This window comes from Cervus elaphus, chromosome 3 (genome assembly GCF_910594005.1).
Source record: "Cervus elaphus chromosome 3, mCerEla1.1, whole genome shotgun sequence".
Taxonomy (NCBI): Eukaryota; Metazoa; Chordata; class Mammalia; order Artiodactyla; family Cervidae; genus Cervus; species Cervus elaphus.
The window spans coordinates 42875552-42947640 of NC_057817.1; the positions used below are offsets into that span (position 1 = coordinate 42875552).

Consider the following 72089-nt stretch of genomic DNA (forward strand, 5'->3'; position numbering starts at 1 on the left):
CATGAGAACACAGGTTTCACCACATCCTTAACAGGCACAACTATGAAACATTTCTTTGCTTACCTGATACAAATATAACCACCCATTATTATCCGTTTTGCATTTTAAGAATTACTAGCAAGGTCAAATACTATCCCTTTCTATTTACTAGCCATCTCTTCTTTCATCTGTCTGTCTATGTCTTTTGTCCATTTATCAACTGCAGGTTAAAACTTGATTCTATTTTTTTGTCTGTTTGTTTTAAAGATATTAATCCTTTCTCATATTTTCTACAAATTTCTTTTTTTTTTTTTTTTTTTGTCCTTTTGAAATGTGTAAATTATACACATCTTGCAAAATTTTTTCTGGTCTTTCTTTCAATATAATTTCTTCTAACACCTCAAATTTAGAAAGTCTGCCCCAGCCACGACAGACGATCATTTCTCTAACTTTTTTAACAGGTTAATAGATTTTAAGGAAACATTTAGGGACTCCCCTAGCAGTTCATTGGTTAAAACTGCATTCCCAATGCGCAGGGCATGGGTTTGATCCCTGGTTGGGGAATAAGATCCTGTATGCCATGTGGTGTGGCAAAAAAACCAAGGAAACCCAGAACAATTAACTATCATTAATAAAACTGGAATTTGTTTTGGTAAGTGCTATGAAGCACAGTCTAAATGAAGTTTTCCTCCCAAAAGTTATCAGTTTTGCCAATAGCATTTATAGGATTACTTTTTTGTTCCTTATGAACAATAGTGTTTCCCAATCTTAAATTTAAGTAGCTAACCAAGGATTGCCAAATAACAGAGAAATGCCTCTGGTATGAAAGATATAATCCAAAGTAAACAAACAAGGAAATATAGAGAAGTCAACTGAAACCAAAAACAACCAAAGTGTTATTATTTCTATGCTGTTCTGTGCTTAGTCATTCAGTCATGTCCGACTCTATGACCCCATGGACTGTGGCCCACCAGGCTCCCCTGTCCGTGGGGATTCTCCAGGCAAGAATATTGGAGTGGGTTGCCATGCCTCCTCCAGGGGATCTTCCCAACCCAGGGATTGAACCCAGGTCTTCCACATTGCAGGCAGATTCTTTACCATCCAGGCCACCAGGGAAACCCAAGAATACTGGAGTGGGTGGCCTACCCCTTCTCCAGGTGATCGTCCTGACTCAGGAATTGAACCAGGGTCTCCTGCATTGCAGGTGGATTCTTTACCAGCTGAGCTCCCAGGGAAGCCCTTATTATTACTATATCCAAAATATAGTAAATATAGCCCGTATTAATACTGTATACAAAATAAGAAATAGCAAACATGACGCAAGGAGAAAAGAATATTCAAAAATGAAAAGGAGTTGTTGAAAATTAAAACTATGATAACAGAAATGAAAAAAAAACTCAGAGCAAGGTTAGACTAATGACATTCTAGCTGCCTCTGAAGACCTGAGAGGAGATTTAAACGGAAGACATAAATAGCAGTAGGGATTGCGAGGTACACACTAGCATGTATAAAATAAACTGAGACTTCCTTGGCCAGTGGTTAGGACTCATCACTTCTACTGCAGGGTGCAGGTGTTTGATCCCTGCTTTGGGAACTAAAATCTTACAAGCCATGCAGCACAGTCCAAAACAAATAAGTTACAAGGATATATTGTACCATACAGGGAATATACCCAATATTTTATAATAGCTAAATAAAATATAACCTGTGAAAATGTGAATCACTATGCTGTACACCTCAAACTTAGTAATATTGTACATGAACCATACCTCAATAAAGAAAAAAGAGACCTAGAGTTTGGGAGTTGAACTAATGATAGATACAAATAAAGGTAAGTCAATATAACAATTATGCAGTTACTGGCTCTAGGGAAAATAAAATCTTGCATAAGAGAAGAAAGTAATTGTATTTATGGCTATGCAAATACTGAGTATTGATCTTAAAAAGATACGTAATTTCATTGGAAGGATGGGTTTTAGGGAAAGGTGCCATGTGTGATGAGATACAGGAGGAGGAAGTAGAACTTAATCCTAAATTTCCGCTGTGGGAACCACCATCAGGAACAATACAAGCCTGAGACATAAAACTGTGGGAGAAAATGTAAAATTCTGGTTTTTTTTTTTTGGGTCATGTCTCACAGCTTCTGAGATCTCAGTTTCCAGACCAGGGATTGAATCCAGGCAATGGCACTGAAGGTACCGACCTAAGATGCAGGCCACCAGGGAACTTCCTAGGATTCTGTTTTTTTTTTTTTTTTTTTTTTAATTTATTTATTATTATTTTTGGCTGTGCTGGGTCTCCTCTGGGAGGTAGATGTGGTTGCAGTGTGTGGTTTTCTCATTGCAGTGGCTTCTCCCGTTGTGGAGCACAGACTCTAGGCGTGTGGGCTTCAGTAGTTGTGGCACGCAAGCTCTGTTACTCCACCACATGTGGACTCTTCCCGGACCAGGGATCGAACCAGTGTCCCCTGCATTGGCAGACAGATTCTTATCCACTGAGCCACCAGGGAAGTCCCTAGGATTCTGTTTTAAATTAAATAAATTATTTATTGGCTGCGCTGGGTCTTTGTGCTGCGCAGGGTCTTTCTCTGGTTGCAGCAAGCGGGGGCTACAGTCCAGTTGTGCTCAGGCTTCTCATTTCAGTGGCTTCTCTTGTTGGAGAGCTTGGGCTCTAGGGCACGTGGGCTTCAGTGGTTGCAGCCCAGGGGCTCTGTAGGTGTGGTGCCTTGCTGCCTAGGATTCCTAACATTAAGCTAAAAAAGTAGAACACTGTTGCATGTGAAGAGGGAAAAATGGGGAGTTACATAAAAATCTTGTAGAAGTATCTGACTGTAAACATTAACTTATAACCTCATAAAAATTTTAAATGATTTAAAATATAATTTGTTTAATATACATATATTTAATTGAAAACACTGTATCTATGTATGATATTAGTCACTCATGATTATAACTTTTAGTAATTCCCTTTGTGCCTGCTAAGTCGCTTCAGTCATATCTGACTCTGTGTTTTGCTATGGACTCTAGCCCGTCAGGCTCCTCTATCCATGAGATTCTCTGGGTAGGATACTGGAGTAGGTTGCCATGCTCTCCTCCAGGGGATCTTCCCAATCCAGTGATTGAACCTGCATCTTTTACATCTCCTGCACTGGCGGACAGATTCACCTGGGAAGCCCTTTAGCAACTTATAAAAAAATATTTTCAAGTCTCTTAAATACAAGTCATTGGGAAAGACTCTGATGCTGGGAAAGATTGAAGGCGGGAGAAGGGGATGACAGAGGATGAGATGGTCGGATGGCATCACTGACACGATGGACATGAGTTTGAGTAGGCTCCAGGAGTTGGTGATGGACAGGGAAGCTTGGCATGCTGCAGTCCGTGGGGTTGCAAAGAGTCAGACATGACTGAGCAACTGAACTGAACTGAACTGAACTGAAATACAAGTGGAAGAAATGTGCTCACAGCTCAAGTATTATTAGTGCCACATGAAAGCCCAGTTTTAATCTGGAATATCACTCTGCATTTCAAGTAATATCCTGATGTGAAACTAAGCAACATCGGAATTGAGTTTCTTTTAAAAATGATGAAACTTTCATATTGGTTTTTACTTTGTTCTCTAAATAAAGGTGAAAATTTGGCTTGGGAACTTGATTGTATTAAAATAACAGGTATAAGTTAAGATACGACATTTACCAAAAACACTAAGCAAAACCTCCAACAAGAATTGCTTTCTCTTTTAAGCCAACTTTTGCTAATCTCTGGTTGTTTCTTCAGTCAGTCATTGTTATGGGTCAGTCCTGGTGCTTCTCAGATATATTTTATCTCTGCATCTGAGCTCTTATTCTTCAAGCCTCTCTCCCCTACCTTGACTCATTTTTTTGTGCACCTCTGGATATCCTGATATGAATAAACCCACATTCTTTCCTGTTGATTCATATCAAAATGGCCCCAGAATCCTGAAATCTGAGGATGCACCTGAGTTGGGCCCCTCTGCTGTCCTCGAGGGGACTGGTCACATAGATTTGAGACCTGACCTTTGGAGCCACAGAAGCTGCCATACTAGAAGTGAGATTGGAGAGGAAGAAAACTCTCAGAATGCCCAGTGTGGGGGAATATACTAAATCATCAGGGAGATTCATTCAAGCAGCTGGTTTTTACTGAGCATATATCATGTTACAGGCACTGTTCTAGGTATTGGGAATACGGGCATAAATAAGAGGAAAAACTTTCTGCCCTCCTTGCTGTAAAAACAGTGTCCCAGTATGGTATGTCAGAGATGAAACGCAGTAAAGGTGTCCTGATGTGGAAGAAGGGGTGACCGCCTGAGGGGTATCAAAGCCTGAATGGAGACCATCTATTCCATTGTGTGGCACTGTTGGGAGATTGGTTACATACAGGCAAACTGATCAGGATACGCTTTAAGAATTTTAAGAAAAATGGGTACCTGCTTTCTGACAGTGTTACAAGGAAGTTATCAACATAAAAGAAAAGAAAAGAAAATCTACAATTAACCTGGTGGTATGGCATTGGAATTGGAGGTATTCTATGAAGTCAATTTGAGTAGATAAAATTAGGCAAATATATACATCCTCTAGCTCTTTCCTTTGTTGGGGTATGGGAACAGTGCCACTCTAGTGCCCAGAAGTGGTTTTTTAAATACTGTTATCCACTGTGAGGGCTAAGAGCTTTTGGAGAAATAGCTGTTTTTAGGCTGAAGCAGGAAGAGAACAAGGTGAGCATTAGAACAACTTGTGCCAGAAAACAAAAAAGTGCCCAGAGAATGATGAGGTCATGTCAAGATGACACAGAAGCTAGCTTGCAGAGGCTCTCTGAAAAGAGAAAAATAAGGAACAATATGAACATCAAAATAAATGATAGCAATGGATTTGACTCATTATAATTGGAATAAAGTAGGAAGCCAGGGGTCCATACTGATATAATAAGTACATGCAAAAACTGACATTTTGATGAGGAAGAAAATTGCTCAAATTTATCTGAGGTCAAAGTACCTCATCCTCTCCCGAGTACCTCACAGTGGAGGTGACTTGCAGACATCATCTTAATCAAATGATCATGTGAACATCATCCTTAACAGAACATTTCAAAACTGCACGTCACCTGAAAGGACACAATGAGAAGAGGACAATATCACATCTGTGGCATCCCTGCCAAAGATGCATAACCTAATCTACTCCAGAGAATATCAGAAAAACCTTGGGCCCTTTGACACCATCGGTGGTTGAGGTCATCAAAAGGGGTAAAGTCACAAAAGTCATGGGAAGCATGAAGAAGTGATCTAACGGAAGGAAACTGGAAAACTGCCGGAGTCGGCACACGAGATCCCACCCCTGACAAGGTCACGAGGAGAAAGCCTGACGGGCAAGGCGGATCAGGTTTCCAGGGGTTTCGAAAAGCTGCCTCCGGCGCTCACCTTAACGATGATATCTGTCTTTCTGATGCTTGCTTCAACAGACTACTCCCTAATTTCTGTGACACAGGCAGAAGGCCTTCCCCGATCTCTTTCCAAATAAGAATCAATTTAGAACTTTAATCAATAAGTTTTTCAGGTGGTGGTATCTTATGAGATTAGCCAGGAAGAAAGGAGTGTTTTAATTTAAATTCCTTTGCTGGTATTTTAGTTTGTTTAGCAAATGCATTTATGTCCTTGGTACTAATATGCATGATTGCTTTTAATACCCTAATCATAAAATAGCATAAAGAACCTGATTATATAAAAGCCCTAATAGACATAGAGCCTTTTTGAGGGGTGAAGGAGTCCTATTAGAAAACATAAGAAAAATTATTCTAAAAGTGGTTATTGGGTTGATGTTTGCTTGCTGTGTTTTGCTTGCTGTGTTTTTGCTTTTAATATGCTAAGGTTGTGTTATAGAAACCATTGTTAATATAGTTAAAGATCTAGAGAAATAAGAGCTTAGCCCTAGTGTGGTAACAATGAGATGGCTGTTAATTGTCAGCCAGGAGTGCTAGGCAGAAGCTGCCTCACCAAAGTCGCAGAGTCAGTGTGGGGTAAACTTCTTAGATAAACTCAACTGACAACTTCTGCAGAAGGATTAATTTTTATATTAACAAGGTCATACTTCTACTCTATACTGTTGCCCTATGAGACTGCTACCTTTCAGTTGAGGTCATCATAGAAACAGAAAATAGGTTTACATTCACCTGACTTGTATAAAATGTTAATAGGCCCCAAGGCCAGAAGATAACGCACAAGATCCTCATAAACAAAGAAGTATGCAGGAAACACCCTGGTTTCGTGAAGGACAAGCTGATGTAATGTTAAACTATCTTCCCCTTAGAAATGTACTAACTTAGGGTATAAAAGCTACGGTAAAAAATAAAGCATTGCCAGACCCTGCAAACACCCCCATCTGGTCACTCTCTCTCTCTCTCTCTCTTTCTCTCTCTCTCGCAGTTCATCCTGAGACTTGGCCCTATCAAGGTTGGTCTCACGTCTCTTTCTCTCGCCAAAGCCGTTCATCCCGAGGGTACCCCCTGGATCCTGCCGAGGCTGGACCCCGAAAGAAAACATAACCATCACATATGACATGTGATTCTGCATTAGACCTTTTAATTAAGGGTTTATGGAACAATCAATGAAATTGCATAGATTAGATGACTAGGTGGTCTTAATTTTGCCAGTGTTCACCTCATGATTTGGATGATGTTTGGAGGTTCTGTAAGAGTTAAACGCTGAAGGATTCGGAGTCATGGGCACCGTGTTGGCAGTATATGCTCAAACTGTTCAGGAAACATAAAAGGTTGTATTGTATTTGCAAATTTGGGGAAAGATTGACATTATTTCAGTCTCTTTAAAAAGTGGGAAAAACTCTATTCTTTTGAAATTTATACTTCATCAAAAAGAATAAATAAAAGAAACAGTAAAACGTGTAGCAAATGGTTGCAGGTTTGAGCCCTGGGACACTCCAGCACTTAAAAATCAGTCAGCAGAGAAACAGCCAGCCAAGAAAGGCTGAGTAGGAACCATCAATGAGACAGAGTATAAAGGAGGAGAGCTGAGGAAGAAAAAGGCTTCAGAAATAGTAAGTGGTTCGCTCTGTGAAATGCTACTGAGAGATCAAGTAGGATAAACAGAAAACAATTGATCCCTAGAACTGGCCCCAAGGTATCCTGGGAGGAGTCATGTTGGAGCCGGTTTCAGCTGAGTGAGGACAGCAGTCAGATTAAGAAGAGGTGAAAACACAAAGGGAGGTGAGGACGTGGAGTGGGTGAATACAGATATCTCATCCCAGAAGTGTTACTGGAAAAGGGAGCAGAGAATGATGCTGTGGTTGGAGGGCTATGTAGTGCCCACGGAGAGTTCTCTGTAACAAGCAAGGTTGCCGGGGCAGTACAGTGATGGACTGCATGTGGAGTCTGCCATTGGCCGGAGCAGAGGCCCTTCATCCTAGTAATAAAGGGGAAGGAAGGGAAGGTGGGCCCAGGGAAAGATGTGAACTCTCTTATGGTGGCCGGGAGGGTAAAAATGTGTATGAGTTGCTTCTGTTCTGTCAGTGTAAAATGAGGTTAGATCATCTAGTGAGTGCAGGTGTAGAAGGCCAGTGGTGTGTGCTGGGACTTTGAAAAGAGAGAAGTAAATAGTGACAGTCAGAAAAAGAAAAGAAAAAGAAAACAGTGACCGTCACTTTGGAGAGTGGGGACACCAACACAGAAGGATTGCAGAGAAGTGACTAAGATGACTAGGCCGACTTGAGGGCCCATTTAAATTTATGTTCATGAATCTAAGGTGAGGGGTATTCCTTGGTGGTTCCATGGTTAGGCCCTAGAGAAGGAAATGGCAACCCACTCCAGTATTCTTGCCTGGAGAATTCCATGGATGTAGGAGTTTGGCGGGCTATAGTCCATGGGGTTGCAAAGAGCGGACATGACTGAGCGACTAATACAAACACCCATGGTTAAGACTCCATGCTTTCACTGTTCAGGGGGTAGGTTCAAGCCCTGGTTGAGGAACTAAGATCCCAGAGGCTATACAGTGCAGCCAAAAAAAAATTTTTTTTAGTTAAGTGAGATATGTCAGCATGCTTATGGATTTCTCTAGCAATATCCAGCCGTTCCAGTACAGGTAAGGATGTAGGAAATACTAAGTGTCAGATCATTATTTCCCCAATATATGCATATGTATTTCTTCAGAAATATTAAATGGCTCTAAACAAAGAAAAGACAAGGTATGAGTTGCAAAGCTTCTAATGAAAAAAAAATTATTTTAAAGCATACATAAAGTCACATCTGTTTAATAGCAATTTATTCAATGCTTGCAAACTCATCTGCCTCTGAATTTAGTCATAATGCATGAATTTAAGCTAATAAGACTAAGGAAAATCAACGACTCATCTAATCCTTCTTTATATTCCTTCAGGATCAGCAAGATGCATAAATGAGTTCTTCACAAAGGCTAAAATAGGCTGATGTATAAATTGTGAGTTTATTTTTAAAAAGCTGTGTAAATGCAACATTTCTACTAAAGCATTTAAACCAAAGGCCACACTGTTGAAGACAAAATTCTTAATTTGAGCTGTTTTCATTTTTAGCCATTTGACATTCTGTTCCTTTTGACTGAACAGATGAAGGTTCACATGCCTACACAGGTGGGACTTTGCCTAAGATCAATTTGTTTAAAGATACTCTTCTGTTATATTTTTGTTGAATACTGGAGCGTACTTGTATCATTCAAGATTAAGTCTGGGTTATTTCTTTGATTAAGAACTGAATGTACTAAAGATACATTTGATAATGAAGATTTTAGACAAATATTCACCAGCATTAGTTCTGTTAGCAAGCTGAAAAATATTGTAGACCTAATATCAAACAATAAACAAGTGAGGTAAACATCAAGCCTCTTAGAAGAAACACTGCATGCTCCTGCTTCTATAAAAACATTATTTGTTTGAAAAGTGGTAGTGTAAACTTTTACTCAACTATTGCTTCCTTAATACCAAAAAGAGACAAAATGAGCTGAAGGGAAAACTCCACTGTTACACTATGCAACCCTGAACATAATTCCTGAGATCTTGGTTTTGACACTTGTTTCTCCAGCCATCCTGAAGAAAAAGATGAAACATATGGTAAGAAGCTTGAAACATATCTTCATTGTCTTATCGATACTTCAGATCCTTTGAGAGAACAAAATAGTTTATCAACAGGAAATACAAGTTACAGACAGTTGCAAGGATTGCTGTTTAACTGGGGATATGTATACCAAGGACTTCACATCTCCCCCAAGCCTTCAGTAGGGCACAGAACGCTGAACACAAACGTTGAATTTTGTGCAGTCCACACCAGCTCTGCAAAATGCAGTCCACATTGACTTCATTCCAAAACGAATTTCAAGATATGACAAGGTATTGGTATTGTGTGGAGAATCTTAAAGCCTCTAGAAATTCCCTTAAAAAAAATGAGTAGTAAAAGAGTAAGATTCTGAATCTGGTAAAATATTGTTTCTATGTAATACACTGTTTAGCATAAATGTCAAGCTGCAGTTTTACCCTGGTCTTTGGGAATATTCCCTCACTTCTCTCATCACAGCAGGATGGATCAGCTCTCCTCTTTCGTGCTTAACACACACTGAGCTCTATGACAGGAACTAAAGACAAACAAGATTAGTCTTGATCTAAAGACTAATCTACACAGTGTTGTAGGTCCATTATATTTCGAACACAAGCGTACAAAGAGATTCACAGAAGAGTGGTCAGATTTGTGCTTAGCCAGAGTGGGGCTTGAGGGTGGGGTGAGGGGTGAGGAACTGGACAAAGGCAGTGGAAGGTACTACAGGCTTCCAGGTATAAGATTATAGCAGGGATGTGATGTACAACAGACCTTCCCTGGTGGCCCAGTGGCAGAAGATTGAGGCTACAGTGCAGGAGACACAAGTTTGATTCCTGGGTCGGGAAGACCCGCTGGAGAAGGAAATGGCAACCTACTCCAGTATTCTCGCCTAGGAAATCACAAGCACAGAGGAGCCTGGCAGGCTACAGTCCATGGGGTCCTAAAAGATCTAGACACGACTTAGCGACTAGACAACCACAACAATACAATATACAACGTGATAAATATAATTAACACTGTTATATGTTATATGTATATAAAGGATGTTGAGAGTAAATTTTAAGACTTTTCATCCCACACAGAATTTTTTTCTTCTATTTCTCTAACTTTGTATTCATATGAGATAATCGATGCTTACTAAACTTATTGTGATAATCATTTCATGATGACTATAAATCAAATCACTATGCTGTACACCCTAAACTTTTACACTGCTTTATGTCAATTACATCTCAGTAAAACTGGAAAGGGGAAAAAAACCATACCATGATCTAACACCTTGTGGACCACTGACATCCCTCCTTGCACTTGCTACAGCTTGAGTGATGTCATCTTTCAGCAAAGCTGAGAAAGAAGTGGTGAGAAGTGAAAACAATCTTCATGGAAATTTCATTTTAAGTTTAGGTTAAGTCAGCTTTCTCTTAGGCCGAGGAAAAAACAACTAATATTATTTTTTAAGAGTCCATGTATCTGTGCTAATGTTGGAGGAAAACTCTTTCTTCATTCCATCCCATTTGGTATGAAATAAAGCATTCTGTTTCTCATTTACCAAAGTCATTTTATGTTCAGGAACTATTAACTAATGTGATACAAGGGACTCTTTACTAGGCAGTGTAAAAACAAAATAAACAAGCAGAAACAGTCTAGCAGTTTTTTACTCAGCAATTCTCCTAATGGAAATTTATCCTAAAGAAGTCATGGTATGTACCCAAAGACGTGTGTATAAGATGTTTCATAGCAGATAATATAAAAGGAGAAAATGGAAACAGCCTAAGTGCTTAACAGTAAGAGATAGACTGAGGGACTCCCTTGCGGCCCAGTGGTTAAGAGTGCACTTTCCAGAGCAGGGGATGCTAGTTCAATCCCTGGTGGGGGAAGGAAGATGTCAAATGCTGCAGGGCAAATAAGCCTGCACATCTCAACTAGAGAGAAGCCTTCATGGCACAATGAAGATCCTGCCTGTGGCAACTAAGACTTCACATGGCCAAAAATAAACAAAGAAATGTTAAAAAAGAAGTGGATTGATAAATTATAGAATATCTACAGAGTACAAGTCTATTCATCTTAAATAATAATAAAGATGGGTATTTGTTAACAAAAATAGCATTGTGTAATAAAGAGCAAATTGTAAAGCTGTAAATTTAGTACAATTTCTTTTATGTTGAAACCCATTGCTTACTTGTTCATATGTGGATACAAATGTGCATAATATAGCTTTAATTCATTTACATGAGTGATGTAGATTCTGAAAGAAGACACGGATACCAAAAGTTACCAGTGTTCATGCATCTCTTGGTAGTAAGAATTTCTATTCAATGATCACAGGTTATGCTATAATGTAAAATATTTGTATAAAATAAATTAACTGGATACAAAATCATATTCTAAAGACTGATCTTTTTATTTGGATTTTACATATTTAAAAATATAACTATCAGTTTTGCAATATTTCTTCAATATTTTATGCACTGAAGATTCATATGTTATCTTTACTTTAAAAGGAACTCAATAGAATATTTTTTTCACCCCAATTACACAAATCTGTAAATTAGCTTGTTAGAATGATTATGCTTATACAGGCACTGGATTTTTTGAAGATGCAAACCAAAGTATTTAGAAATGAAATGTCATAATGTTTCTAAATCAGTTTAAAATCACTCAGCAAACAATCCCATATATATGATATACATAAGAGAAGCAAATATGACAAAATGTGAATAACTGTAAAACTATACAATAAGCATAGTGATGTTTATATGCTAATATTTCTAATTTTCCAAATATTTAAAACATTTCACAATATAAAGTAAAAATTATATTTTAAAAAGACCACACATATTCCTCTTTTTTGGTTAACCACTAATACTTTTGTTTTTCAATAAAGGAGGGTACATTGGAAAAAAAACAAACTCCCACACAACCAAATTATCCCTAAACCTCCACAAACAAGGAAAGTAGGAGGAATGGGATTGTTCTTTACAAAGCACCAACATGTCCAGTTATGATGAAGTGATAGGTCACTCCAGAAACTCTTGTATGTTAGCAAACAGCAAACTTTTATGACACCAGCTCTTTAATTTCTTACTTGAGGAATTATGAGGAGCAAAGTAAAGAGCTTCTAGAAGTTAAGATGGAGTTGTTTTAGGTCCCTGATGAGCCCTTCAAGACCTTTTTAGTTCTATTGACTCTTGACCTAAAGGATCATTCCAATTTTCCCATAAGATATTTATGGAAGAACCTGAACGAACTTTTTGGATAACCCAACAGGTATAACCAGGTGAGTCCTGTGCCATCACGCCACATTATCTTGTCTTACCGCTGCAGGGTAAACGACAGGCATTAACTGCTCTTGGGGTTTTGCAATCATTACACCATCAGTGGCTATTGATTTGAAATATCCCATAATCAGTGTTTTTGTCTCCATGATTGTAGTTTGTAGCACATGTGTTGTAATTGCTTTTCCATCTGGCCAAACACATCCCTGAAAAAAATAGTAATAAACAGCAATACTACATAACTTATACATCACAGCATAATTAGTTCTATTTAATTCTACTTTACTAACAACTTGTTTTATAAGTATAAAGATGTATTTTACTTGTAAAATATTTTAACACTTTCGTGTTAAAGGGCCCTTAAGAGAATGCTTTTGTTAGCAAAACATTTGTTAATACTAATGAAACAAGTGACATATTTTTAAAAATATTAAAATAGTTGTTTCCTCCGTTGCTATTACCCTTCCCCTGCTCCCATCCCTCATGTAAGATTCAGCCTAGAATAGAAAAATCGACAGAGTTGAGTGGATTCAGTCATTAGCGGCATATGTGTGAGGTAAGTCGCTTCAGTCATGTCCGACTCTGCAACCCCATGGACTATAGCCCGCCAGGCTCTTCGGTCCATGGGATTTTCCACACAAGAATACTGGAGTGGGTAGCCATGCCCTCCTCTCAACCTAGGTCTTGAACCCATGTCTCTTGAGTCTCCTGCATCAGCAGATGGTTTCTTTTTACTGAGCCATCTGGAAATCCCAATTAGTGGCATATACATATGCTAATGGAAAAATACTTTTATTAGGGAAAAAACATTTTTAAGTATTTTTTTCTGGGAGAAAAAAAATTTCTTATGATACTTAAAGTTGAATTTGGATATCAAATTAGAATCCTGAAAAGAGTCATAGAATAGGAAAGACTATATTATCCATGCATCCTTCTAGCCAGTTACTCATTCATTCAAAAATAGTTATGGAGGAGAAATGTCTGAATTCAATCTGAAAAATACAGTGATGACTGACAAATATGGACTAAAATACAGAGTCACTTTTCCTTCAGACACATCTTGAATTTTGTGGAAGCAAATGAAAAATAATTCATCAACTAGAGTCAGAATAATAAAATGTCATTTCATACTGCATTTCACGGGTCCTTATATAGATATTGATTGAGGGGAAATAGGTTCCTTTTGTCCCTGTTTTAAGAGTTCAATGAAATTTTTAAAAAACTTTGCCCAACATCATGGTAGTGGGATTAAAAATGAGAAAAATACTGCCTCACTCAGGCTTGTAGAACTCAAGTTCCAAACTGGAAATGGCTAGAGTCAAATACCAAGGGCTTGACAGACATATCTCAGGTGCTGAAATATATCTTATAGTCAGCCTCCATATCCCAGCTGGCAAATTCAGTGGCTCTAGAGGAGTATAGCAGTACCCGGCATGCTTAGAATGGTATAGAATTTGACCCGCCCATGCCTCATTCCTTCACCTGGTATATCCGATTCTAAAGGAACCATTGATGTTTTAACCACTGTGAATGTACAAAACCTCAAAGAAATAAGGAAAGTCTATTACACAACATCCCTTTCTTATTATTCATCCTCTATTAGTATCTGTTCCACACCTGGCTAACTCACTATTTGCAAGGAGGAAGAATAGTTAACTTACAGTTTGCCAGGCTGACACCCTTATAGCCATCTAATCCAAGTCTTTTCAGAGTTCTGGCAAGCTCACACTTCTGAAATTTCTTGCCCTGAACAGTGACAGAAAGGAGGAGAAGGCCCAGAAAAAGGAGAGCGTTCATGTTGACTGACAAGCCAGATATCCAGGCTGCACTTGGTATTTAACATCTTTTCACTTCCCTCTTCTCTGACTAGTTTGGGGGCTCCACCCTCGTGACACATGGAAAGCAGGGCCTGTGTTTTGGTCCACTGACCAAAGTTTTCTTCCTTCTGTTTAAAGGAATATGCTGATATCCTAATTATTAACCAGCATGAAAATAATAAAATGAGATTGCTTAATGACCTTGCAGGAAGAACTGGGTCTAGCACTATAGCCCAAAGAAGAACTTCCTTCTATTTTATTACAAATTTGAGTAACTATAAAGAAAAAGATTCCTGAATGAATATTTTATCCAACTGAAAATGAACTCTAATATTTCATTAATTTTTTTTCATTAAATTTCTTTATGTGCTTTCACTCTGTTGTCTTCTTTTTCACGTAAAATTATTTTATATATATTTTCCACAGAACAACATGACATCCTGCCCGGTGTTCTGATAGGCATGTAGCACCACACCATGTTGTTCAACCAGATTCCTCTACTAACTTTTTTGGTGTCTATTGTAAAACCTTAATTTATAAATCAGTGTTTTACTATGATAAGTAAGCTCATGAGAACAACATTCCTAACTCCTTTCTGACAGTGCCTTACTTCACATTTCCATGTTAGAACATAAAGGGTCATTGCAAAGCAAAAGAACTGAACAGTAAAACTCACAGAAGGATAACCATATATGCCACCCAAAAATCTTCCCCTCTGGCACAAGGATTATTTTGAGCTGAGGCAATTGAAAAGAAGCAAATCCAAGAAAAATTCTCCACCCTTCTCCTAATTTCCTGAAAGCAGAACATAAATTTGTGCAGATATTAATCACCAACAACCCTTGACACTTATCAGCCCCAAGACAGCACCAGAGGACCCAACAAAACAACCTTTACTGAGTAGCTAGCATCTTCCATTAGTTTTTAATGTATTTATTATCATCCCACAATCTGCCAGCCTTGAAGCCTAGCATTCTTTTCCTGTCTTGTTGCTACTCTAAAAGTATGTTGTTCTTTGGTCAAGATAATCTGTAAGTCTAAGTTCTAGCTATGTTTTTGAGTTATGCCTATTAGCATTTCTCATAAGTATATATGAGATGTACATGTTAATGAACTTGTTTACTTTTCTCTTGCTAATCTTTTGTTACAGAGACCCAAACAAAAACTCTAAAATGGCAAAAGGAAACACGTTTCTTCCTGTACAGTTTCTAGTGATGAGGATGGACAGGGAAAGGCTAGAACACTCCTCTCTCCTCAAACTGCAGTTGAGATATGGGATAATCAACAACAGGCCAGCGGAAGGTAAGAATTGTTACCATGTCCGTCTCCCAGCTCTCTGTAGTGCACTCAAGAGAGGAGGATAAAAATTTCTCCTTCTCTGTTCCTTTCCAAATTCACACTGGCAGGAGAAAAACATTTGTGAAAATAGATCTTGAATCATGCCTCTTGTGAATTTGTTTTTGGTCATCAACACCTACTGTTATTGATTCTTAGCCTCCCAGAAAGAATCATGCTTTCCTTTGTCTCTCTCATTTGTCATAAGAATGAAAAACGTTCAAGCAAGAATCTCTATTTGTCTTGTTTCATGTACTGAGAACTTTTGTAACCAGTGAGAACATTCCTTCTCATTTTTGCCACTTGAGGGATGCAGGTTGTCTGCCAGGCTTGCCTCAGTAACTAGTTAGGACCCTAAGACATGAAGTAACAGGCAATATTTTCCTTGTCTAACTAACTACGCTGGGTCTCAGGGAAGTTTGTCTTTATAAAGACATTATAAGGGGCCTATATTGCTTCTACAAGATTAAGAGGGGGAAGATCAGAGAACAAATGTCAAGAACTGCAGATGGCACACAGCAAGTATAAAACTTATGTAAATATTGATAGCCTGGAAACTGCTTTGACAGAGGTCCAGGAAATGTACAGAAAGGCTTGATTTATTGTCCCTTACTCTGTAAGCAGACCCCACCAGGTCCAGACCTTTGTGTATTTGGGGACGGCACTTCACACACAAAAAATATTGAACTAATCTACAGGCTATTAAAGAAAATAAAAAAGATGATAGTACTTATCCTAGATTTCTGATAACAGGCAAATATGTTCCTGACTTCCTTCTTAGATAAAACTTCTTAGATAAAAATCCTTCTTAAGATTCTTAGTCCCTTGGAAATATTGATCTTATCATATCTTTGAAATAGAGCATCCAAATGGTTGGCTAAAGCACCCTTGGGACTGGGGAAGAAACCAAACAAAAAGAGAGAGAGATTTTAAAAAGCAAACTGCTACTTGATATTTCCATAACTTCCGTAACTGCCACAAATTTTATCCACAGCCCCCATAAGGTTATCTATTAAAGGCAAGTAATATTCTGCTTCTCTTCCTATCATATAAATCTTTCACCTTTTACTAAAAGTTTCTGTGGAGAAGAATAATTCTGAGTTCAAGAGGGAGATGATACATGTATAATTATGGCTGATCTCTGCTGTTGTACATCAGAAACCAACACAACATTGTAAAGCAATTTTCCCCCATTTAAAAATAAGAGTTAAAAACAGGCACATAAAAACCTTAAAATGTCTTCCCACGAATATTGGTAAAAGGCTTCAGCCATCTGAGTGGGTAAACTTAACTTGTTCCATCTGCCAGAAACACCATTTATATCCAACGATTCTTGCTTCCCTGGTGGCTCAGATGTTAAAGTGTCTGCCTGCAATGAGGGAGACCCGGGTTCGATCCCTGGGTCGGGAAGATCCCCTGGAGAAGGAAATGGCAACCCACTCCAGTATTCTTGCCTGGGGAATCCCATGGACAGAGGAGCCTGGTGGGCTACAGTCCACAGGGTCGCAAAAGAGTTGGACATGACTGAGTGACTTCACATTCTTGCTTACCAGGTCAGGAAGCAACAGTTAGAACTGAACATGGAACAACAGACTGATTCCAAATAGGAAAAGGAGTATGTCAAGGCTGTATATTGTCACCCTGCTTATTTAACTTATATGCAGAGTACATCATGAGAAACGCTGGGCTGGAAGAAGCACAAGCTGGAATCAAGATTGCCAGGAGAAATGTCAATAACCTCAGATATGCAGATGACACCACCCTTATGTCAGAAAGTAAAGAAGAACTAAAGAGCCTCTTGATGAAAGTGAAAGAGGAGAGTGAAAAAGTTGACTTAAAGCTCAACATTCAGAAAACTAAGATCATGGCATCTGGTCCCATCACTTCATGGGAAATAGATGGGGACACAGTGAAAACAGTGTCAGACTTTATTTTTTTGGGCTCCAAAATCACTGCAGATGGTGATTGCAGCCATGAAATTAAAAAATGCTTACTGCTTGGAAGAAAAGCTATGACTAACCTAGACAGCATATTAAAAAACAGAGACAGTACTTTGCCAACAAAGATCTGTCTAGTCAAAGCTTTGGTTTTTCCAGTGATCATGTATGGATGTGAGAGTTAGTCTATAAGGAAAGCTGAGCGCCGAAGAATTGATGCTTTTGATCTGTGGCGTTGGAGATTCTTGAGAGTCCCTTGGACTGCAAGGAGATCCAATCAGTCTACCCTAAAGGAAATCAGTCCTGAACATTCATTGGAAGGACTGATGCTGTAGCTGAAACTCCCAATACTTTGGCCACCTGATTGGAAGAACAGATTCATTTGAAAAGACCCTGATGTTGGTAAAGATTGAAGACAGGAGGAGAAGGGGAGGACAGAGGATGAGATGGTTGGATAGCATCACTGACTCAATGGACATGAGTTTGAGTAGACTCCGGGAATTGGTATTGGACAGGGAGGCCTGGCGTGCTGCAGTCCATGGGTTTGCAAAGAGTCGGACATGACTGAGCAACTGAACTGAACTGAATCCTTTCCAGGGCTAAGTGAGGCAGGATAGGGAATCTCTTTGCAGGCTGGCCATTCCTCTCAATATGGAAGTAATTTTTTTTAAAGATTAGAGGACTGTGCACATGGATATATCCCTTCAGGCTATGAAATACTCTGCAGAGCTCTAAGATTTACAGTTAATATTCGAGAAAATATGGGGTGCCTGTTAAAGTAGCACCCTTAATATCAACTTTGGGGAGTATCAAAAAATCTTTTTTTTTATTGTTTTTTTTTTTCATTTATTTTTATTAGTTGGACAAAACCCACCACAATATTGTAAAGAAAAATCTTCTTTTTGAAAGTCAGTGCCTCCAGTAGTTCTGCAAGTGGTCCGTAAAGAAATAGAGTAATTACTCTCTTTTGTCTTGAAATATAATCTAACAGATCTTAAACACCACCCTTTCCCAACTATGAGCTTTGTGACAACTTATCCCCCAAGAACCACAGTGCCTCTGCTTGGCTCGCCTTGCTTGAAAAAGAACAAAAATTTTAAAAGCAAGCTGGAGGTGGATGATGGCATGAGGGTGAGACAGGCATGACACAGGGGACAGGAACACCATTCCAGCCTCACCCACACCCTGCACGCTAGTGCCTTGTCTTCCTTGAAGCACGTACCCTTCCCAAACACATAAACGCCTGCAGGAAATTTATCTGGAACAAAAGAAATGAGGCTTGGGCTTTTCTGAAGGATGACAGTCAAGTTCCTGGATTTCTAAGGCTGCCATGTAAATTCTCAGACAAGCATCTTTCACTGTTGCTGCTGTTACAGTCACTAAGTCATGTCTGACTCTTTCATGACCGCATGAACTACAGCCCACCAGGCTCCTCTTTCTGTGGCATTTCCCACACAAGAACACTGGAGTGGGCTGCCATTCCTACTCCAGGCAATCTTCCTGACCCAGGGATCGAACCTGCATCTCCTGCATCGGCAGGCTAATTCTTTCAGTTCAGTTCAGTTCAGTCGCTCAGTCGTGTCCAACTCTTTGCGACCCCATGGATCGCAGCATGCCAGGCCTCCCTGTCCATCACCAACTCCCGGAGTTCACTCAAACTCATGTCCATCGAGTCGGTGGTGCCATCCAGCCATCTCATCCTCTGTCATCCCCTTCTCCTCCTGCCCCCAATCCCTCCCAGCATCAGTCTTTTCCAATGAGTCAACTCTTCGCATGAGGTGGCCAAAGTATTGGAGTTTCAGCTTCAGCGTCAGTCTTTCCAATGAACACCCAGGACTGATCTCCTTTAGGATGGACTGGTTGGATCTCCTTGAAGTCCAAGTGACTCTAATTCTTTACCACTGAGCCCAAAGAGAAGCCTCCATTTTTTATTAAGCCTCCATCATTTAATGACATGCTCAGTTTTACCTATAAGTCACGGACTTGGAACATTTTCCTTGAGAGAGCACCCATGCAAGAAAAGGATTCTAATTTAAACTGTCACCTCCCGGCCCATAATTCAAGGATTCTAACTTGTGGCAAGACACCTCAGGGTGCTGCTCCAGAATGACCAGAACTTAAACAAATTTTCTCACTTGAAAATCAGAACGTTCTCTCAAGCAGAACTTGAAAGAAAAGGAGCTGCACAGGGTTTAATTAATCTTCCGTGTCCACGCAGGCTGGCTAAAGTGAGGGGAGGGAGCACACTCTAGGCCGCAAGCAGACCTGTGGCCGCTGAAGACAGAGGAGCATCCAAGGTAAGCCTTGTTGCCTAGAAGGATCAAAACCAACTCTCCTGGATAAAGGAACTCTCTGCCTGACACAAAGCCAAAACCCAACTTCTTATGAAGTGTACAGAATCCTGATGTTTTCTGTGTGCAAACTTTTAAAAATGGAATTCTCACCTTTCTCAGAAAGTAGAAGAGGAGATTTCAGAGTTCAATAGCCCCCAGGTGAGTAACAAATACCTTTGGAAACTATCACTAAGATCAGAGGGTCTGTCTTCTGCTTGGTCATTCTCACCTTGTAGAATTAAAGAGAAAGATCTGCCAAAAAACAAACCAAAAGGACACCAAAACCTGAAAAACCCTCCAAAACTCCCAAACCAATAAAAATTAAAAACCAAAAAACTCTGCGGATAGAATCAATACATTTGCCCTAACAGTTATTTATCCTGCCCATTCCTTTCCAGCACCATCTCCACCACCACCTCCTGTCCCTATTTCTCCCCCATCCTTATATAAAGCTGTTTTCTTAACTAAGTACCTAATTAAGCAAGTAGTGATTCACACTAGGCAAATGTATACTTTCAAGAATTTGCATACTTAGTTTCCCGTGTTTCTTTGGAGAGGCTCATTCTTGATAAGGAAGTAAAACTCCAGCCTTTGCAAGTGTTTGGTGGCTCCTGGGAACTGTGACTTCTCCCTGAAGCTCTTCTTCTGGTGGAGTCAGGGAATTACCCTAGTAACAATGAGTACAATGATCACAAGTTTTAATTATCTGCTGTGTCAGTCTCTTGCACGCATCAGAACCTATAAACAAAAACACAGGTAGGCGTCTCCTTCTATGTAACTCAGTATAACCACTTAAATGGAATGCTAAGTGAACAGACACAACAAAAGGATGATACAGCGCTCTGACATCAAGCCTGTCCTTCCATTTCCCGGAGATCCCAACTCTACTAACTGGCCTGCTTTCAGATGACCTTCCTGTTAGAGGCATTCTGATGGGCCTTTAATAGGTAGTTTTACTGAAGTATTGGGTAGAGCTTACAGGAAAAGAAGGTAGAAAGGCAGGGTGGCCTTTTACTCACTCCCAGAGGGGCTGTGGGCAAGCTGCTGAACTTCAGTGAATTTCTGTTTCCTCATCTGTAAAATGCCAATGTTAACAATACCTTTCTCAAGGGGAGTTAAGTGAGTTAATACATATTAAGCTTTTTAAAATAATGCCTGGAACATGGCATGCACTGTGTCTGAATTTGCTGTTACAGTACAGAAGGTCTGCCAACTTCAACATGGCTTATGGTTTTTCAGCTTTACGATGGTGTAAAAGTGGTATGCATTCAGTAGAAAATATACTTGGAGTTTGAAATGTGATCTTTTCCCAGGCTTGTGTTACTTTTTGTTTACAAGGGTAAACAACCAATATACTTAAAAACAATTCTGTACCCAGACAACCATTCTGTCTTCTACTTTCAAGAGCATATTCAATATTGCATGAAATATTCAACACTTCACTCTAAAACAGGCTTTGTGTCAGATGATTTTGCCTGACTGTAGGCTAATGAATGTGTCCCAGGGAGGTTTAAGGTATGCTAGGCAAAACTATGATGTTTGGTAGGTTAGGTGTATAGAATGCATTTTTGACTTATGTTATTTCAGAATGTTATTTCTGACTTATGATGGGTTATCAGAATGTAACCCCATAGTAAATCAAGGAAGACCTGTTAATAGATTTCCCCTTTTCTCAATAACCCAGAACTCCTAATTAAGATCACTTGACAGAGTCCCAGAACACTGAAAATTCTTGAGAACTAATCCTGCAACATAAGAATATTCATTTAAGCAATTATCTACTGGCAGCAAATTTCTAGGGCAAGAAGCTAACTCCCTTTTAGAGATAAAAATTTCAAAACATTACCACTGAATCTTGAGATGAACTTATAAAAGAATATTTATATTGTTTGTATTCACCTGAATTTAGATGTTGACATCCTAAAACCCCAAAGATGACATATTAGGAGATGAGGGCTTTGAGCAGTTCTAAGGTCATAAAGGTGGAGCCTTCATGAATGGGATTAGTATTCTCATAAAACAGACCCCACAAAGACCCTCCCACCATGTGAGGAGCAGCAAGAAGGCATTGGCTGCAACCAGGAAGAGAACTTGTAGAAGAATTCACAGTGCCAGTGCCTTGATCTTGGACTTTTCAACCTCCAGAACTGTGAGAAATAAACTTCTATGATTTGTAAATTAAAACAAAAAGAATAGTTATATTCTTATAATTATTATAAAAGAATAGCTGGATCTAAACAGTGTTTCTGGCAGATGGAACAAGTTAAGTTTACCCATTCAGATGGCTGAAGCATTTTACCAGCACTTCTGGAAATGTACTTTGAAGATTTTTACTTGTCTTTAATAGATAATCTTATGGAAGCTGTGAACAAAATCTAGGGCAAGGGAGCTTATGGAAATACCAAATAGCAATTTATTTATTCTTTATAAAATTTCTCTCTTTCTTTTTCCAGTCCCATGTTTGCTTTAGTCAGCATTTATCTCTTTGGATGCTTACACTTTAAAGATATGGTAAGGTCAGTATTTCCAAGGGACTGAGAAAGAATTGTAGGTTTTATCTAAGAAGGAACTCAGGGACATATTTGCCTATTAACGGAAATCTAGGATAAGTACGATAATGTTTTTCTTTTCTTTGATGGTGGGATAATATAGCTTGATAATTTTTATTTTGTAGCACCAGCCCCAAATATGGGGGGTCTGGACCTAATGAAGTCTGCTTACAGAGTAAGGGACAATCTATCAAGCCTTTCTGTACATTTTCTGGACCTTTGTCAAAGCTATTTCCCGGCTATCAATATTTACATAAGTTTTACACCTACTTGAGTGCCATTTGCAGTTCTTGAAGTTTTTCTCTGATATTCCCCTCCTAATCTTGTTAAGGAAGTGTTTTAGTTTTTCTCACACTAGCCAAGGTATTCTGTATGTACTTCTCTCTTTTCTTTCTTTCTCTCTCTCTCTTTCTTCAATCTGATCTTCCTATAGGTACCAAGAGGACATTTGTTTAAGATTGTCGTTGCTGTTCAGTCACTCAGTTGTGTCCAACTCTTTGTGACCCCATGGACTAGTGCACACCAGGCTTCCCTGTCCTTCACTATCTCCCAGAGCTTGCTCAAACTCACGTCCACTGAGTTGATGATGCCATCCCACCTTCTCATTCTCTGTCACCCTCTTCTCCTCCTGCCCTCAATCTTTCCCAGCATCAGGGTCTTTTCCATTGAGCCCACACTTCACATCAAGTGGCCAAATTATTGGAACTTCAACTTCAGCATCAGTCCTTCCAGTGAATATTCAGGGTTGATTTCCTTTAGGATCTACTAGTTTGATCTCCTTGCAGTCCAAGGGACTCTCAAGAATCTTCTCCAGCAGTTTGAAACATCAATTCATTGGTGCTCAGCCTTCAGACGGATGGTCCAACTCTCATACCCATACATGACTACTGGAAAAAACATAGCTTTCACTGGATAGACCTTTGTTGGCAAAGTAATGTCTCTGCTTTCGAATTTGCTGTCTAGGTTTATCATAGCTTTTTTCCCAAGGAACAAGCGTCTTTTAATTTCAGGACTGCACTCACCATCCACAGTAATTTTGGAGCTCAAGAAAATAAAGTCTGTCACTGCTTCCATTTCTTCCCCCATCTGCTTGCCATGAAGTGATGGGGCCAGATGCCTGATCTTAGTTTTTAAAATTTTTAGTTTTAAGTCAGCTTTTTCACTCTCCTCTTTCACCTTCATCAAGAGGCTCTTTAGTTACTCTTTGCTTTCCGCCATTAGGGTGGTGTCATCTGCATATCTGAGGTTATTGATATTTCTCCCAGCAATCTTGATTCCAGCTTGTGCTTCATCCAGTCCAGAATTTCACATGATGTACTCTGCATAGAGGGCTGCCCAAGTGGCACTAGTGGTAAAGAACCCACCTGCCAATGCAGGAAACATAAGAGACACAGGTTTGATCCCTGGGTCGGGAAGATTCCCTAGAGGAGGGCATGGCAACCCACTCCAGTATTCTTGCCTGGAGAATCCCCATGGATAGGGGAGTCTGGTGGGCTACAGTCCATAGGGTCGCAAAGAGCTGGACACGAGTGAAGTGACTCAGCAGGCAGGCACACATCACTCTGTGTAGAAGTGAAGTAAGCAGTGTGACAATACGCAGCCTTGATGTACTCCTTTCCCAGTTTTGAACCAGTCCAGATTAGAGCTCTTTGAAAAATCCTTTTATCAGTCTTCCCTGGTAGCTCAGTGGTAAAGATTTCACTTGCCAGTGCAGTATACATGGGTTCAATCCCTGATATAGGATGATCCCACATGCTCCAGGGCAACCAAACCTGTACACCACAATGCCTGAGCCTGTTCTCTCGAGGCTGGCACCTGCAATACTGAGCCCATGAATCCCGACTATTGAAGCCCGTGTGCCCTTGGGCCTGTGGTCCAAAACAAGAGAAGCCACCACAATGAGAAGCCCACACACTAGAGAGTAACCCCCTCTCTGCACAACTAGAGAAAGGCTCGCGCAGCAGTGAAGACCCAGGACAGCCAGAAATAAAATAGCTTAGTTGTAAAAAGTCCTTTTAGGCACTTCCCTGGTGGTCCAGTAGTTAGGAATCCTCCTGCCAATGCAGGGCACATGGGTTTGATCCCTGATTGGGAAAATTCCACATGCTGAGGGGCAGCTAAGCCTTTGCACCACGACTATTGAGACCACACTCTGCAACTCCTGAACCCGGGGGCCTGGAGCCCATGCTTGGCAACAAGAGAAGCCACTGCAATGAGACGCTCACCCCCCACAACTAGAGAGTAGCCCCTGCTCACAGCAACCAGAGAAAGCCTGCTTGCAGCAACGAAGACCCAGTTTAGCCATAAATAAATAAATGAATAAATAAATAAAAATTAAAAAATCCTTTTAGGTATAAAACTCCAAATCTTCAGTATACCTATTTCAGCTCTGACTTCAAACCAGTGAGTCTTTTTATGACTTAAAACCAATATTAGTGGGAATGCAAACTAGTACAGCCACTATGGAGAACAGTGTGGAGATTCCTTAAAAAACTGGAAATAGAACTGCCATATGACCCAGCAATCCCACTGCTGGGCATACACACCGAGGAAACCAGAATTGAAAGAGACACGTGTATCCCAATGTTCATCACAGCACTGTTAACAATAGCCAGGACCTGGAAGCAACCTAGTTGTCCATCGGCAGATGAATGGATAAGAAAGCTGTGGTATATACACACAATGGAATGTTACTCTGCCACTAAAAAGAATGCATTTGAATCAGTTCTAATGAGGTGGATGAAACTGGAGCCTATTATACAGAGTGAAGTAAGTCAGAAAAAAAACACCAATACAGTATACTAACGCATATATATGGAATTTAGAAAGATGGTAATGATGACCCTGTATGTGAGACAGCAAAAGAGACACAGATGTAAAGAACAGTCTTTTGGACTCTGTGGGAGGAGGTGAGGGTGGGATGATTTGAGAGGGTAGCGTTGAAACGCCTATATTATCATATGTGAAGTGGTTTGCCGGTCCAGGATCGATGCATGAGACAGGGTGCTCAGGGCTGGTACACTGGGATGACCCTGGGGGATGGGATGGGGAGGGAGGTGGGAGGGGGTTCTGAATGGGGAACACACATGCGCCCGTGGCTGATTCATGTCGATGTTTGGCAAAAAACCAGTACAATATTGTAAAGTAATTAGCCTCCAATTAAAATAAATAAATTAAAAAAAAAAATATTAGGGCTTACCCATGGACACAAGAGGTATCCCCTAAGAAATGTAGCCCTCTCAAGATGCAGAGCCTCTCCAGAGAAAGCCTAAGAAAGCAAAGACCTTCCATGTCACAGGTGGCAAAGAAACCTCTGTCTCCCGCCAAGTGACACTTTAAATCACTGGCCTCCTAACCTGTGTTACCAGAAGATGATATTACCAAGAGAGTTTTCCCCTCAAAACCAGGCAACAAAAGTAGAGGCCCTTATGGCCTCTTATGGACTTGGATACTTTATTCAAACTCCTCTAAAAGCTGACATGGTTAGACAAAGAGAATGTTACTTGTCACTTCGTGTCTTAGGCTCCTAGCTGGCTGGGTGGCTGCTGATGCAAGCCTGACAGATAACCTGCACCCCTGCAGTGGCAGGATCCAGAGGGAATATTCTCACTGGTGACAAGGCCAAGTTCTCAACCACATAAAACAAATGGAGATTCTCATCTTATGTTTCTCATTCTTCTGACAAATGACAGCAACAAAGGAAAGCATGACTCCTTCAGGGAGGCTAAGAATCAATAACCATAGGTGTTGATTACCAAAACCAAATTCACAAGAGTCCCAATTCAAGATCTATTGTCACAGATGTTTTTCTTCTGCCAATGTGAATTCACAAAGGTAGGGACAAGGAAAATTTGTTATCTTCCTCTCTCAACTGCACTACAGACAGAGCTGGGAGACTGACGTGGTAAAAATTCTTAGGTCTGTTGTCAGTTATCCCATATCCCAACTGCAGTCTCCAAGGACAGTGGAGTCTTCCGATCTTTCACTGTCTCATCCTCATCACTAGAAACTGTACATTAGGAAACATTTGTTTCATTTTACCTTATTAAGTTTTTGGCTGGGGTTCTGTACAAAAGATTAACAAGAGAAAAGTAAACAAGTTCATTAACATGTACATCTCATATATACTTATGAGAAATGTTAGCAGGAGTAACTTAAAAACATGGCTAGAACTTGGACTTACAGATTATCTTGACCAAAGAACAATATACTTTTAGATTAGCAGCAAGACAGAGGAAAAGAGTGCTAGGCTTCAAAGTTGGCAAATTGTGGAACAATAAATACATTAGAAACTGATGGAAGATACTAGCTACTCAGTAAAGGTTATTTTGTTGAGTTCTCTGACTCAACAGAGGACTGTTGCTGTCTTGGGGCTGATAAGTGTCAATAATCACCAAGGTTGTTGGTGATTAATATCTGCACAAATTTATGCTTTGCTTTCAGGAAAACAGGAGGAGGGCAGAGGATTTTTCTTGGATCTGTTTCTTCTCAATTGCCTTCAGCTCAAAATAATCCTTGTGCTAAACGGGAAGATTTTTGGGTGGCATATTCTATTATCCTCCTGTAGGTTTTACTGTTAGGTTCTTTTGCATTATAGGTTCTAACATGGAAATGTGAAATAAGGCATTGTCAGAAAGGAGTTAGGAATATTGTTCACATGAGCTTACTTATTATAGTAAAACACTAATTCATAAATTAAGAATTTATAATAGACACCAAAAAAGTAGAGGAATCTGGTTGAACAACATGGAGTGGTGCTACATGCCTGTCAGAACACCAGGCAGCGTGTCATGTTGTTTTGTGGAAAATGTATATAAAACAATTTTAAGGAAAAAGATGAAGACAATATAATGAAAGCATATAAAACAACACCATGCAAATGAATGTTAATCAAGATGGGAACTCATTTTCAGTTGTGTAAAATGTTCATTCAGGGGTTTTTTTTTCTTTATAGTTGCTCAAATTCAATAGTGCTAATCCCAGTTCTTCCTGAACAATATCTTTCATTATTTTCTTGCAATTAACTCTTAGGGCACAAGAATACCCCTCTGCAAACATACAGAACAAAACTTTTAGTGTCAGTGAAGCAATAAAAAGTCCCTGCTTTCCACATGTCTCCAAGGGTGGAGCCCCCAAACTGATCAGAGAAGAGGGAAGTGAAAAGATGTTAAATACCAAGTCCAGCTCATCCTGGTCAGCCTGGAGGTCTGGCTTCTCAGTCAACATGAAGGCTCTCCTTATTCTGGGACTTCTCCTCCTTTCCGTTGCTGTCCAGGGCAAGAAATTTCAGAGGTGTGAGCTTGCCAGAACTCTGAAAAGATTTGGACTGGATGGCTATAAGGGAGTCAGCCTGGCAGATTGTAAGTTAACTCTTCTTCATCCTTTCAAACAGTTAGCCAGGTGTGGAACAGACACTAACAGAGGAAGAAGAAAGAGACTTTGAGTGAATGTGCTTTTTTATTTCTTGGCAGGTTTGTACATTTACAATGGTTAAAAACATCAAAGGTTCCTTTAGAATCAGATGTACCAGGTGAAGGAATGAGGCATGGGAGGGTCAAATTCTATACCATTCTACGCATGCCAGATCGCCATGTACTCCTCTAGTGCCTCTAAATTTGCCGGCTGGGACATGAAGGCTGACTCTAAGATATATTTCAGCACCTGGGATATGTCTGTTAAGCCCTTGGTGTTTGACTCTACCCATTTCCAGTTTGGAACTTGTGTTCTGCAAGCCTGAGTAGGCAGAACCGAGTAGACAGTGTTTTTTTTGTTTGTTTGTTTGTTTTTCATTTTTAATCCCCCTACCATGATGTTGAACTTTTAACAGCAAGGTTTTTTAAAACTTACATTGAACTCCTAAAACAGGGACTGTAGGAACCTATCTTCCCTTAATCAATATCTACATAAGGGTGCCTGAAATGGAACATGAAAATATCTTATTATTCTGACTCTCCATTAATTAATTTTCATTTTCTTCCACAGAATTAAAGATGTGCCTTAAGGAAAAGTGGTTGTGTACTTTAGTCCATATTTGTCAATGTCATCACTGTATTTTTCAGATTGAATTCAGATATTTCCCCTCCATAAGTATTTTTGAATAAATAAGCATCTGGGCTGGCTGGCTGGATGGATGACATAGTCTTTCCTATTCTATGATTCTTGTTGTCTGGATTCTATTTTGATACCTGAATTCACCTTTAGGTATCATAAGACATTTTCTTTCTCCTAGAAAATCCTTACTTTTCCTGATAGAAGTATTTTTCCATTAGCATATACATCTGCTGCTAATGACCAAATACACTCAACAACTCTGTTGCTTTTTCCATTCTAGGCTCAATCTTACCTGAGGGATGGGAGCAGGGGAAGGGTAATAGTAACAGAAGACACAGCTATTTTAATATTTTTGCAATATGTTATCTTACTTCATTAGTATTTTCAAATGATTTGCTAACAAAAGAATTCTCTTAAGGGCCCTTAACACCAAGTGTTAAAATATTTACAAGCTAAATATATCTTTATGCTTCTAAAATAAGTCATTAGTAAAATAGAATTGTGCTATGAAATATAAGTCATATGATGTTCCTATTTATTACTAAAAATACATTTTTTTTCAGGGATGTGTTTGACCTATGGAGAAAGCCGTTATAACACACAAGTTACAAACTACAATCCTGGAAGCAAAAGCACTGATTATGGGCTATTTCAGATCAACAGCAAGTGGTGGTGTAATGATGGCAAAACCCCAAGAGCAACTAACGGATGTGGCGTATCCTGCAGTGGTAAGACAAGATAATGTTGAGTGATGGCACAGGCCCGGTTTGGTGGTACCTATAAGGAGAGAGATTTAATACAAATGAAAAGGTCTTGAAGAGTTCATGAGGGACCCAGAAAAACTCCATCTTAACTTCTAAAAATGCTTTATTATCTACCTCATAATTCCTTAAGTAAGAAATTAAACAGCTGGTATCATAGAAGGTTGCTGTTTGCTAACATACAAAAATTTTTGGAATGATTTATCACTTTATGATAACGACTTGTTGATGCTTTGTAAAGAACAATGCTATTCTTCCTACTTACCTTGTTTGGGAAAGATTTAGGGATGATCAGGTTGTGTGTGTGTGTGTGTGTGTTTTTAATATACACTCCTTTATTGGAAAATGAAAGAATTAGTAGTTAACCAAAGAGGAGAAATATGTGTGGTCTTTTTAAAAAACTTTTACTTTTGATTATGAAATATTTTATACATGTGAACAATTTGAAACATTAGTATATCAACATAAATATGTACTTTGACAGTATAATATGCACTTTAGCAGTTGCTAATATTTGTCATGTTTACTTCTTTTATTTATATAGTATCCAGCTGGTGGTTTTTTGCTGGGTGATTTTAAAGTGAATTAGAAACATTATTACACTCCATTTCTAAATTCTTTACTTTGCATCTCTAAAAAAATACACTTCATATTTAATCACTGTCATTCTAACAATTTCATATATGGATTTATTTAATCGGAGTGAAACAAATATTCTATTGAGTTCCTTTTCAAATTGAGATAACATATGCAATATTTAGGGCTTGCCAGGTGGGGCTAGTAGTAAAGAACCTGCCTGCCAATGCAGGAGACATAAGGGTTTGATCCCTGGGTTGGTAAGATCCTCTGGAGGAGGGCAGGGCAACCCACTCCAGTATTCTTGCTTGGATAATCCCCACGGACAGAGGAGCCTGAGGGGCTACAGTCCATGGGGTCTCACAGAGTCGGACACAAGTGAAGCCACTTAGCAAATATGCATGCACATACAGTATTTATTGCATAAAATATTGAGAAGTATTGCAAACTTGATATTGTTTAATTTTTAATATTAAAATTCCTAATAAAGAAGATTAGTTTCTGGATATTCTTTTGTATTCAGTTAATTGTTAGGGTTTAAAAATTATTTTTTATTATATAATAATCTGTGAATAATCATTGAATAAAAATTCTTACTACCCAGAGATTTATGACAACTGGTAACTTTTGGTATCCATGTCTTCTTTCAGAATGTGTATCACTCATGTACATGAATGTAAAGCTGTATTATGCACATTTGTACCCACAAACGTGTAAGCAATGTGCTTCAACAAAAATGAAACGGAACTATATTTACCAGCTTACAATTTGCTCTTTACTGTAAAAAATCATTTTTTTCAAAAAATATTAATCTTTATTATTTTTTCTGGATGAATAGAATTCTACTATATAATTATTCTAAAATTTTTCAATCCAACTCTAGTATTAACATATATATCTTGGGTACATATCTTATTATTTTTTTTTGGAATAAATTGTAGAACTGCTGAGCAAAAAACTGCTAGACCGGGTTCTGCTTATTTGTTTTTGTTTAAGTGTTTTTTGTTTTCACAGTGTCCAGTGAAAAGAGAACCTTCTATCATATTTGTTAATAGTTCCAGAGCTTTCAATGACTTTGGCAAAAAAGAAACAAAAAGCTTTATTTCATGTCAAGTGAGATGGAATGGAGAGAGTTTCTCCCAATATTCACAGATAAAGGGACTATTAAAAAATAATTTTAGTTGTTCTTTCCTCAGCCTAAGAGAATAAAGCTGGCTGAACCTAAAATTTACATGAAATTTCTGTGAACATTGTCCTCATTTCTCACCACCTCTTTTTCAGCTATGCTGAAAGATGACATCACTCAGGCTGTAGCATGTGCAAAGAAGATTCTCAATAGGCAAGGCATTACAGCATGGTATGTTATTTTTTTGTTTGTTTCTGTTTTCCGTTCAGTGTTGTTGAGATATAATTGACACACAGCACTTTGTAAGTTTAAGGTGTACAGCATAATGACTTACGTACATCCCAAAATGATTATCACAGTAAGTTTAGTGAACATCCATGATCTCAATGGAGCCCATTATACAGAGTGAAGTAAGCCAGAAAGATAAAGACCAATACAGTATACTAATGCATATATATGGAATTTAAAAAGATGGTAACGATAACCCTATATGCAAAACAGAAAAAGAGACACAGATGTACAGAACAGACTTTTGGACTCTGTGGGAGAAGGCGAGGGTGGGATGTTCAGAGAGAACAGCACTGAAACAAGTATACTATCTAGGGTGAAACAGGTCACCAGCCCAGGTTGGATGCATGAGACAAGTGCTCGGGGCTGGTGCACTGGGAAGACCCAGAGGGATGGGATGGGGAGGGAGGCGGGAGGGGGGATCGGGATAGGGAACACATGTAAATCCATGGCTGATTCATGTCAATGTATGGCAAAAACCACTACAATAAAAAATAAAATAAAATAAAAATTAGAGAAACAGAAGAAAAAATTTTGTGTGTGTGATGAAAAGCTTAGGATTTACACTCTAATCTATTTTCATATATAAGATATAGCAGTGTTAATCATATTATCATGTTGTACATTACATCCCTAGTGTTTGTTTATCTTATACCTGGAAGTTTGCAGTACTTTCCACTGCTTTCCTCCAATTTCCTACCCCTCACCCCGCCCACAACACCCCCCTCTGGTAACCACAAATCTCACCTCTTTTTCTATGAGCTGGTTTGTGTTTGAAGTATAATGGACCTGCAACACTATGTAAGTTCCTTTCACAGAGCAAGGTATGCGTTAGGCATTAAAAGGGAGACCTGCGGTCTTCCCTAGTAGTTAAGAGTCTGTGATTTCAATTCAGGAGGTGGGGGTCTGGTACCTGGTTGGGGAACGAAGATACCAGAGGCCATGTGGTGCGGCCAAAAAAAAAGGGTTGGAGGGGGAGTTTTACTCTACTGTTTTACAGTAGTTTTTCCCTACTGTTAGGAGAGAAGTGAGGGAATATTCTCGAAGACCAAGGTATGCTACTGAGAACTGAAAATCTAAAAAATTAGATTTATGCTAAACAGTGTATCACATAGAAATAATCTACTTTAACTGATTCGGAATCGAATTCTTTTACTCCTCAATTTATCTTAAGGGCTTCTAGAATTTTTAAGTTTCTACACACTCTACCAATTCCTTGTCATATCTTGAAATTAATTTTGAAAGTAAGTAAACATGGAACACGCTTTGCAGTTGTGCTGTGGACTACACAAGACTCAACATTTGTGTTCGGCATTCTGTGCTCTAGTGAAGGCTTGGGAGAGATGTGAAGTCCTTGGTATACGTGTCTCCAGTTAATAAATAGCAACACTTGGATTGGTCTGTAGCCTGTATTTCATGTATTGATAAACAATTTTGTTCTCCCAAAGGATCTGAAATATGTATAACACAATGAAGATATGTTTTAACCGTTTCATCTTTCTCTACAGGGTGGCGTGGAAAAACAACTGTCGAAACCGAGATCTCACGAGTTTTGTTAAGGGTTGCGGAGTGTAGCTGTGGAGTTTTCTTTCTTCTGCTCATTTGTCTCTTTTTCATATCAAGAAGTAATAGCTGAGCAAAAGGTTATACTACCACTCTTTCAAACAAATAATGCTTTTATATAAGCAGGAGCATATGGTCTTTCTTCTAAGAGGCTTGATGTTTACCTCATGTGTTTATTGTTAATGTTACTACAAAAATGTTACTACAACATTTTTCAGGTCCTTAACAGAACTAATGCTGGTGAATATTTGTCTAAAACCTTAATTATCAAATGTATCTCTAGTACATTAAGTTCTTAATCAAAGAAATAACCCAGACTTAATTTTGAATGATACAAGTACTCCCCAATATTCAACACAAATATTACAAAAGAATATCTTTAAGCAAATTGATCTTGGGCAAAGTCCCACTGTGTAGGCATGTGAATTTTCATCTGTCCAGTCAAAAGGAGATGAATGTCAAATGGCTAAATATGAAAGCAATCTGAATTAAGAATTTTGTTTTCATACAGTGTGGCCTTTGGTTTAAATGTTTTAGTAGAAATGTTGCATTTATACAGCTTTAAAAATAAACTCACAATTTATACATCAACCTATTTTAGCCTTTGTAAAGAACTCACATATGCATCTTGCTGATTCTGGAACATAAAGAAGGATTAGATGAGCCAATGCTTTTCCTTAATTTTATTAACTTAGATTCACACTTTATGACAAATTCAGAGGTAGATGAGTTTGCAAGCATTGAGTTAATTGCTATTAAATAGATGTGAAATTATGCAGGCTGTAAAAAAATACAAACATTTTCATTAAAAGCTTTGCAATTCATACCTTGTCTTTCTTTGTTAAGAGCCATGTAATGTGTCTGAAGAAATACATGTGTATATATTTGGGGAAAAAATGATCTGACACTTAGTATTTCCTACATCTTCACCTGTAATGAAACAGCTGAATGTTGCTGCGAGAAATCCATAAGCATGCTGACAGATCTCACTTAATATTTTAAATTAAAAAAATTTTTTTGGTGGTGCCACACAGCTTCTGGGACCTTAGTTCCCCAACCAGGGCTTGAATTCGCACCCTGAACAGTGAAAGCAAAAAGTCCTAATCATAAGGCCACCAAGGAATCCCCCTCACCCTAAATTCATAAACATAAATCTCAAATGGGCACTCAAATCAGCTTGGTCATCATAGTCACTTCTCTGCAGTTCTTCTGTATTGGTGTCCCCACTCTCTAAAATGACTGTCATTATTTGCTTCTCTCATTTCAAAGTCCTAGCATACACGCCCTACTACTGGGCTTCAACACACTCAGCTCTCAGTAGATGACCCGGCTTCATGTTACACTGACAGAAGAGAAGCAACTCATAGGAAATTCTCCCTTCATCCCCGCCATAATAGAGCTCACCTCTTTCCCTGGGCCCATCCCCGCGTCGTTCCCATTTACCGCTGGGATGAAGGGCTTCTGCTCCTCCCAGTGGCAACGTCTCAATATGCAGTCTTCATCACACTCTCCCTACTCCAGTCTAGGCTGACGGTTTCCTGCATCCTGAGCTTCTCACTCTTTGCTGGATCATCTCCATCACTGCACAAACTGCCCTGGTAACCTTGCTTCTTACAAAGAACTCTCCGTGAGCTCTACATAACCCTCCAACTACAACATTTTTTATTTTCTTTCACAGCAACACTTCTGGGATGAGTTATTTATATTCACCCACTCCACATCCTCACCTCCGCTTCTCTTTGTGACTCTTCTCAATCTGACTGCTGTCCTCGCTCAGCTGAAAATGTCTCTAACATGACTCCTTCCAGGATGCCTTGGGGCCAGTTTAGTGATCACCTGATTTCTGTTCATCCTCCTTGATCTCTCAGCAGCATTTGACACAATGAACCACTTCCTACTTTTGAAAACTTTTTCTTCCTCAGCTTCCCCTCCTTACATCCTGCCACGTTGATGCTTCCTTCACAACCATTCTGGCGGTTTCTCTGCTGAATGATATTGAAGAGTTAGGGTGCCCTAGGGCTCAAGCCTGTAATCATTTGATAGACATACTTCATTTATTCATTTATTTGTCTCTTCTAGTTGAAGTATAACATTAAAAATGAACTTTTCCAACTTTTTGAAGACACTGAAATAATGTCAATTTTCCCCCAAATCTGCAAGTACAGTACAGTCTTTTATGTTTTCTGAACACTTTGAGAATATACAGCCAAAATGGTGCCCAGTGGTTCCGATCCTTCAGTATGTAACTCCTCAAAGCATCATCCAAATGAGGAGGTGCACACTGACAAATTAGGACCACTGAATCATCAGATCCTGTGCAATGTCATCAATTGTCCCCAAAGATTTTCTTAATTAAAAGAATCAAGTGTTTTATTTGGTTGTTATGTTTCTCAGTTTCCTTCAGTCTAGATTCCTTGTTCATCTTTTCCATGACTTTTATGACTTTAACCCTTTTGAAGACCTCAACCACCTATGGTGGAAAATGGCGTACGGCTTTTCTGATATTCTGTGGAGTACATTAGATTATGCACCTTTGGCAGGGATACCACAGAAGTGATTTTGGGTTCTTCCCATTGCATCCTTTCAGGTGACATGCAGTTTTGAAATGTTCTGTTACTGATGATGTCCACATTGATCATTTGATTAAGGTGATATCTGCAAGTCACCTCCACTGTGAACTATTTGGGAGATGGTGAGGTACTTTGAGAAATTTTGTTCCTGATCAAAATTTCAATTTTTATATTCACTTATTATATCAGTATGGGTTTCCCCAGTGGCTCAATGGTAAAGAATTCGCCTGCCAATACAGGGGACACATGAGACATGGGTTTGATCTCTGGGTCAAGATGATCCCCTGGTAAAGGAAATGGCTACCCACTCCAGTATTCCTGCCAGTATAATCCCATGGACAGAGGAGCCTCGAGGGCTGCTGTCCATGGGGTCACAAAGAGTCAGACACAACTAAGCGCACATGCAGGCATGCCTACATTATATCAAGATGGACCCCCGGCTTCCCACTTTATTCCAATTATAATGAGTCATAATCCATTCAGTTCAGTTTAGTTCAGACGCTCTGTTAAGTCCGACTCTTAGCTACCCCATAAACCACAGCACGCCAGGCCTCCCTGTCCACCACAAACTCCCAGAGTCTACCCAAACTCATGTCCATCCAGTCGGTGATGCCATCCAGCCATCTCATCCTCTGTCGTCCCCTTCTCTTCCTGCCCCCAATCCCTCCCAGCATCAGGGTCTTTTCTGATGAGTCAGCTCTTTGCATTATGTGGCCAAAGTACTGGAGTTTCAGTTTCAGTATCAGTCCTTTCAATGAGCACCCAGGACTGATCTCCTTCAGGATGGACTGGTTGGATCTCCTTGCAGTCCAAGGGACTCTCAAGACTCTTCTCCAACACCACAGTTCAAAAGCATCAGTTCTTCGGTGCTCAGCTTTCTTCACAGTCCAACTCTCACATCCATACACGACCACTGGAAAAACCATAGCCTTGACTAGACGGACCTTTATTGGCAAAGTAATGTCTCTGCCTTTTAATAGTCTATCTAGGTTGGTCATAACTTTCTTTCCAAGGAGTAAGCATCTTTTAATTTCATGGCTGCAGTCACCATCTGCAGTGATTTTGGAGCCCAGAAAAATAAAGTCTGACACTGTTTCCACTGTTTCCCCATCTATTTGCCATGAAGTGATGGGACCTGATGCCATGATCTTAGTTTTCTGAATGCTGAGTTTTAAGCCAACTTTTTCACTCTCCTCTTTCACTTTCATCAAGAGGCTCTTTAGTTCTTCTTCACTTTCTGCCATAAGGGTGGTGTCATTTGCATATCTGAGATTACTGATATTTCTCCCGGCAATCTTGATTCCAGCTTGTGCTTCTTCCAGCCCAGCATTTCTCATGATGTACTCTGCACATAAGTTAAATAATCAAGGTGACAATATACAGCGCTGACATACTCCTTTTCCTATCTGGAACCAGTCTGTTGTTCCATGTCCAGTTCTAACTGTTGTTTCCTGACCTGCATACAGACTTCTCAAGAGGCAGGTCAGGTGTTCTGGCATTCCCATCTCTTTCAGAATTTTCCACAGTTTATTGTGATCCACACAGTCAAAGGCTTTGGCATAGTCAATAAAGCAGAATGAAATGTTTTTCTGGAACTCCCTTGCTTTTTCGATGATCCAGAGGATGTTAGAAATTTGATCTCTCGTTCGATGTCTTTTCTAAAACTAGTTTGAACATCTGGAAGTTCCTGGTTCACGTATTGCTGAAGCCTGGCTTGGAGAATTTTGAGCATTACTTTACTGGCATGTGAGACGAGTACAATTGTGTAGTAGTTTGAGCATTCTTTGGCATTGCCTTTCTTTGGGATTGGAATGAAAACTGACCATTTCCAGTCCCGTGGCCTCTGCTGAGTTTTCCAAATGTGCTGGCATATTGAGTGCAGCACTTTCACAGCATCATCTTTTAAGACTTGAAATAGTTCAACTGGAATTCCATCACCTCTACTAGCTTTGCTATAATCCATTGCTGTCATTTATTTTGATGTTCACATTGTTCCTGATTTGGCCAGGAGAGTCTCTCCAAGCTAACTTCTGTGTCATCGTCTGCCAAGGCAGGAAACATAGGGTTTGATCCCTGACCTAGAAAGGTTCCACTTGCTGCAACTAAGCCCATGCACCACAACTACTGAACCTGTGCTCTGGGCCCGGGACCTGCAACTACTGAAGCCCATACACCCCAGAGCAAATGCTCCACAACGAGAGAAGCCGCCACAGCAAGGAGCCTGAGCACAACAACTAGAGAGTAGCCCCTGATGTTGCAATTAGAGAAAAACCCTAATAGCAGCAAAGACTCAGCACAGCCCAAAATAAATATATAAAAATTTAAAAAATATATATATATTAAAAGGCAAAGACAAAAATAAAATTGGAGACATGTAGAGATGGGCTCAATAAAGGACAGAAATAGTATGGACCTAACAGAAGCACAGGATATTAAGAAGAGGTGGCAAGAATCCACAGAAGCACTGTACAAAGAAGATCTTCACAACCTAGATAGTCACGACGTTGTGATCACTCACCTACAGCCAGACATCCTGGAACGTGAAGTCAAGTGGGCCTTGGGAAGCATCAGTATGAACAAAGCTAGTGGATCAGTAAATCCGTCTGCCACTTCCCTTAATTCCTTAGCTTCTTGGCAGGATTTGACACAGCTATCTATGCCTCCTTTTATAAAATATAGTCCCTTTTTTCTTCTATCTTTCTGGCAGCTGATTTCCAAAGAGTTCAGTCACACTGTCCTCTGTCTGTGATGCTTGCTGGATTGAAACACTTAAGTTATATACTAATTATTTGTGAACTCCATGAGGCCAATAATTGTATCTTATGCACCTTAATGTTGTTAAGCCCTAGTAAACATTTCCAGTAATCTATGTTTGTTGAATAGTGAATAAATGAAAATTGGAAAAGTTAGAAGACTTGAGGCTCTTTTCCCAAAAGTGGTTGAAATCAGTGAGGTCTGTTAAAGTACTCTGTCATACTGAAATGGAGCAGGACCCAGGACAAGCTGCCACAATTCTGAGAACTGGCCTCAAGGAAATGGAAACAAATCAACCTTAGAACTGAAGATTCACTGTACCTAAAACAACATGACAGTGGTCAGACTAACACATGACCAATTTCAAGATGACTGTCAGAGCCGAGTATGCTGTTTCTGCATATAACCCCCTTCCTCAGCCTATAAAAGCTCTTGTCCACTGACTATGGGGGGTTTTGGGGGGAGTCTGTCTTTGAACAGGCATCCCCTCCCCCCGCCCCCCACCCCCACACCACTCCCACTCCTGTAGCCAGCATTCAAAATAAAGCAACTTTCTTTGACACCACCCTGGCCTCTTTATTGGCTTTTGTGTGGTGAGCAGCGGGATCCAACTTCCAGTTACAATACATTCTTCATACCACAATACAGGATTTTTTGTCCTCTGCACACTCTACTGGATTCTACCTTTCAGAATGTGGTCTCCCTGGTGGTCCAGTGGCTGAGACTAAAGATCCCAATGCAGGGTTCTCAGGTTCGATCCCTAGCCAGGAAACTGGACCCCACATGCTCCAACTAAAGACCCAGCATTCTGCAAGTAAGACCCGCCCTAGCCAAAAAAAATAATGTGATCTCTGGAGCAGAACTTTCCTCTTTGTAATTATTTCTCCAGCTTTCCTATTTCTGCTTCCTCCATTTCTCAAAAAAATTTTAATTCTTTGCTTAAGAGGTTACCCTAAGTAATTTTAAAGCAAAATAAGCTTTCATAAAATAAAATTAAGGACTTCCCTGGTAGTCTAATAGTTCAGAATCTGTGTTTCCACAGCAGGGGGCACAGGTTTGATCCCTGGTCTGGGAAGACAGACCACATGCCACCTAAACACTATGCCTGTCCCCACAGCTACTGAGCATGTGTGCTGCGACTACCGAAGCCCTCCAGACTGAAGCCCGCGCTCTGCAACAGAGAAGTCACCATAATGGGAAATCCGCACACTGCAATGCACAGTAACCCCCGCTCACCACAACTGGAGAAAGCCTGCATTCGGCAAAGAAGACCAGTGCAGCCAAAAGTAAGATAAAGAAATAAATAATTAAAAATGAGAGATTTTCAGAAAGACATAAACCTGTTAGAACTGGAAGAATGAGAGAGAAGACAGGAAAAAAATCTTGAAACTTGGACTAGAAGAGGCAAGTGGTAGAGGGCAGTCCTGGGAGCTGAGCAGTCAAAGCCTAAGTTATCCAGTTCACCCTGCAAGAGCTCCCTGAGTCTCAAGAATTTGCGGTTGTAGGGATCTCTGGAAGTAAGGGAAGGGAGGAGGAAGAGAGGAGCTAGGAAAAAAAGACGGGTGGAGATTCTGTTTAAAAACTATTCAGGTTCTACAGACGTAGGGAACAAACACATGGATACCAAGGAGGGACTGAGGTGGGATAAGCTTGGAGACTGGGGTTGGCATATACACTCCCATGCATAAAACAGATAATTATTGAGAGCACACTGTTCCCATAGCAGAAAAAAATAAAGAAAGAAAGAAGTTACAATCTGTTCGTAGGACATATATTTACCTAAAAATACATTCTAATATACACTGAAAGTGAAAATTACTCAGTTGTGTCCAACTCTGTGACCCCATTGGCTGTATAGTCCATGGAATTCTCCAGGCCAGAATACTGGAGGAGGTAACCTTTCACTTCTCCAGGGGATCTTCCCAACCCAGGAATCGAACCCAGGTCTCCCACATTGCAGGCAGATTCTTTACCCGCTGAGTCACAAGGGAATATATATCAGGTGCAGACAAATACTGTTTGATTCCATTTATTGGAGACACCTAGAATACTCAAACTCATAGAGTCAGAAAGTACACGGGTAGATGCCAGGGGCTGGGGGAGGGAGAATGGGGAGTTAGTGTTTAATGGGGACAGAGTTTCAGTCGGAAGGTGAACAGTTTGAGAAATGGATATAATGAGAGTTGCACAATAATATGAATGCACTAAGTGCCACTGAAATGTAGTTAAATATGGTTACAATAGTGTGCTCTATATTATGTGACTTTACCACAAAAAGTCAGGTCCTTACAGCTGAACAATTACCCTTTATTTACCCGCACGGGATAGAACAGGGGTGAAGCAGAGCCTTTGCATTGAGGGTCACCAGACAGGATTGAGGGAGGAATACCCTACAGAAAATAGGTAGATTAGCCAAACACATGCCTGGTACTAAGACCTTCATCCCCCACTAAACTCTTGAAATACTGGCAACCAGGCCTTTTGATGTGTGTGTGAGCAGAGAGGATGGAGAGGCTGCCCTGGGGAATGTGAGCAGTCTAAGAGGAGAGATCTAAGGGCCTCAGTGAAACTGACTCAACCAACCAGGTCATCCTTCAGTGAAGGACACAGGGTCAAAGCCACATAGGCCCTTGGGACCTCAAATGACTTGTTTAGCTTCCCAATTCTAAATTTAAGTAGATAACCAAAGATTGCCAAATAACAGAGAAATGCCTCTAGTATGAAAAGATATAATTCAAAGTAAACAAGCAAAATGCAGATAAGAGGAAACATAGAGAAGTCAACTAAAGCCAACAAACCCAAACTGTTATTACTATATCCAGATAAAATAAGAATAGCAAACATGACACAAAACAAGGAAGAAAAGAAAATTCATGGAATGAAAAAGAGCTGTTGGAATTAAAACTATGATAGCAGAAATGAAAAAACTTGGAGAAAGATAAGACTGATGAAATACTAGCTGCATCTAAAGACCTGAGTGGAAGTTTAAACAGGAGACGTAGATAGCAGTGGAGATTAAGAGGTGCAAACTACTATGTACAAAATAAATAAGCTGAGAATCCCTGGCAGTCCAGCAGATAGGATTTCATGCATCTACTGCAGGGAGCAAAGGTTTGGACCCTGGTTGGAAACTAAAATCTTGAAAGCCATGTAGCACAGACAAAATAAATAAATAAGCAAACTACACAACTATATTGGGCAATACAAGGAATATAGCCAATACTTTATAACTACAAATGGAATATAAATTTGTAAGAATTGTAAATTTCTATGTTGTACACTTAAAACTTATATAATATTGTATTTACATCAACTATACTTCAGTAAAGTATTGAAGCCACCTTGAAGTTGGGAGTTGAACTAATGATAGATACAAAGAAAGCGAAGCCAGTTTAAGATCATGCAGTTATTAGCTCTAGGGAAAATAAAATCTTGCATAAGAGAAGAAAATAATTTTATTTATGACTATGTAAAAACTGAGTATTGATCTAATAAAGTATATATAGTTACGTCGGAAGGATAGGTTTTAGGGAAAGTTGCCATGTGTGATGAAGATGCAGGAGGAGGAAATAGAACTTAATCCGTAACTTGCACCATGGGAATCAATATTGTAAAATGGAGAAATCAAGAAGAAGCAATACAAGCCTGATACATAAAAGCATGGGAGTATAAATAAAATTCTTTTTTTTTTTTTGGCCATGCCGCACAGCTTGTGTTATCTCAGTTCCTAGACCAGGGATTGAACCCGGGCCACAGCAGTGAAAGTGCAAAATGCTACTCACTAGGCCAACAGGGCACTATCTAAAGTTCCTAACATTAAGCTAAAAGAGTAGAAAATTCTTGCCTGTGAAGTGGGGGAAACAAGGAGTAACATCTTTTGTAACAAACCTGTAGAAACATCTCATTCTGTAAACACTGAGAATTTACAACTTTGTAAAAAATTTTGAGCGGTCTACAATATAATTTGCTGCTTCCCCAGTAGACTTAGTGGTAAAAAATTCACCTGCCGATGAAAGAGACAGAAGTTCGATACCTGACCTGGGGGGATCCCATGTGCTGCGGAGCAGCTAAACCTGTGCACCACGACTACTGTGCTCTGGAGCCCGGGGGTTGCAACTGCTGAAGCCCCAGCCCCCTAGAGCGCCGCAACAAGAGAAGCCACCCCAAGGAGAGACCCATGCACTGCAATTAGAGACAGCCCCTTCTTGCCTCAGCTGCAGAAGAGCCCATACAATGAAGACCCAGCACAGCAAAAAATAAAATGAATAAATAAAATTATTTTTAAAATATAATTTGCATAATAGACATGTATATAACTGAAAAACATTATGTCTATGAATGACTTTAGTCACTCATGATATAACTTTTAAATTCCCTTTAGCAATTTCTATAAAATGTTTTTTAAGTAAGTCTGCTAAATACAAGTGCAAGAGACATGCTCAAGGCTTAGTTATAACTAGTGCTACAAGAAGAGCCCAGTAAAATCATCTGGAATAACACTCTGCATTTCAAATAACATCCTGAGGTGAAATTGAGCAACATCAGAACTGAATGTCTTTTAAACATGATGAAACTTTCACATTGATTTTTATTTCATTCTCAGAATAAGGGTGAAAATTTGGCTTGAGAACTTAATTGTATTAAAATAACAGGTGTAAGTAAAGGCATGACATTTATCAAACACACGAAGCAAAATCTTCAACAACCATTGCTTTCCCTGTTAGGCCAACTTTTGCTACTTGCTGGTTATGTGTTTAGTCAGCCATTGTTATACGTCTGTCCTGGTGCTTCTTAGATATATCCCATCTGTGCATCTGAGCTGTCACTCTTCAAGCCTCACTCCTCTACCTTGACTAATTCTTCGTACATCTCTGGATATCTTGATATGAATAAACCCTTTATTCATAGCAAAATGGTCCCAAAATCTTGAAGTCAGAGGCTGTACTGTTGGGACCCTCTGCTGTCCTCCCATGGCTGGTCAAATAGATTTGAGATCTGACACTTGGAGCCCCAGAAGCTACTGTATGAGAATCATGTGAGATCAGATAGTAAGAAAACTCTTAGAATCCCCAGGGTGGGGGAATATACTAAATAATCAGAGATATTCATTCCAGCAACTGATTTTTATTGAGCATATATCATGTTATAGGCACTGTTCTAGGTGCTTGGAATACAGGTATAAACAAGAGTAAAACCTTTCTGCCCTCCTTCCTGTAAAAACAGTGGTCCAGCATGTTGTGTCAAAGATATAACACACCAAAGCAGCTGTCCAGATGTGGAAGAAGGGGTGACCCAATGAGAGGTATCAAAGCCTGAGTGCGCAGCATCAAATCCATGGTGTGGCAGTGTTGGGAGATTGGTTACAGTCAAGTTGATCAAATATATGCATGTGCTCACAATACATCTTAAGAATATTAAAGACAATGGGTGCCTAATTTCTCACTGTCATACAAGGGAGTTGGAGAAGGCAATGGCAACCCACTCCAGTACTCTTGCCTGGAAAATCCCATGGATGGAGGAGCCTGGTGGGCTGCAGTCCATGGGGTCGCTAAGAGTCGGACACGACTGAGTGACTTCACTCTCACTTTTCACTTTCATGCATTGGAGAAGGAAATGGCAACCCACTCCAGTGTTCTTGCCTGGAGAATCCCAGGGATGGCGGAGCCTGATGGGCTGCCGTCTATTGGGTCGCACAGAGTCGGACACGACTGAAGCGACTTAGCAGCAGCAGCATACAAGGGAGTTACCAACATGAAAAAGGAAAAAAATCTAGAATTAACCTTGTGGTATGAGACTGGAACTGGAGGTATTAGATGAATTCAAGTTAAATGAAAATTATGTAAATTCATATATTCTATAGCTCTTATCATTGATGGGATAGGCAAACAATAACACTCAACTACACAGAGCTGGTTATTTTAAATAAGGGTTCTTGGGAGAAGTGGAAGATTCCCGACTGAAGGATGAAAAGAACAAGATGAGAATTAAAACACTTTACACCAGAAAACAAAAAAGTACCCAGAGAATGATGGGGATGCCGAAGCTAGTGTGTAGCAGCTCTCCTGGCCAAGTCAGGGACAATATGAACATCAAAATAAATGATGGCCATGGATTATGACACATAATAATTGCAATAAGATAAGAAGCCAGGGGTTCATACTGATATAGTAACTACATGCAAAAATTGACATTTTGATGAGGAAGAAAATTTCTCAAAGTACCTCACCCTCTCCCAAATACCTCACAGTGAAGGTGACTTGCAGACATTACGTTAATCAAATAATCGATGCAAACATCATAAGTAATAGAATATTTCAAAACTGCATGTCACCTGAAAGATATAACAGAGAGAGCACAGTATTACATCTATGGTATCTCTGCCAAAGATGCATAACCTAATTTACTCTAGAGAATATCAGAAAAACCTTAGGCCATTTACACCATAGCTGGTCTGAGGTCTTCAAAAGGGTTAAAGTGATAAAAGTTAAGGAAAAAGTGAAGAAATGATCTTGATTGAAAGAAACTGAAAAACATAGCAACAAATTTAAACACGTGATCCTGAATGAGACCTTTTAGTTAAGGAAAACTTATGTGACAATTGATAAAGTTGCGTAGATCAGATGATGAAGTGGTCCTAATTTGCCAGTGTTCACCTCCTGATTTGGATGATGTTCTGAGGTTCTGTGAGAGTTGTATATTGAAGGATTCGGAGCCACTGGACACCATATTGGCAGTATATTCTCAAACTGTTCAGAAAACTTAAAAGGCTTTACTGTACTTGCAAATTTTGGGAAAGATTGAGATTATTTTAATGCTTTTAAAGAGTGGGAAAGACTCTTTTCTTTTGAAAGTTATACTGCAGCAAGAAAAGAAAAATAAATGAATAAGTAAAACTGTTCTTTCAGATAGTTTTACAGGTTTGAGTCCTGGGGACTCCCAGAGTTAAAAATCAAAGAGCAGAGGAACAGCCAGCCATGAAGGGCTGAGAAGGAGCCATCAGTGAGGCAGGATGTAAAGGAAGAAAAATTTTTCTAGAAGTAGGAAGTGGTTCACCTGTCAAATGCTGCTGAGAGATCAAGTAGGATGAACAGAAATCAGGTGATCACTAGTACTGGCTCTGAGGCATCCTGGAAGGAGTCATGCTGGAGCAGTTTTCAGCTAAGTGAGGAGAGCAGTCAGATTAAGAAGAGATGAAAAGAGAAAGGGAGGTGAGGTCATGGAGTGGGTGAATATAGATATTTCATCCCGGAAATGCTGCTGTAAAAGGGAGCAAAGAATGATGTACTTGGAGGGTTATGGAGAGTCCATGGAGAGTTCTTTGCAAGATGAAACTTTACTGGGGCAGTCTGTACAGTGATGGGATGATCAGCAATGAGGAAGAAACACAGGGTGCTGGAAAACCTTAGCTTAAATTGGAGTAGTAGAGGGCTATGTATGATGAAGACTGCATGTAGAAACACTGCCCATGGGAGGAGCAGAGGCCCTACATCCTAGTGATGAAGGGGAAAAGAAGGGAAGGAGGGCTCAAGGAGAGATGTGAACACTGTTGTGGTGGCCAGGAGGGGAGAATTTTGTGTGACTTGCTTCTGTCCTGTCAGTGTGAAGTGAGCCCAGGTCGTCTACGGAGAGTAGAGTATGGAACGCTAGTAGCTGGTGGGCTTGCTGGGACTTTGGAAAGAGAGAAGTAAACAGTGACAGTCATTTTGGAGAGTGGGGATGTCAGCACAGAAAGTTTGCAGAGAAGTGACCACCAGTCCGTCCTAAGGGCCCATTTGAGATTTGTGGTTATGATCTTAACCACACTGAAAGGAATGGCAGAATGGTGGCTAGGAATCCATGCTTTCACTGTTCAGGGTGGAGATTCAATACCTGGTTGGGGAACTAAGATCCCAAAGCTGTGCAGTTCCACCAAAATTGTTTTTAAAAAATTGAGATCTGTGAATATGCCTATGGATTTTTCTCTAGCAATATCCTTCTGTTTGGCTACAGGTGAGAATGTTGGAAATACTAAGTGTTAGCTCATTTTTTCCCAAGTGCATACATATGTATTTCTTCAGAGATACTAAATGGCTCTAAACAAAACAGACAAGGTATGAATTGCAAAGCTTTTAATGAAAATGTTTATATTTTTTACAGCATGCATAATTTCATATCTGTGGTTAATTAGTTATTTCAATACTTGTCTGCCTCTGAATTTGGTCATAATGCATGAATCTATGCTAATAAAATTAAGGAAAAGAAACAGCTCATCTAATCCCTCTTTATATTCCTTCATGATCAGCAAGGTGCATAAATGATCTTGTTTTAATTAAGAACTGAATGTACTGGAGACATATTTGATAATTAAGATTTTAGACAAACATTCACCAGTATTAGTTTCATTAGCAAACTGAAAAATGTTGTAGGCCTAATATCAAACAATTAACACATTAGATAAACATTAAGCTTCTTAGAAGAAAGACCACACGCTCCTGCTTCTGTAAAAACGTTATTTGTTTGAAACACTGGTGGTATAAACTTTCATTCAACTATCACTTCCTTAACATGAAAAAGAGACAAAATGAGCTGAAGAACGATCACTCCACAGTTACAGGGTGCAACCCTCAACATAACTGCTGACGTCATGGTCTCGACAATGACTTTTCCAGGCCACCCTGTGGAGAAAGATGAAACAAATGGTAATAAGACTAAAACACAGCTTCATTGTCATGTACATACTTTAAATCCTTTGGGAGAACAAAACTGTTCATCAATACATGAAATACAAGCTATAGACAAATCCAAGTATTGTTATTTGTTAACTGGAGATATGTATACCAAGGACTTCACGTCTCCCCCAAGCCTTCACTAGAGCACAGAATGCTGGACACAAATGTCGAGTCCTGTGTTGTTCGCAACACAAATGCAGAGTGCATTCCATATTTACTTAACTCCAAAAATAATTTCAAGATATGACAAGGTAGAGTGTGTAGAATCTTAAAAACTCTAGAATCCCCTAAAATAAATTGACGAGTAAAAGAATAAGATTCTGAGTGAGTTAAACTGTTCCTATGTAGTACATTGTTTAACATTAATTTAAAACTGCAATTTTTCAGTTCTCAGTAGCATACTTTGTTCTTTGGGAATATTCCTTCGCTTCTCTCATAAGAGTAGGGTAAAACACCTCTCACCTGGGACTTCCCTGCTGGTCCAGTTGTTAAGACTTTGCCCCTCCAAATTTGTGGACAAGGTTCGATTCTTGGTGGGGGAGAGGGGAGCTAAAATTCCGGGTGCCCCGAGGTGCTACCAAAAAACCCCCAGTTCTCCTCACCGTCTCAGTTTTTTGGCCACACCTGATGGCATGTCGTTGGTTTCCTGTCCAACACCCCCTGCCTTAGAAGCACAAAGTCTTATCAACTAGACCACCAGGAAAACCCCCAGCTCTCCTTTCTAATGCTTAACACAAACCATAGTCTGTAATAGAAATTAACAGTGTTGTAGGTCCATTATACTTCAAACACAAATAAACATACACTCAAACTCATAGAAAAAGAAGTCAGATATGTGGTTATCAGAGGAGCATGTTGTGGTTGAGGTGAGGGGTGGCAAAGAGGATAAAGGCAACTAAAGGTACTACACACTTTTAGGTATAAGATGAATACTAAAAATGTAATGTACAATGTGATAAATACAATCAACACTGCTCTATGTATGAAATAAGAAATATATGAAAATTCATATAAATGAATTTAGTGAATTCATCTATATGAATATACATTTTCATACATAAAATTCATATATATATATGAGAGTATATATATATTCATATATATAAGAGAGTATAGCCTAAGACTTCATCACACACACATTTTTTTTCCTTCTATTTCTTTGTTTTTGTAACCATATGACATAATGGTTGATCACTAAACTGACTGTGATAATAATTTCATTATGTATGTAAGTCAAACTCTCATACCGTACACCTTAGGCTTCTACAGTGCTATGTGTCAATTATATCTCAATAGAATTGGAAGCAGAAAAAAAAACAAAAACCAACATACCATGCTGTAATGCCTTGCTCGCGGACAATCTGCTTTGCACACGTCACAGCTTTATCGATGTTATTTTCCATTAATTCTGAAAAGCAGATGGTGAGAAATGAAAACAACATTCCTAGAGATTTCATTTTAAGTTTGGGTTCTGCAGGCTTTATTTTCTTAAGCTAAGGAAAGTACAACTAAAATTATTTTTTAAGAGTCCTTGTTGTGAATGTTGGGGAAAAATTTTTTCTTCATTCTATCCTATTTGGCATGCAATTAAAGCATTTTGTTTCTCATTTACCAAAGTCATTGGGAGCTCTGGAATTATTAATTAATGTGATAGAAGATTCTCTTTTTACTGTGCTGTGCTTAGTCGCTCATTCGTGTCCAACACTTTGTGACCCCAAGGACTGTAGTCCACCAGGCTCTTCTGTCCATAGGGATTCTCCAGGCAAGGATACGGCAGTGGGCAGCCATGCCTTCCTCCAGGGGATCTTCCCAACCCAGGGATCGAACCCAGGTCACCTGCATTGTGGGCAGATTCTTTACCATCTGAGCCACCAGGGAAGGCCAAGAATACTGGAGTGAGTAGCCTATCCTTTCTTCAGGGGAACTTCTCGACCCAGGAATCAAACCAGGGTCTCCTGAATTGTAGGTGGATTCTTCACCAGCTGAGCTACCGAAACAAAATGAAAACAAGCAAGGGGAAACGGGTCCAGCATTTTTTGGCTCAGCAATTCTATTACTGGAAGTTTATTCTAAAGAAATAATAAGAGATGCACCCAAAGATGTGTATACAGATGTTTCATATCAATTAATAACAGGGGAAAATACAGTCTAAGTGCTTATCAATGTGATTTAGATTGACAAATTATAGAACATTTATTTAGTGGAATTTATTCATCTTGAAATAAAGATTGGTATTGGTTGATAAAATAATTTTGTGTAATAAACAGCATATTATAAAGCAGTAAGTTTAGTATAATTTCATTTTTGCTGACATACATTGCCTACATGTTTGTATGTGGGTACAAATATGCATAATATAGTTCTACACTCATGTACGTGCACCCCACTCCAGTACTCTTGCCTGGAGAATCCCATGGACGGAGGAGCCTGGTGGGCTGCCGTCTATGGGGTCACACAGAGTCGGACACGACTGAAGCGACTTAGCAGCAGCAGCAGCATGTGAATGATGTATATTCTGAAAGATGTGGATACCAAGACTTACCACTTGTCATAAATCTCTGGATAGTGAGAATTTTTATTCAGTGACCCCAGATTATTATATAATGCAAAATACTTCTTAAAGTAAAGTAACTTGATACAAAAGAATATCCTTAGAATAATTTCTCTGTTAGGAATTTTAATATATATAAAATTAACAATATAAATTTTGTATCAGTTCACCAATATTTTATACACTAAACATTGCATGTAATCTCTATTTTAAAAGGAACTCAACAGAACATTTATTTCAGCCCAGTTAAGCAAATCTGTAAATTAACTTGTCACAATGACAGTATTTAAATACGAACTGTATTTTTTGGAGTTGCAAGCTCAAGAACTTAGAGTTTCAAACTCACTTTAAATCACTCAGCCAAAACACACACACATACATACATATATACAGTTTATATACACAGAAGAAGTAAATGTGACAATTGTGAATAACTGGTAAAGTAAATAATGACAATATTGATGGGTGATATAGTCATTTTTCTAATTTTCCATATATTTAAAACATATCATCATAAAAGGTAAAAACAGTTTTTTAAAAGGAACCACAGGTATTCCTCTCCTTTGGTTAACTAGTAATCCTTTGTTTTCCAATAAAGGAGAGTATATTAAATAAAAACACACACACACAACCTAATTATCCCTAAACCTTCCCAAAGAAGATAAGAGGAATGGCATTCTTCTTTACAAAATATCAACAAGTTCAGTTATACTAAAGCGCTAGGTCATTCAAGAAACTCTTGTATGTTAGCAAACAGCAAACTTTCATGAGTGAAAGTGTTAATTGCTAAGTCGTATCAGACTCTCTGAGACAACATGGACTGAAGCCAGCCAGGCTCCTCTGTCCATGGAATTCTCCCCAAACAGGGATCAAACCCAGGTCTCCCTCACTGTAAGCAGATTTTTTTACCATCTGAGACACCAGGGAAGCCTTCAAGACATGTTCATTTGTACTGAATCTCTGATCTTACAGGTATAACCAGATGGGGCCTGAGCCATCTCTCAACATCTTGTCTTACCGCTGCAGGCCACATGGCAGCCGTCAACTGCGTTGGGGGTTTTGCCATCATCACACCACCATTTGCTGTTGATCTGAAATATCCCATAGTCAGTGCTTTCACTGCTAGGATTGTAGTTTGTAGCTTTTGTGTTATAACTGCTTTCCCATTTGGTCAAACACAACCCTGAAAAAAATTGTATTTTTAGTTGAAAAACAACATGACATGATTTACACTTCATAGCCCAATCAGTTCTATTTAATTCTACTTTACTAACAACTTACTTTATAAGTACAAAGATGTACTTACTTGTGAAATATTTTAACACTTTCATGTTAAGAATTCCCTGAAGAGAATTCTTTTATTAGCAAGTCATTTGGTAATACTAACGAAACAAGAGAATACATTTTTTAAAATATTAAAATAAAAAATAAAAATAAGATAAATAAAATATTAAAATAGCTCTTGCCCTTCACACATCCCCAAGTTAATACTGAGCTTAGAATAGAAAAACCAACAGATTAATTGGGTGGGTTTGGTCATTAGCAGCAGATGCACACACTAAAGGAAAAATATGTTATTAGGAAAAATAAGGATTTTCTGGGAGACAGAATTCTAAAGGTGAATTTGGGTACCAAATTAGAATTCAGACAGTAAGAATCACAGAATAGGAAAGACTGTCATCCATCCATCCATCTAGCCATTTGCTCATTCACTCAAAAATAGTTATGGAGGGAAATGTCTGAATTTAGTATGAAAAATACAGTGATGACATTGACAGATATGAACTAAAATACAGAGGAACTTTTCCTAAGGCCATTTCTTGAGTTCTGTGGAACAAAATGAAAAATAATCAACTAGGGTGAGCACAATAAAATGTCATTTCCTGCTGCATTTCAGGGATCCTTATTATAGACATGAATTGAGGGAAATAGGTTCCTACTGTCCCTGTTTTGAGAGTTTAATGTAATTTTTAAAAAACCTGTTAAAAGCCCAGCATTGGTAGGAGAATTAAAAACGAGAAACATACTGCCTTACTCAGGTTAGAAGAACCCAACTTCCAAACCGGAAATAGCTAAAGTCAAACACCAAGGGCTTGACAGACATATCCGAGGTGCTGAAATACACTTCATCATCACCCTACATGTGCCAGCTGGCATGTTGAGTGGAATTAGAATGGCCCTCTCATGCCTCGGTCCTTCACCTGGTACATCTGATTCTAAAGGAACAAGTTGATGTTTAGAACTATTGTAGGTGTACAAAGCCTCCAACAAAAAAAAATCCCATTGACTCAAAGTCCTTTTTTTCTTCTTCTTCTTCTAATTACTATCTGTTCCACACCTGGCTACCTATCTGGAAGGATGAAGAAGAGTTAACTTACAGTTTGCCAGGCTGACTCCCTTATAGCCATCCAGTCCAAGTTCCTTCAGAGTTCTGGCAAGCTCACATCTCTCAAAGACCTTGCCTTGGACAGCGACAGAAAGGAGGAGAAGCCCCAGGATAATGACAGCCTTCATGTTGCCTGAGAAGTCAGACGTCCAGACTGACCAGGGTGAGCTGGGCTTGCTATTTAACATCTTTTCACTCCCCTCTTATCTCACTGGTTTGGTGGCTCCGCCCTCTGAAACATGTGGAAAACAGAAACAGTTTATTGGTCCGCTGACTTAAAAATTTGCCTTCTTAGGTTTGAAGAGAGATAGTCTGATACCCTAAAAATTAACCTGCAGAAAATAAGGAAGTGAGATTACTTAAAGACGTTGCTCAGAAAGAACAGGTTTTAGCACTATTGCCAAAAGAGGAAATTCCTCCTATTTTATTATGAAGCTGATCAAGTATTCAGGAAAAAAAACCTTAATGAACATTTTACTCAACTGAAAATGAGCTCCCATCTTTGATTAACATGCATTTATATTAAGTTGTTTTATGTGACGTCAGTATGTTGTCTTCACTTTTTTCACTTAAAATTATTTTATATACACTTTCCACAAAGAACATGACACACGGCCTGTTGTTCTGATTGGTATATAGCACAGACCATGTTGTTCAGCCAGATTCCCAAAGTCACTCTCTTCGTGTCTATTATAAATTCTTAATTTATAAATCAATGTCATAGTGTGATAAATAAACCTCCAGTGAACAACATTCCTAACTCCATTCTGACAATGCCTTACTTCATATTTCCACGTTAGAACATAGTGTCATTGTAAAGTGAAAAAACAGTATGGTAAAATCTATAGAAGAATAACTGATATGCTATTCCAAAATCTTCCCCTTTGGCACAAGGATGATTTTGAGCTGAAGAAGCAGATCCTGGAAAAGTTTTCTGCCCTCCCCCATCATCCTGAAAGCAGAACATAAATTTGCGCAGATATTAATCACCAAAACCCCAGATACTTACCAGCCCCAAGACAGCACCAGAGGATTTTACAAAACAACCATTTTGACTAGCTACTATCGCCTATCAGTTTTTAATGTATTTATCATCCTAAAATTTTGCACCCTTGGAAGTCCAGTACTCTTTTCCTTTGTCAAGTTGCTCCTCTAAATATTTACTGTTCTTTGGTAAAGATGATCTGTTAAGTCCAAATTCCAGCCACTCTTTGATTTATTCATCCTGGCCTTTCTCGTAAGTATACACAAAATGTACAGGTTAATATACTTGTTTCCTTTTCTCTTGTTAAACTGTCTTTTGTTACACATGTTGTCTCCTGTACAGTTTCTAGTGATGAGGATGGGACAGTGAAAGGCCAGAACACTTTACTGTTTATAGAGACTATAGTTGAGATATGGTTTAATTGACAACAGACCAGTAGAAGGTAAGAATTCTTACCATGTCAGTCTCCTAGCTTTCTGTCTAGAGTGCACAGACAAAAAAGGAAGATAACAATTTCTCTTTGTCCCTTCCTTTCCAAATGCACACTGGCAGGAGAAAAAAAATATGAAAATAGATTTTTAATTGTGACTCTTGTGAATTTGGTTTTGGTAATCAACACCTATGTTTATTGATTCTTAGCCTCCCAAAAAGCATCATGGCTTCGTTTGTCTCTGCCATTTGTCATGAGCATGAAAAACCATAAGATGAGAATCTCCATTTGTTTTGTTTTCTATCCTGAGAACTTGGCTTTGTAACCAGTGAGAATATTCCCTCTGGTTTCTGCCACTTTAGGGGTGCAGGTTGTCTGTCAGGCTTGCATCAACAGCTAACCAGCCAGCTGGGAGCCTAAGACATGAAGTAACAGGCAACATTCTCTTTATTCAACCATGTGAACACTCAGGGGAGTTTGTTTTAATAGAGTCTCAGTTCATAAGGGGCCTCTGTGAACAGGCTCTACCTTTGTTGCCTGATTTGTGAAGGGAAAACTCTCATCCCAGTATCACCTTTCTGGTGTCAGAGGTGAGGAGATGAGTGACTTAAGGTGTCTCCCTTTGTGAGAGATGGAGGTTTCATTGCCACCTGAGACATGGAAGGTGTTTGCTTCCTCAGGCTTTCTCTGGAGAGGCTCTGCGTCTTGAGAGGGCCACATTTCTTAGGGACGCCCCTTGTGTCCATGGGTGTGTTAGTCACTCAGTTATGTCCGACTCTTTGCGACCCCGTGGACTGTAGCCCACCTGGCTCCTCTGTCCATGGGGATTCTCCAGGCAAGAATACTGGAGTGGGTTGTCATGCCCTCCTCCAGGGGATCTTCCCAACCCAGGGATCAAACCCAGGTCTTCCCCATTGCTGGTGGATTCTTTATTGTCTGAGCCATGAGGGAAGCCCAAAAATACTGGAGTGACTAGTCTATCCCTTCTCCAGGGGAACTTGCTGACCCAGGGATCAACCCGGGGTCTCCTTCATTGGAGGCAGATTCTTTACCAACTGAGCTACGCAGGAAGCCCCCTTGTGTCCATAAGTAAGCCCTAATATTGGTTTTAAGCCATAAAAAGACTCACTGGTTTGGAGTCACAGTTGAAAGAGGTATATTGAAGACTTGAACTTTGACACCTTTAAAAGGGTTTTTGAGAGAGCTTGCGTTTTGAACAAAGGTCCTATTGATACCTATGGGAAGATGAGATTGAAAAGAAAAAAAAAGAAAGGAAGAAAAGATAGCTATAGAAGAATATCTTGGTTAGTGTAAGAAAAAAACAACACATTTTCTTAACAAGATTAGGAGGGTAAGTCCAGCAAATAAACATGAAGAGCTGCTGACATCTTTCAAGCAGTTGTAATACTTACATAAATATTGATAGCCACAAATAGCTTTGACAAAGGTTCAGAAAATGCACAGGAAGTCTGGATTTATTGTCTATTACTCTGTAAGCTAACCCCATCATCTCCAGATCTTCTGGTATTTTGGGGTTGCCCTATAAAAAACTGAAAAAATTTAGAATATCATTGAGCTATCCTATCCTACTGCTAATGGAAAGGAAAATGTTATAGTAATTATCTTTGATTTCTGATAATAAGCAAATATGCCCCTGAATTCCTTCTCTGATAAACCTTACAGTTCTTTCTCAGTACTTTGGAAATATTGACCTTACCATATCTTTAAAATGTAAGCATCCAAAGAGATAAGAGTTGCTTAAGGCAAACTTGGAACTGGAAAAAAAGATAACCAAGAGAGATTTTAAAAACAAACTTTATTTGATATTTCCATAAGCTCCCTTACTCCAGATTTTGCCAAAAGCCTCCATAAGATTATCTTTTAAAGACAAGTAAAAATCTAGAAGTCTTATCCACAAATATTAGTAAATACTTCAGCCATTTTAGTGGGTAAACTTAACTTGTTCCACCTGACAGAAACCCATTTACATCCAACTATTCTTTTACAGGGGCTTCCCAGATAGCACTAGTGGTAATGAACCTGCCTGCCAATATTAGGAGACATAAGAGATATGGGTTGGGTCCCTGGGTCAGGAAGATCCTCTGAGGAGGTTGTGGCCACTCAGTCCAGTATTCTTGCCTGGAGAATCTCGTAGGCAGAGGAGCCTTGAGGGCTACAGTCCGCAGGGTTGCAAAGAGTTGGACACAACTGAGCAACTGAGAATACATGCACTTGATATGTGACTATGATGTTTAAATGAAAGCTGTAAGATGTGTCTTTGCATTTATCTATATGTTTACATATATCTATGTATGTATGCTATGTGTGTGTGATGTTTTCCCCCCTCTGGATAGTTTTCCTACAAACTTGTGAAAGAGCTCTACTTAACTGGTTTAAAGAAAATAGAAGCAATTTTTAAATTAAGACCAGTCATTTGATTTCCCTGTTGGTTCAGTGGCTAAGATTCTATGGTCCCCTTTCTGGGGTCCCGGGTTCAGTCCCTGGTCTGGGAACTAGATCCCACATGAGCAAATAAAGATCCTGCATGCCACAACTAAGACCTGATGCAGCCAAATAAATAAATGTTTTAGAATAAAATAAATCAAGCCTTGTCAAATATATTTATGTTACCTCCACTAGATGCTTGAAATGATAACATTATAAATTCAGTCTAAGAACTAAGCTTACAATAAAAATTACTTCTTTAATGTATGTCAATATGGTAAGGATAAAAAACCATGTGTAAATTTTAAGGTTCTTTGCTTCTGTGACTTTTGCTACTTGCCTGATTTTTCAATAAGAAAAATAAACTGATGGTTAATTTTTAATATCTCATGAAATTTTCATGGCAACTCAAGCATAATTTTGAAGAACACATGAATTAAATGGATATAAGTGGGAGAAAAGTTTATAAATGAATGTTGCAACCATCATTGTATTTTACAAAATATGTCTACTTAGAACGTTTCCAAAATCTTTTTTGTAACATTAACTTTAAGTTTTTGTAACATTATCTTTAAATGAGATACCTTCATTGAATATGTAAATCATTTCCAAAAAAGAGAAAATACTGAAACATTAATTGCTAAACGTGTTTAAGCTTATCTGCTTTTGACTTCTTAGAGAAACAAAGACTATTTGGATCTGTTAATAAAATGTTCCTTTGGTCCACTTGAAAAAAAATGTACTATAAAAAGGCATATGTCTCTAAAAATTACAAAATGATGTACTCCTGGGAATTCCTTGGCCGACTAGTGCTTAGGAATTTGTGCATTCACTGCCAGGGCCCAAGTTCAATCCCTAGTGAAAGAGGAGAGTGAAAAAGCTGGCTTAAAATTATACATTCAAAAAACTAAGATCATGGCATCCGGTGTCATCATTCATGGCCAGTAGGATGGGAAACAATGGAAGTAATAACAGGTTTTATTTTCTTGGGCTCCAAAATCACTGTGGACAGTGACTGCAGCCATGAAATTAAAAGACTGCTTGCTTGAAATCAAGAGATTAGCAACTTAAAACAAGCATGTATAAATATAGACTCCTAAACAAAATTCTCATGGTTGCCACAAAACAAAAATCTATAAAAGATACACATACAAAAAGGAACCTAAAAATGAAACTGAAGAGAGTCATCACATCACAAGAGAAGAGAAGAAGAATAAGGAAAAAACATTACAAAACCAAATCCAAAACAATTAACAAAATGGCCATAAGACAGACATATCCATTTTTACCTTAAATGCAAATGGACTAAATGCCACAACCAAATGACAAAGACTGATGAAATGAATACAAAAATAAGACCCACTATTTGCTGCTTACAAGAGACTCACTTCAGATCAAGAGACTCATACAGTCTGAAAGTGAGGGGGTGGTAAAAGGTATTTCACACACATGGAAATCAAAAGAAAATCAGTTACAATACTTATATCAGACAAAATAAACTTTAAAATAAACACTGTTATTAGAGACAAAGATGGACACTAACTACATGATGATGAAAAACTCAACCCAAGAAGAAGAGGTAACAATTGTAATCATACATACATCCAACCTAGGAGCACATCAATATATAAGACATAATAGGATGTTGTTGTCAAGAGAAAAGAAAAAAAAAAAGATGCTTGTTCCCTGAAAGGAAGGCTATGACAAACCTAGACAGCATATTAAAAAGCAGAGACATCACTTTGCTGACAAAGGTCCATATAGTCAAAACTATGGTTTTTCCAGTAGACATGTAGAGATGTGAGTGTTGGACATAAAGAAGGTTGAGTGCTGAATAGTTGATGTTTTCAAATTGCGATGCTGGAGAAGTCACTTGAGAGTCCCTTGAACTGCAAGAAGTTCAAACCAGTCAATCATAAAGGAAATCAACCCTGATATTCGTTTGAAGGACTGATGCTGAAGTTAAAGCTCCAATACTTTGGCCACCTGATGCAAAGAGCCAACTCATTGGAGAAGACCCTGATGCTGGGAAGGATTGAAGGCAAAAGGAGAAGGAGGTGGCGGAGGACAAGACAGTTAGATTGTATTACCACTGAATGGAATTAATCTGAGAAAACGCTGGGAAAGAGTGAAGGACAGAGGAGGCGGGCATGCTGTAGTCCATGGGGTCACAAAGAACTGGACACGACTTACTGACTGAACAACAACAATGACATAATTCATACAGGGGTCTTAAACATAAGTAATATGTCCATTTTACAAATTAAAAAATATGTATCCTGGAAAGAAAATTCATCTGCCCAAAGACATGTAGATAGGGAGTGGGAGAGCTGGGATTTAGATTCAGGTCAGTTCCCTGGCCTTTTCAGTTTACCACGTTACTTTGAAGTTAAAGGGTAAGGGAAGGAATTCTATCACAACACAATTCTCACCCCTCAACACACTGTAACTTCTTTATCTACCACGTGTCTGATTTTAGTTACTGATATAGTTGTGCAAAACCATTTTATGTATTTATTTTTGAAGTGTGATTTTTCTTTAAGAGATTGATCTAATGCCAGAAATGCCATGGAACAATTAGAGACTATTTAAACATTAGTTCTTAATGCACAGCTGATAATTGTGGAAAGTTTTGGGTTTCTTTGTGTATACTTTCTTTGTAAAATTATTTCTGTTATCTTTAAATTTCCATGGTCAATTCAATTAGAACTTTGGCTTGATCTCACTTCTTCTTTTCACATTATGAGCAAATATTTCCCTTCCCACATAAGTCAGATTAAAATATCCTTTCTTAATTTACGTAACAGTTGGGCATTCATCACTGAGAAATTAATTTTTAAACATACCATGAAGCATAATCTTGTTTAAAAAGTGATGGAAAATTTTCCATTTAGTTTTTTTTTCCAGAAGAGTATTCAGGTTCATTTCTCTATTAAGTATGAAACTAACCTGGCAAATCTGCAAAAATTAAAATGGACTTATTATACAACCCAGCAATCCACTCTTGGATATTTACCCCAGAGAAATGTCTTCTTTCCTCATGAGAAATTCTATGTAAGTATATTCACAGCAACTTTATTCTTAAATAACCAATAACTGTGAACTAACCAAATTTCCTTGAACAAGTGAATGGTTTAACAAACTGGTGTGTCCAAACCATGGTTGACTACCCAATGATAAAAAAGAAACAAACTATTAATACATGCAACATCTTGCAGAACATCAAGAAAATTATACTGAATAAAAAAACAGATTTCAGAAGGATACACACTGGAAGATTCCACTTATTTAACATTCATGAAATAACAATAAAAGAGATGGAGAATAGAGATGCAGTTATAGGGGTTAGGGATGGGAGGGAATAGAGAGTTATGACTATAAAGTAGTGGAAGAGAGGAGTCTAGGGCTGATGTGTATGATCAAGTCTCTTGATTGTAATTATCCAAGACTCCACATGTGATAAAGCACCATAAGGCCACACACACACATACAGACACACACACACACACACACACACACGCACACAAATAAGTATATGTATAAGTGATGAATTTAAATAAGCCTTCTAGATTATATCAATGTCAGTTTTTTACTTTGGTACTGTACTACAGTTGTGCAAAATGTTAACACTGGAGGAGGCTAGAGGGAAAGTGCATAGGATTCTTCTGCACATTTTTTGTAACTTCTATGAATTTATAGTTATTTCAAAATAAGAATGTTTTAAGGCAGCTATGAACATTTTAAGAATATGATTTACTTACAATTAATAATTTTGTCAGTTACACAGAAAAAAACTTTACCTTTGTTGAACTTTACTGAATCTAAAACTCCTATCTTCTCTTATCTTTCATTGAAAACCTTTGAATAGAATTATTTTGACACTTAGAAGCTGATATAACAAGAGAGACCAGTGACAAATATGTAATTGCAGATATTCACAAGTGATCTGGACACTCTGTCATTTTAGGAAAAAGAAAATAAGCTGGGCATGAAAGTATACCCTTTATCTTTAAATTTTTTCCTATATGTGTTGCCAGTTACTTGAACCTCAACATTGTTCTTCTTTTTATTTATTTATTTGTGTATTTTATTTCTATTTTTTGTGTGACTATAAAAAGAACACAGCTGTTGCAAGATTGTAAATAATATAAAAGTGTTTTTAAAAGATAGTGAATTCCCCTTCCTACAAATCAAAATACATACTAATAAAGCTATTGTTGTGTTGTTAGTTGTTCAGTCATATTTGACTCTCTGTGACCACATGACTGTTCACTGCCAGACTCCTCTATCCATGGACTTCTCCAGGCAAGAATACTGGAGTGGGTCGCCATTCCCATCTACAAGGGATCTTCCCAACTCAGGGATTGAATCTGGGTCTTCTACATTGCAGACAGATTCTTCACCATTTGAGCAATCAGGAAAGCCCCTCCTACTGAATGCCAAGAGGAATAGTTTTATTTTTTGGTGGTAAAAAACTGAAGCTGATTTTGATAAGATAAAGATGGTAAAAACTAGAGTAACTACTAAAAAACCCTAAAAATAGTGAAAAACCATTCAATTAAAGTGCTACATTAGAAAAATTTGTTTAATGAAAAAAATGCAATAAAGGAAGAATAGTGGAACAAAAAAACATGAGACATGTAAAAAAAAATAAAATTGCAGATGTAAATCTAACTATCAATAATAACATTAAATGTGAATGGATAAGAGAAGAATGAATACCAATTCTTCACAAACTTTGCCAAAATCAGAATAAGAAACAGTACTCAATCCATTTTAGGAGGCAAATATTACCCTCATACCAAAATTAAAGAAAGACATCACAAAAACAGAGAACTACAGATCAGTATTTCTTATGAATATGGATGTAAAGCTCCTCAAAAAATAATAGCTAATTGAATGCAGCAACACATAAAATGAATTATGCACCATGATCTAGTGGATTTTATCCCAGAAATGCTAATTGGCTTAACACCTGAATACAATGCAATACATCCCACCACCAAGATAAAAAACAAAAATCACATGATCATCTCAGTAGATATAGAAAAAAGCATTGAAAAAACTCCTGCACCATTTTCTGATGGAACTACTCAACAAAGTAAGAACAGAAGGGAACATTTTCAGTCTGATAAAGGATGTCTATTAAAAAACCTGTATAGTTAATTTTGATAAACTGGATACCTTCCCCCTAAGATCAGGAACAAAACATAGAAGCCCTTCTTTGTTCACTATTTCTATTCAACATTGTACTGAAGGCCCTAGCCAAACCAATTAATTACAAAAAGGATAAAAGTCATCCAGATTGGAAAGGAGAAGTAAAACCATCTTTATTCACAGTAGACATGATCTTGTATGTACTGGGTTGGCCAAAAATGTCATTTGGATTTTTCCATAAAATGTTATGGAAAAACCTGAATTTTTTGGCCAACCTGATAGAATATCCTAAAGAATCTGTTAAAAAAAAAAAAAAACAACTAATAAACAAGTTCAGCAAGGTTGCAAGATATAGGATCAAGTTATAAAAGTTAATTGCATTTCTGTGCACTTTTAATGAACCATCCAAATATGAAATTAAGAAAATAATTCATTTTATAAATGGAATTACTGTTTATTCTTATTAAAAAATAAGATTATTTATTTTTTATTAAAAAAAAAGAATAAGATACTCAGGAATAACTTTAAACAAAAAAGTGCAAAATATACACACTGGAAATCACTAGCCATTGTTAAGAGAAGTTAAGATCTAAATAATTGGGAAAAATTACATGTTCAAGGACCAGCAGACTTACCATTGTTAGGACAGCAATATTCTCCAAAATGATCTATAGATTCAACAAAATCCTCATCAGAATCCCAGTAACTTCTTTGTAGAAACTGACAAGCTGATCCTAAAATTCATATGGAATTCAAGGGACCCAGAATAGCAAAAAAAAAAAATCTTGAAAAAGAATAAAGTAGGATTCACACTCCCCAATTTCAAAACTTACTACAAAACAATGGTAATCAAGACAGTGTGGTACTGGCTAGGAGGGCTAGATTCATAAATACAGATAATAACATATATTGGTTAGGATGCAAGAAACTAGAAATCTCATACACTCCTGGCGGGAATGTAAATGGTGCAGTCATTTGGGAAATTGTCCAGCAGTTCTTCAAAGTGTTAAACACATAGTTACCTTATGATCCAGCACTTCAACTCCTAGGTTTCATTTCAAAAGAAACAAAAACACATGTTCATGCAGATCTTGTAAACAAATGTTCACAGCAGCATTATTCATAACAGCTAAAAATGAAAACAATTCAAATGCCCATCAACTAATAAGCATATAAATAAAATGTGGTACATACATTTAACAGGATACATACAACTGAATATTATTTCTCTATAAAAAGAAATGAAGTACTGATACATGTTCTGACATGGATAAATTTGGAAAACATGATGCTAAGTGAAAAATGACAATATAGAAGACCACACACTATATGCATGAGTTGTCTAGTTAGGCAGTCCTGTAGAGACAGAAAGGAGATTAGTGGCTGGCTAGTGCTATGAGCACTGGGGAGAAATGGGAAGTGACTACTAATGGGTGATGAAAATAATTTTATCTCAATTAAGCTGTTTCTGTTTTTTAAGAAACAAAGACTAGTTACATATAGAGAAACAAAGAGTGAGATCAGAATTCTTGTCAGAAACAATAAAAACAATGAAGTCTTTGGAGTAACATCTTTAAAGTACTGAAAGGCAAAAACAGTCAACCTAGTATTTTATACACAGAAAAAATCTTTTAAAAATAAAGGTGAAGCATCACACTTCTAAATAACACTGGGTCAAAAAAAAAGTCTCAAGAGAAATGAAAAATCTGTTTATACTAAATGAAAATAAAAATAAGCTCATCCAAATACATGGGATGAAGTAAAAACAGTGCTTACAGAGAAATGTATAGCATTAAAGACATATATTAGTAGAGAATAAACTGAAATAAAAAAAAAAAAACACCTGAGCTTCTAACTTAGAACCTAAAAGAAGAACAATTCAAGCCTAAAGCAGAGGAAAAGAAACAATACAAATTGGAGCAGCAATCAGTGAAATTGAAAACAGAAAAACAATAGAGAAATCCACAGAACAAAAATCTGGCTCTTTGAAAAATTCAGTAGAGGTTTGATAAACCTAGCTAAGTAGAGGCTGGAAGAAGCTGCTGCTGCAGACATCTCAGCTTTTTACTAGACCAGATGACCTCCAGAAACTGGAAAAGACAAGAAAATGGATTGTCTCTGAGCCTTTAGAATGGAATACAGGCCTGTCAGTGCTTTGATTATCGCCTAAGACCAGTGATGGGCTTTTGACCTCCTGAACAATTTGCACAATGAATGGAGAGGAGCAGAGCAGAGAATGACTCAGAAATACAGCAGCTTCGAAATCCTGAGCAGAAGCCAGTCTGACACGGATGAAAAGATTTCCTCCTACGGAGGCAGGGGTTGGAAGTGGCCTGCCATGGGGACAAGAGTACAGGCAGCGGCAGTCCTGGGAGGCGTGTGTTTGTGGAGGCAGCCAGCAGCCCCGCTCAGATGTGCAGATGACGCCACTGCCATTACCACTTCTAAAGGTAGAAAGCAAAGAGGAACTAAAGAGCCTCTTGATGAAGGTGAAAGAGGGGAGTGAAAAAGCTGGCTTAAAACTCAACATTCCAAAAACTAAGATCATGGCATCTGGTCCCATCACTTCATGGCAAAAAGAATAGGAAAAATCTTGAAGCAGTGAGAGATTTTATTTTCTTGGGCTCCAAAATCATTGTGGATATTGAGTGTAGCCTTGAAATTAAAAGATGCTTGCTCCTTGGAAGGAAAGCTATGAGCAGCCTAGACAACATATTAAAAAACAGAGACGTGACTTTGCTGACAAAGTTCCGTATAGTCAAAACAATGGTTTTCCTAGTAATGGTGTATGGCTGTGAGAGTTGGACCATAAAGAAGGCTGAACATCAAAGAATTGATGTTTTCCAACCGTGGTGCTGGAGAATCCTCTTGAGAGTCCCTTGAACAGCAAGGAGATCAAATCAGTCAATCCTAACGGAAATCAACCCTGAATATTCATTGGAAGGACTGATGCTGCAGTTGAAGCTCTAATAACTTTGGCTACTTGATACAAAGAGCTGGTTCACTGGAAAAGACCCCGATGCTGGGAAAGATTGAGAGCAGGAAGAGAAGGGGTAAGAGAATGCAATGGTTGGATGGCGTCTCTGACTCAATGGACGTGCCTGAGTTTGAGCAAACTCCAGGGGCTAGTGGAAGACAGAGGAGCCTGCGGTGCTGCGGTCCTTGGGGTCACAAAAAGTTGGAGATGACTTAGCTACTGAACAGCAACAGTAGCCCCACCATAGAGCTTGTACACCCCAGGACTGAGTTGCCTCAGTTCAGTTCAGTTCAGTCACTCAGTCGTGTCTGACTCTTTGTGACCCCATGGACTACAGCATGCCAGGCCTCCCTGTCCATCACCAACTCCCAAGGCTTACTCAACTCATGTCCATAGAGTCGGTGTTGCCATCCAACCATCTCATCCTCTGTCATCCCCTTCTCCTCCTGCCTTCAATCTTTCCCAGCATCAGGGTCTTTCCCATTGAGTCAGCTCTTCCCATCAGGTGGCCAAAGAGTTACCTCCGGCCAAACAACTAATGGGGAGTGAGCACAGACCCACCCATCCGCAGACCATTGGATTAAAGATTTACTAAGCATGGCCCTGCCCACCAAAAGTGTTAGTCACCCAGTTGTATCTGACTCCTTGTGACCCCAAGGACTGTAGGCCACCAGTCTCCTCCGTCCATGGGATTTTCCAGGCAAGAATACTGGAGTGGGTAACTATTCCCTTCTCCAGGGATTGAACCCAGATCTCCTGCATCACAGGTAGATCCTTTACTGTCTGAGCCCACTGAAGCAAGATCCAGTTTTCCCCACAGCCAGTAACTCCCATCAGGAAGCTTGCACAAGCCTCTTATCCTCATCCATCGGAGGGTAGACAGAAGTAAGAAGCATAATTTCACATCCTCCAGAACTAAAACCACACTCACAGAAGCTAAACAAATGATCACGAGGATCACAATCTTATGTGACTCAATAAAGATATGAGTCATGCTTTGCAGGACCACCCAAGAAGGATGGATCATGTTGGAGGGTTCTGACAAAACATGGTCCCCTGGAAAAGGGAATGGCAAACCACTGCAGTATTCTTGCCTCAAGAACCTCATGAACAGAATAAAAAGGCAAAAAGATATGACACAAGAAGTTGAGTCCCTCAGGTCAGTAGGTGTCTAGTATGCTACTGGGGAAGAGCAGAGAAATAGTTCCAGGAAGAATGAAGTGGCTGGGCCAAAGAGGAAAAAAATAGTCAGTTGTGGATGTGCCTAGTGGTGAAAGTAAACTCTAATGCTGTAAAGAGCATCATTGCATAGGAACCTGGAATGTTAGGTCCATGAATCAAGATAAAGTCAACGTGGTCAGGCAGAGGATGGCAAGAGAAAACATTGACATTTTAGGAATCAGTGAACTAAAATGGACAAGATTGGGTGAATTTAATTCAGATGAACATTATATCTAATACTGGAAAAAAGTCTTGAGAGTTCCTTGGACAGCAAGGAGATCAAACTAGTCATTTCTAAAGGAAATCAATCCTGAATATTCATTGGCAAGGCTAATGAAGTTCCAATATTTTGGCCACCTGATATAAAGAATGACTCATTGAGAAGACCATCATGCTGGAAAGCAAAAGGAGAAGGGGAAGGCAGTGGATGAGATGGTTGGATGGCATCACCGACTCAATGGACATGAGTTTGAGCAAATTCCAGGAGTTAGTAAAGGACAGAGGAGCCTAGTGTGCTGCAGTCCATGGGGTCCCAAAGAGTCAGATATGACTTAGTGACTAAACAACAGCAACAACAAAATCTTAAATGATTTTTTAAAAAATGTTCATATAGTCAAAGCTATGGTTTTTCCAGTAGTCATGTATGGCTGTGAGAGTTGGACCATAAAGAAGGCTGAGTGTCAAATAATTCATGTTTTCAAACTGCAGTGCTGGAGAATCCTCTTGAAAGTCCCTTGGACAGCAAGGAGATCAAACCAGTCAATCCTAAAGGATATTAACCCTGAATATTCCTTGGAAGGACTGATGCTGAAGCTGAAGCTCCAGTACTTTGGCCACCTGATATGAAGAGCCATTGGAAAAGACCCTGATGCTGGGAAAAACCATATGAAAAGCCATTGGAAAAGATCTTGATGCTGGGAAAGATTGAGGGCAGGAGGAGAAGGGGAAGACAGAAGACGACATGTTGGATGGCATCACCAACTCATTGGAAATGATATTAAACAAATTCCAGGAGCTAGTGGAGGACAGAGAAACCTGATGTGCTGCCGTCCATGGGGTTGCAAAGAGTCAGACAAAACTGAGTGACTGAACAACAGCAAGCTATTTAAAGTAACTATAATTAAATTTCATGGAAAAATGGGCTAAGAGCAAATAGCAGGAAAAGAGTGCAAGTATTGAAAATCAAAAGAAAAAGCGCTGAGGATGGCTTGATACTGAAATGAGAAGTCAGACTGGATAAAAAAGCAAAATCCAACTATATTTCACTAAAAAAACCTCACTTTCGGGGACTTTCCTGGAGGTCCATTGGTTAAGATTCCACTGCAACGATGCATAACCTAACCTAATCCAGAGAATATATATAAAAAAACTTAGGTCATTTTACATCACAGCTACTTGAGATCTTCAAAAGGGTTAAAGTCATACATGTCAGGGAAAATGTGAGGCGATCTAAATTTAAAAACTGGGAAACATAACAACTAAATATAACACAATTCTGCATTAGACTTTTTAATTAAGAAGGACTTATGGGACAATTGATGAAATGCATCGAATCTGATGATTAGGTGGTCCTAATTTGTCAGTGTTTACCTCCTGATTTGGATGATGTTTTGAGCTTCTGTAGGAATTACACATGGATGGATTCCAGAGCAACTGGGCACTGTATTGGCAGTGTATTCTCAAACTGTTCAGAAAACTTAAAAGGCTGTCCTGAGCTTGCAAATTTGGGGAAAGGTTGAGATATTTCAGTCTCCTGAAAAAGCAGGAAACACTCTATTCTTTTGAAAGTTACACTTGCACAAGAAGAAACAAATAAATGAATAAGTAAAACAGGTCTATCAGATGCTGTTATAGGCTTGAGTCCTGGGGCACTGCCACAGTTAAAAATCGAAAGATAAAGACCAATACAGTATACTAACGCATATATATGGAATTTAGAAAGATGGTAACAATAACCCTATATGCAAAACAGAAAAAGAGACACAGATGTACAGCACAGACTTTTGGACTCTGTGGGAGAAGGCGAGGGTGGGATGTTTAGAGAGAACAGCATCAAAACATGTATATTATCAAGGGTGAAACAGATCACCAACCCAGGTTGGATGCATGAGACAAGTGCTTGGGGCTGGTGCTCTGGGAAGACCCAGAGGGATCAGGTGGAGAGGGAGGTGGGAGGGGGGATCAGGATGGGGAATACATGTAAATCCATGGCTGATTCATGTCAATGAATGGCAAAAACCACTACAATATTGTAAAGTAATTAGCCTCCAACTAATAAAAATAAATGGAAAAAAAAAATTCAAACAGCAGAGATCAGCCAGCCATGAAGAGTTGAGAAGGAGTCATCACTGAGTCAGGATGTTAAGGAGAAACTGAGGAAGAAGAAACTTTTCTGGAAGTAGCAAGTGGTTCACTCTGTCAAATGTTGCTGAGAGATCAAGTAGGATGAACAGAAAACAGCTGATCACTAGAACTGGCCCCAAGACATCATGAATGTAGTCAGGTTGGAGCAGATTTCTGCTAAGTGAGGTAGCAGTCATGTTAAGAAGAGTTGAAAGGCAAAAGGAAGTGAGGACCTGAAGTGGATGAATATAGATATCTTATCCCAGAAGTGTTGCTGTTAAAGGGAGCAGAGAATAGTATTTTACTTTGAGGATTATGTGGAGTACACCAAGAGCTCTAGAATGTTACCAGGGCAGTTAATACAGTGATTGGGATGATCCAGTGAAGAGGAAAAACTCAGAATGCAGGAAAAACTTAGCCTAAACTGAGGTAGTGAGAGGGCTGTGAAGAATACCACCTGTTGAGACACTGCAATTGGCAAAAGCATAGGCTGTTTATCCCAGTGATAAAGGGGAAAGAAGGGAGGATGGACCTAGAGAAAGACATGAGTTCGGTTATGGTGGCGAGGAGGGGAGAATTTATATGAGGTACTTCTGTTCTGCCAGGGTAACGTGAGGCCAGGACATCTACTGAGATCTGAGAGCGTGGAAGACAAGTGGTTGGCGTGTGTGCTGGGACTTTGAAATGAGAGAAGTAAATAATGACAGGCATTTTGAAGAGTTGTGACTAAGAAGTGACTAAGATGACCAGGTAGTCTTGAGGGCCCATTTGAGATTTGTGGTTATGAATTTAAACTGAGGGGAATTCCCTGGTAGTCTGGTAGTTAGGACTCCCTGCTTTCACTGTTGAGGGCGAGGGTTCAGTCCCTAGTTGGAGAACTAAGATCCTACAAGCTGTGCAGCTTAGCCAAAAAATTTAAAAAGTGAAGTAGGATCTTTCACCATGCTTATGGTTTTCCTCCAGCATATCTGTCTGGGTATAGGTGAGGATGTTGGAAATGCTCAGTGTTGTTTTTTTCAAAATATATATATAGATATTTCTTCAGAGACACTAAAAGACTCTAAACAAACAAAGACGAGGTTTGAATTGCAAAGTTTTTAATGAAAATGTTTGTATTTTCACAGCATGTGTCATTTCATATCTGTGGTTAACTAGCAATTATTCCAATAGTTGCAGACTCATCTGTCTCTGAATTTGTCATAATGCTAATGAAATTAAGAAAAAGCAACAGTTCATCTAATCCCTCTTTATATTCCTTCATGATCAGCAAGATGTATAAATGAGCTTGCTTTAATTAAGAACTGAATGTACTGGAGACATATTAGATAATTAAGAGTTTAGACAAATATTCACCAGCATTAGTTTTATTAGCAAACTGAAAAATATTATAGGCCTAAAATCACAATTAACACATTAGATAAACATTAAGCCTCTAGAAGACCATATGCTCCTGCTTCTGTAAAACCATTGTTTGCTTGAAGGAATGGTGGTATAAGCTTTCATTCAACTATCACTTCCTTAACATGAAAAAGAGACAAAATGAGTTGAAGAACGATAATTCCACAGTTACAGGGAGCAACCCTCAACATAACTGCTGACGTCATGGTCTCGACAGTGACTTTTCCAGGCCACCCTGTGGAGGAAGATGAAACCAATGGTAATAAGGCTAAAACACAGCTTCATTGTCATGTACATACTTCAAATCCTTTGGGAGAACAAAATCGTTCATCAATACATGAAATACAAGCTATAGGCAAATCCAAGTATTGCTATTTGTTAACTGGAGCTATGTATACCAAGGACTTCACGTCTCCCCCAAGCCTTCACTAGAGCACAGAATGCTGAACACAAATGTCGAGTCCTGTGTTGTTCACAACACAACTGCAGGGTGAATTCCACATTTACTTAATTCCAAAAATTATTTCAAGATATGACAAGGAATTGGTATTATTTGTAGAATCTTAAAAACTCTAGAATCCCCTAAAATAAATTGAGGAGTAAAAGAATTAGATTCTGAATCAGTTAAAGTAGATTGTTTCTATGTAACACATTTTTTAGCATAAATCTAAAGCTGCAATTTTCAGTTGCCAGTAGCATACTTTTGTCTTTGAGAATATTCTCTCCTTTCTCTCAGAAGAGTAGGGTAAAACAGCTCTCATCTGGGATTTCCCAGGTGGTCCAGCCATTAAGGACCACTGGACCTTCCAATACTGAGGGAGTGGTTTTGATTCCTGATGGTGGGGTGGGAGACTAAAATCCTACATGCCCTGGAGTGCTGCCAAAACAACCCCAATTCTTTCTGAGTCCCACCTTTTTTTAGTGGCACCTAACGGCATGTGGCAGAGAAGGCAATGGCACCCCACTCCAGTACTCTTGCCTGGAGAATCCCATGGATGGAGGAACCTGGTGGGCTGCCGTCTATGGGGTCGCACAGAGTCGGACACGACTGAAGCGACTTAGCAGCAGCAATGGCATGTGGTTCCCTGTCCAACACCCCCTGCGTTAGAAGCAGAAAGTCTTAGTAGAGGACCACCAGGGAAGTCCCCAGTTCTCCTTTTTAATGCTTAACACAAACCATGCTCTGTTACAGGAACTTACATAGTGCTGTAGGTCCATTATATTTCAAACACAAACAAACAAATATAGGAACAACTCACAGTAAAAGAGGTCAGATTAGGAGAAAGGGACGACAGAGGATGAGATGGTTGGATGGCATCACCGACTAGATGGACATGAGTTTGAGCAAGCTCCCGGAGTTGGTAAGGGATAGGGAAGCCTGGCGTGCTGCAGTCCATGGGGTTGCAAAGAGTCCGAAATGACTGAACATCTGAACTGAACTTAGGGTTACCAGTGGAGGGTGTAGTGGGTGAGGTGAGGGTTGGGAAAGTGAATGAAGGCAGTTAAAGGTGCTGCAACATTCTAGGTATAAGATAAATACTAGGAATCGAATGTACAGTGTGATAAATGCAATTATCATGGCTATTGTTATATAGGAAAATTGCTAAAAGAGTAAAGCCTAGGACTTTTCATCACACGTAAATCTTTTTCTCCTAATTCTTTACTTTGTATCCATATGATATGATGGATGTCACCAAAGTTATTGTGATAATAATTTCATGATGTATGTAAGTCAAATCATTCTGCTGTTCATCTTAAACTTCTACAGTGCCGTCTGTCAATTACATCTCAACAGAACCAGAAGGAGGAAAAAAACAAACAAAAAAACGCAAACAAGAACAACATACCATGCTGTAATGCCTTGCTCCCTGACAATCTGTTTTGCACATGCTACAGCCTTCGCGATGTCATTTTCCATTAATTCTGAAAAGGAGATGGTGAAAAATGAAAACAACAGTCATAGAAATTTCTTTTTAAGTTTAGGTTTGGCCAGCTTTATTCTCTTAGGCTGAGGAAAGAACAATTAAAAGTATGTTTTAAGAGTCCATGTGTCTGTGAATATCGTGGGAAGATTCTTTTCCATCCTATTTGACATGAAAAGAAGCATTCTGTTTCTCATTTGCCAAAGTCAATGGAAGCTCTAGGAATCATTAACTAGTGTGATAAAAGGTTCTCTTTTACTAGGGATTATAAAATCAAAATAAAACAAACAGACATGCAGAAACCAGTCTAGCAGTTTTTTGCTCACCAACTCTATTACTGGAAGTTTATCCTAAGAAATAATAAGAGATGCACCCAAGATGTGTGTACCAGATGTTCCATAGCAATTAATAAAAGGGGAAAATACAGCTTGAGTGCTTAACAGTGTGATTTGGATTGATAAATTATAGAACATTTGTTTAATGGAATTTATTCATTTTGAAATATAATAAAGATTGGTATTTGTTGATAAAAATAATTTTGTACAATAAAGAGCATATTGTAAAGTAGTAAGTTTAGTACAATTTCTGTTTTGTTGAAACACATTGCTTACATGTTCGTATGTGAGTACAGATATATGTAGTTCAGCTTTACGTTCATGTCTAGATGTATATTCTGAAAGAAACTATCGGTACCAAAAGATGCCAGTGGTCATACATCTCAGGGTAGTAAGAATATTTACTCAATGACCACATATTATTGCATAATACAAAATATTTTTAAAGAAAATTAACTGGATACAAAAGAATATTCTTAGACTAATCTTCTCATTAAGAATTTTAATATTTAAAAATTTAACAATATAAATTTTGTAATAGTTCCCCAATATTTTATGCACTAAAGAGTCCATATCTCTATTTTAAAAGGAACTTAATAGAATATTTTTTTCACTGCAATTAAACATATCTGTAAATTAACTTGTCAGAATGACAATATTTATATAGGAACTGTATCTTATGGAGTTGCAAGTTAGAGAATTTAGAAATGAAATATCATAACGTTTCCAATTCTCTTTAAGTAGCTAAGCAAGAAAAAAAGCCCATATATATAATTTGTTGGGAAGATCCCCTGGAGAAGGGAAAGGCTACCCTCTCCAGTGTTCTGGCCTGGAGAATTCCATGGACTGTAGAGTCCATGGGATCGCAAAGAGTTGGACGTGACTGAGCAACTTTCACTTTCACATATAATTTATATACATAAAAGAAATAAATATGAAAAAATATTAAAAACTGTTAAAGTACATAATGAACATATTGATGTCTATTAATGTTTCTAATTTACCATTTTTTAAAACATTTCATCATTAAAAGTAAAAATAATTTTTTAAAATGACCACATGTATTCCTCCTCTTTGTTTAACTAGTAAATTCTTTGTTTTCCAATAAAGGAGAGTAAATTAGAAAAAAAAAAAAGACCACACAACCAAATTATCCCTAAATCTCCCCAAACAAGATAAGAAAGAAGAATGGTATTGTTCTCTACAGAGCATTAACAAGTCTAGTTATAATAAAGTC

At 38.8% G+C, this 72089-nt stretch overlaps 3 protein-coding genes and 2 pseudogenes across 3 annotated transcripts in view; 2 read left to right on the plus strand and 3 right to left on the minus strand.

Moving 5' to 3' along the window:
• Window positions 1-8256: 8256 nt before the first annotated feature.
• On the minus strand, window positions 8257-14131 carry LOC122683710 (annotated as a pseudogene).
• Window positions 14132-16511: 2380 nt separating this feature from the next.
• Window positions 16512-16616, plus strand: LOC122686512 (annotated as a pseudogene).
• Window positions 16617-27469: 10853 nt separating this feature from the next.
• Window positions 27470-33494, plus strand: LOC122683696 (lysozyme C, intestinal isozyme). Its single transcript, XM_043887501.1, has 4 exons — window positions 27470-27665; window positions 28920-29084; window positions 30975-31050; window positions 32616-33494. The coding sequence occupies exons 1-4, from the start codon at window positions 27470-27472 to the stop codon at window positions 32680-32682; spliced, it is 504 nt and encodes a 167-aa protein (XP_043743436.1). The 3' UTR covers window positions 32683-33494.
• Window positions 33495-46087: 12593 nt separating this feature from the next.
• LOC122683730 (lysozyme C-1/C-2) lies at window positions 46088-51871 on the minus strand. The gene is made up of 4 exons (XM_043887552.1): window positions 51632-51871; window positions 50272-50436; window positions 48035-48110; window positions 46088-46648 (listed from the first exon to the last, which is right to left on the minus strand). Exons 1-4 carry the CDS (start codon window positions 51825-51827, stop codon window positions 46582-46584), a joined length of 504 nt encoding a protein of 167 aa, XP_043743487.1. The 5' UTR covers window positions 51828-51871; the 3' UTR covers window positions 46088-46581.
• Window positions 51872-68277: 16406 nt separating this feature from the next.
• The window catches only part of LOC122683717 (lysozyme C-2), a 6296-nt gene continuing 2484 nt past the window's right edge, over window positions 68278-72089 (minus strand). Inside the window, exons 3-4 of the mRNA XM_043887532.1 lie at window positions 70443-70518; window positions 68278-68830 (exon numbers count right to left, since the gene is read on the minus strand). Of these exons, the coding sequence (XP_043743467.1) occupies window positions 68764-68830; window positions 70443-70518 (143 nt within the window). The 3' untranslated portion in view covers window positions 68278-68763. The remainder of the gene's footprint in view (window positions 68831-70442; window positions 70519-72089) is intronic.

What these genes read in the sequence shown, in the direction of transcription:
- LOC122683696 (XM_043887501.1), top strand. Translation starts at nt 27,470, where the DNA reads ATGTTAAATACCAAGTCCAGCTCATCCTGGTCAGCCTGGAGGTCTGGC. An exon ending in GGGAGTCAGCCTGGCAGATT is followed by an intron (nt 27,666 to 28,919) that starts GTAAGTTAACTC and finishes ATTTTTTTTCAG; the next exon opens with GGATGTGTTTGACCTATGGA. An exon ending in AGGCAAGGCATTACAGCATG is followed by an intron (nt 31,051 to 32,615) that starts GTATGTTATTTT and finishes CTTTCTCTACAG; the next exon opens with GGTGGCGTGGAAAAACAACT.
- LOC122683730 (XM_043887552.1), bottom strand. Translation starts at nt 51,827, where the DNA reads ATGTTAAATAGCAAGCCCAGCTCACCCTGGTCAGTCTGGACGTCTGAC. An exon ending in CTGCCATGTGGCCTGCAGCG is followed by an intron (nt 48,111 to 50,271) that starts GTAAGACAAGAT and finishes TCTGCTTTTCAG; the next exon opens with AATTAATGGAAAATAACATC. An exon ending in GAGCAAGGCATTACAGCATG is followed by an intron (nt 46,649 to 48,034) that starts GTATGTTGGTTT and finishes CTTTCTCCACAG; the next exon opens with GGTGGCCTGGAAAAGTCATT.